Below are 63,809 nucleotides of genomic sequence, written 5' to 3'. Positions count from 1 at the left end.
AGTGTGACGGGGCCTTTAGCCTTTGGCAAGAAAGTCCTCCAGGCTATTGTCCCTCCCTACCGTTATTCTTTGGTATTACTCCTTTGGTGCTTAATGGTAATTCGGTTTGTAAGACCCTCCACGACAGCACGGCTATCCCCCCCCTTCTAAAAAAAAAACTTTGTTCATTTGAATCCTTGGTGTTAATAAATAATTCAAGCATTCATACTGGGTGGTCCATGGAAAAACACTGATGAGGGAGGGGAGGGTTATTTAAACGACTTTTGTTTCCGGTCCCTAACTAGGATAGGGAGGCAACCTCTTGTGGTGCTGTCATCGAGGGTCTTAAAAACCGAATTACCGGTAAGTGTAATTCTATTTTTATCCACCTGAAGATATAGATCAGTTATTGTTGGGCTAAAAGGAATATCGAGAAGTGTAAGGACTAAAGGTCTGCCCAGGATGTTATGTTCAAGAGCCTAGATGCTAGAAAGAAGCATCCTTTCTTTATTAACAAGAATATGGCCTCTCTGTTTAAGGCCACATTCACACGTTCAGTATCTGGTCAGTATTTTAAACCAGTATTTGTAAGTAAAAACCAGAAGTAGGTGAAAAAAGCAGAAGTGGTGATGTGTTTCTATTATACTTTTCCCCTGATTGTTCCTCTCCTGGTTTTGGCTTACAAGTACTGATATAAAATACTGAACGTGTGAACTTGGAGTGGAAAAAACTCGATAAAGGGTTAATTCCTAGGGATGTTAAACATAAATATCCCTTTAATGAACCCGATTCTGTTTGTTGGGATAAGGCACCAAAAACTGATAAATTAGTTTGTAAAATATTTAGAAAAACCTCCCTCCCATTTGATGACATTGGCTCTCTTAAAGATCCTTTGGACAGAAAAAGCCGAAAATGTCTTTTTTTTTAAGAAAGGCCTGGGAATCTGGGGCTTCAGGGATAGCTAGTACATGTACGACCAGATCGTTAATCTTGTGGCTTGAGCAGCTATCCACCCAGCTGATGTGGAAAGCTTACCATTTATCAGATCTTGGCCCCTCTCCTATTCAAGAAGCGGCAGATTTATTTTTTTTGTTTTTTTTCATCTCCAGGTGCAATTGGACAAGCAGCTAGATTTACCACCCTTATTAACTGTGCTTTTTGTAGCTTCTATGGCTTAAAAATTGTCAGGTAGATCATGCGGCCAAATCTCCACTATGCGCTATCCCTTTTGAAGGGACCTATGTGTTTGGTTCGCTAGATGACATTTTGGCCCAGACTTAAGACTGGAAGAAAGGGTTTCCCTTCACTTCTTTCCAGAAACCTAGATGGTCATTCCAAAACGAGAGAAAATTTAGTAATGATTTCAGGAAATCCCTTCATTCTGGTTGCCTTGTCCAGGGGAGTGAAATTAAAAGATTTCCCAAAGATTTATTTTTTGCTCTGCTGTCGACGGGACATGAATGCTGACGTCTTATTGATTACCTGCCAGCTCATCTAACGCAGCAGGGAGCCGGCTGTCAATCAGCATGACGTCAGCAGTGACATCCAGTTGACAAAGCAGAGCGGAAGAGAAGGAACTGCTCTATTAACAAGATGTCACAGGAAGCGGGAGAATTGACATCAGGACTGGTCCATGACCGCTGGGCCGAGCAAGCAGCTAGTTAGCAACTGTCTACCAATAAGTGCTTAGACCCACAGGAAATAAGTCCTGGATAATCCCTTTTAAAAATAAAAAAAACAATGTCAAACAAATGGAACAATGGCTGTACATGTGTGTTACCTCTCCATTAATTGTCTATGGAACTGCCAGAGAGAGCCAAATACGACAGGGCCACAACTCCATTTAACAGTGCAGAACCCCATTTTTGGGATTGGTGGGGGTCCCAGTGATCGGACCTTTAGTAATCAGCAACTTAACACCTATCCTGTAGATAGATGGTAACTTGCCCAATTAAGGCCCCCATAGACATTAAAATTGATTTGAACCTCCTGGTGTCCACAGGATCAGACATCCAAATGATGGACCAGGGCCTCCTTACTTTTCCCTGTTGGGTAATGATACAGGAGAGAAGGACCAGGCTACTGAATCAAAATTTCTAATTGTTTTATTCTCCAAGTAGAAAAGCCACAGCCAAAAGTCTTAGCAGCAGTTTGTCCTTTATCCATAGAGAACAATAAGCTTTAGTGCCCATGTGCATCGTGATATCAGGAGAGATGGCAATCAGCTAAAGGAGCGTTCGACAGCTTTCTAAAGTGTATTTGTACATTTGGCTCACTACAATGACTTTTTTTTTTTTAACCCAAAATGTATGAATTTAGCCCCAATAGTCAATCCTGAGTTGCAGCCTCTTGCAGTCTTTCCATGACTAACTTGCTGTCCATTACCTACCAAGTGTAATCTGTTTCTAATATGCGACCCTGAGAGATTACAGGTACCGGAGTTAGGCTTTTGTGTCTCTGCTCATCTCCTGTCTGTCAAACTACATACAGGCATAATGGGGGAAAAGCGTTCAGTTCAGGGCAGGCACGCCATTTGACAATGGCAAGAGTAATGTATGCTTGGAAGTGAAGGAAAGTGCTTTGCTTTTCTGGCACTGCCCTATATGATGCACGACCACTGCTCCATTCCAGTGGGGCATTTTAGAGCTATGCTTTGTACCATTCCTCTGTTATTCCTGCTGGAACTGTATGAATAAATTAACCAATGCGTAACCAGTTAATCTTGTTGAAAAGCCATCCTTAACAGTGACACCCAGATGTCAATTTGGTATTTCATAGGGAATACACTGGAAGCAGGACAGCGTGTAGTTATGACGAGCACTAGACTATATTCACCACTGCCACATTAGGCATACTCCCAGCCAGTGTGCGCGGCCTCGCTTCCATACACTTGTATGAAGCGAGGCTGTGCCCTCCAGTCAACCATGCCCACTGTACGGCCGCGTCACTAGATGGAGTGCAGCCCCACTCTATACAAGTGTATGGCGCGAGGTCACGCTCTCTAGACGGACCTTGGCCAGGAGTATGTAAAACACAAATACCCTCCGGTCTCGGGTCAGAAACCGGCGAATCCCCGCAGCGCACGCACTGTCACACAGAGTGACTGCAGATTTATCGATTTAGATCAGACAATCCCTTTAAGTTCCTGAGTAGGCACAGGGGGTGTTTAGACACTATATGGACAAAAGCATTGGAATACAACTTTCAATCATTGAATTCAGGCTTTTCATTCAGCCACTTTATCACAAGTGTATAATATCAAGCAGTCTACCTACAAATGTGTAAAAGAATGGCTCATCCTAAAGAGTTCACTAAATTCAGTGTAATAAGTCCATTCATTAAATTTCTTGGCTTTAAATATTCCACAATCAACTGAGTGGTATTTATTAAAAAGTGGAAGGGTTTAGTTACGAAGTGGCTGACCAAGTAAGGTTACAGATCGGGCTCTCGAGTGCTATGGTGCATAGTGCATAAAAACTGCCAACACCGATTCAGGGGGGGCAGATTTGTGAATACCGTCTAATTCGTAGACAGTATCAATTTAGACTAGACAGTCGTAAAATACAGCAGGTTATCACAGTGGTTTAATTTTAAAACTGTCTAGCATGTTTACATCCCTTTTCAGTAGGTTTGCTTTGTGGCCAAAACGTTTGCCAATTTTTTTTTGTTTCATTGTTGGACAAAAGCACAAAAGCGGTCTAAAACACATAAGTTATGGTGCACTGCCATGCAAGACAGTTTTTTTTTTTTCTTTTTACATAAAAAAAAATTCTGATGCATTTAGCTTGATAACTCTTCCCCAATAAGTGCAGAGTATTAAATCTACTCTAACATTAGCACAAAGACTGTGCAGCTGGATGTAAGCCTTACACCACCAAGCACCATGATAAAGTGGTGTAAAGCACACCATCTCTTTACTCTAGCGATCTGCTGCCTGCAACATCCTTCAGCATTGGTTAATAAATTTGATTTCCATTGATGATTTTTGTGTGATTTTGTTGTCAGCACATTCAACTTTGTACAGAACAAAAGTATTCAATGAGAATATTTCATTCATTCAGATCTAGGATGTGTTATTTGAGTGTTCCCTTTATTTTTTTGAGCAGTGTACTTGCTGTCACATGACCGCGTACAGTGCATGCGATGTGAGTATTCACAAGTCTGCAGACACATAGTGACTGTAGATTTTAAGACCGCACAACCACTTTAAATTCATTTGTGGTTGATTTTACAACTAGAGGTCCTAGGGGTTTGTTCTAAGCATATACTGCTCTTCTAGGTAAATGTTTTAGGACATTACTTCCGATTTCCCCTCTCCACCCACCCAGTTAATTTCAGATTATGCCATCTTGTTCATGTATTATATGTCTTAATAAAACACTACCCCCCCCTGAACTTTTTTAAAACTTTTATAATGCAGCTAATATAAGTATACAAGTCCTTCAATATTCAGAATTGTATAAGGAAAGGTGAATGTTACAGTGAAAATAACTTTTTTTTTCAGTTATCCACAAGAAGACACAACACTAAACCGAACTGTCAATATTTATTTGATTAATAACTTACAAAAAAAATTTGATGAAATTAACTTATGTAAGGAGAGCTAAATTATGAAATGTACAATTTGTTGCTCACAATGTAGTACAACAAGACAGACAGTAGTAAAATAATACTTGGCACAGTTAAATAAATACAAAATGAAATATACATACAGTTCAATAGCTTTAAAAAAATGTATTGCAGTATTTCTGTAGTTGGCTCGCAAATGGAAAAACATGTAGAGAAAACAAAGCATTTTAGGGGCATAAACAAGGACACAGTTCCCCAACAGAGTTAGGTTTGACTATATAAAACCTCATCTCTAGATATGAGTTTCCACAGATACCATGGCCCTTTAACCAAACATGCTTTTTTTTGTATTAATTACTGCATAAATCCAGGCAGCCAATCAGTGTAATGGTAGATTATCAGTGCATAGAGCTACACAGTCTACTGTATAACATCTTACAATATTGGGTATTAACAAAAGACTTGTGCGCAAAAGAAAGACGTACAATAATAGAAGGAGAACGAAACAAAGAACATAATAGTGCAGACAGACTTGATCAAGAAGAGCCTCAGACAATGTTGAGGTTATGGACCAACACTCCAAGATGTTCAACGTTTCCAACAATGGCCAACATGGTCATCTCAAGATCAGGCTATAAAATAATGTGTTCATGAAAGGTGTCCCAGTCTCCGCTCACAAAGTCCCCAGCAAGGGTTAACAAGTATTATAATCTCTTCCAGCGTACCACAGGGTTCAGGAAAACTACAGGAAAAGGTCCACCAGTAAACAGGAGGTGACATTAGAGACACCAGCATGAAAGATCTCTTAAGAGAAATGAGCTCTTTTGGAGCAGAGTACACAGTGAATGTTTGTCTTCACTATGCCCTATTACACAACGTATTACTTTACAATACATTCAGAGACAGGAGATTCTTTTGGATTTTAGTAGTTTTGATTAAATTTGAAGACATTTTAGTCAACATATAAATGGATCACTAGAATAATGAAAAACAGGTTCTATAGGGTGTATTATCACGTAGTGTATAATGATTGACTTTTTTTTTTTTTTTACGGGTACACATGTAAAATAAAGTGTTACACGTGTGAATACCCCACCTCGACCGTCCCATGTGAATACATCCTTAGGGCATTGTTCACATGAAATAGATATCTTCCATTAAAAACACAAACAATTCCATACATGTAGATAGTGTCTTTTGTGCAGTATGTATATGGAGGTCCATCCATTCAGATAAATGAGACCGTTACAGAAGTGTTTGCAACAAATCTGGTGTATGTGAATAGATCCTTAAAGGACCCCCTCAAGACTTAAGATATTAATGGCAGATACACCATCACTGTCCAATTGGGGGATCTTAGAGGGCTCAACTGCTGGTACCATTATTAGAAAGAAGTGATATTAACACTAGGGAAACACCATGGCCCTTCAGCTCAGTTTGCCTTTTTTTTTCTGAAGCCACATGGCCTGCCGCTGATTATAAGTGGTGGACCTCACTGCCTCTGAGAAAAGTAGAACAGAGCTAATAGAAGCTGATGGATCAGGGTCTTCGGACTGAATGTCTTAGCATTACACCATCAAAATCTTAAACGAGAACCTCTATCAGGCTAGGGTTACATGGCTGTGTCACCCAACACTTAAGTTGAAGCGTTGCGATATCACATCTACTGATTACTTATGATGTCACATTGCAACCTGTGACCAAGAAAATCCAACACATTTGAAAACATCGACTCACTTGCCATAAAATTCAATGCAAGTCACATGCGACTGCGACTTATGCACGACTTATCTGAAATCTGGCCACTTTTTTACAGCAGAATCACAGCTCTGGAATAGTTTTGCAACAGCAAGTCACAAGCAAGTTGCACAGATGTTTTCGATCGCGGCACTTCTCTGAGCATTGATGTCACCGTGTAACCCCAGACTAATCTTATTGCAATACTGAATTCAATAGTCAGCAGTACAATCGTTTAGTTACTCCCAGACAACCATACTGGACAGGGCTGTGGAGTCAGTTAGCCAAACCTCCAACTCAATTTCCACGACTCCCTCATACATGGCTCATGTTTAAGTGATAAATTTACTGTAGCACAGATTCATCTCAGCTAAAAGTCTAGACCCTTAGATCAGGAATAGGACAGACATTTATAGGACATTTCATAACTTTCCCAAATTCTTATGAAAAAATATTCCCCACAAACAGCATTCAACTACTGTTCCCAATTTATTATATATTTTAGGAGTTGGAGTCAGTCCATTTTATACCGACTCCACAGCCCTGATGCTGGATACCTCCTTTCATTATATGACCCAATAACTTATTTAATACTAAACACAGAATTATGTCTGAAAATAAAATATATATTCCACTTTACTTAGTCACTGTGTAATGTTTGAAGATAGTAGTACAAGGAATAAGTTCATGTACATAAATAGAAGTTTTCGTGAAATTCCTTTTAAGGAAGATTCATGGAAAAACAAACTGAAAACAAATTAAATCAAAACTATTTCAGATGTTCAGGTAACATGGGAAAGGGTGATGACACAAATGAAAGAGGATTGGTACAGGAGTACAACTTAAGAGTAGTGGATTATGGGGAATGGGACTACACCGGGCAAAACTCAGTTCATGAATTTCCCAGAATATTTCTTTACATTTTTAGGGAATATGAAGAACCTTATTTATTCTCTGACACTTTTAGGAAAGACTTAAAAAAAAAAAAAAAAAACAGCAGCATAAAAAATATATCCTAGCAGATAACAAGAAAGTCACCTATGTGATAAATTATCTATTTACACTTACAAACTTGCTGTTTGTGCATAGTTCTAATGCAGTATATTCTACAGTTAAGGAGGGCATGAATGAAAACCAATCCTACCTTTATTATACTTTTTTTTTCCTCCAAGAAAGTGACACTCTCATCCACCTGTGGTGTTTAGTACGGAGAATGAGCCCTATTCCAGTAAATGGACCAGAGCTGCAATGCCAGGTTCGGCCACGGTATAAAAGTGGTGGGTTTTTAAAATTAATAAAAAGAAAAACCTCTTTAGGCCTGTTTTTTTTAGTATGCAATTTAATATATTTATCACTGTTTATAGGCTTGTAGGCTGGGGGTGTGTGCTAGTTAATGTTAATAAGACTCAGAAAAAAAAAAAAAAAGTACCCCGTAACCAATACCTTTATCTTCTATTCAGATATCCATAAGAAACATTTGTATTTGTGAATGTCAATGACATTCTCCATGATAAACGGAACTTTAGTAGATGTTTAATCTTCGACTGAGCGCTCTAAACTAGGTGTGCTGCAGGTGTTATGTTTGAGATAGAAGAGTATAGAGTGGAGGCAGCCTAAATTCCATCACTTAAACTCAGTCGAAACGGAGCTCTAATTCCTAAGAAGCCACACACAGAAGTTAATCAGCTCAGCATATTGAAGCAATATAGATTGTATCCAAAAATAAATAAAAAGGGCTTCCAGGAGGGATTTTTTTTTTTTTAATTACTGCTACTAATATTAGATGACTGTGAAACAATACCCAAATCAGGCACAGGGGAAGAGAATTCATCTATGCAAATATACGTCTGCCTACATAAAAAATAAATGGAGTTTTAGTCTATATCCATCTTTCTATAGAAAAACATAAATATCTATTGCACACAGCATTTTCAATACCTAACGTAAATTGTTTTGTGTTGAGAAAAATAGGGGCGCTTTTCATTTTAAACACATTGGGACACATTTTAGATATTTTAGTCTTATTACATCACGTATTGTCCGGCTTCATTTAGGCCAATCTGTTGTGCACGTTCCAAACTCATCTTGACTCGCACCCTCCAAAAACTTTCTAAAAGAACAAGTTTTAGTTTTTTTTTATAATTTGAACCAGAAATCTGGCAGATCTCGTTAAATCTTCCCCATTATTGTTGTAGTGTGTTCACAATACTAGAAACTGTTCAAAAGGCTAGCGCTATATGGGGCCTTGTGAGCATTATTTTTTTTTATTTTTTGGAAGTAATGAACAGGATGCAGATTCTAGATGATATCTGTTAGGGTTTATTCATATATCAGTATTTGTATGGCAAAACTAGGAGTATCTCCAAAACACAGCATGACAGCCTTCTAGAAATATATGAAGCCGTCACGTTCTGAGTCGGGAGACGCACGGCCGGTCCATGCATTGTGATCTGAGATCAGACTGATGATCATGAACGTGCTTAGGCCACATGCACATGTTCAGTATTTGGAGAGTTTTTTACATCAGTATTTGTAAGCCAAAACCAGGAGTGGGTGATAAATACAGAAGTGGTGACGTGTTTATTATATTTTACCTCTGATTGTTCCACTCCTGGTTTTGACTTACAAATACTGATGCAAAATACTGACCAAATACGGATGTGTGAATGAGTCCTTAGTGGTAGCAGAAATGTGCTTATTACATCAGATCTGGCAGCATCAAATGAAACAGAAAAAGGTCGGCTACCTTGTAAAAATTTTTTTTTTTGCAAATTTTAACATCTTAAAAAAATTCAGTCATTAAGTGAGCAAATAGTAATAAATAAATTCCTATACATACACTGCAAATGACCAGAGCCAAGCCATGTTTTTCACCCTATTCCTTGCATATTTACAGCCGTCTTCTCCCACTGACTTTAATGGGAGGAGAAATGCTAACTGGTGATTATTTTGTTTTAGATAAAGTTTTTAAACTAAACCGCATAGAAATTTCAACTATAAAACATGCTTTTTCACTGTTCTACTATTTAAACCGACCCTCCTCAAAATATGGAATGACTTGAAATATTAATGGCTTACTACAAAGTCATGTAGATCAACATTTTCCATACAGTCCCTCATAATCTCTCACTGAAATTAATTTACAAAAAGAAAAAAAAAAAAAGAACAAAGTTAGAAAGAAGTAGTAGGCTTACACCAGATCGAGAGACCTCCAATATACAGAGGTTTCCTAAACGTTTGCGGAGCTCCTGAAGCTCACAGATACGCGTGTCATCACAGTATTGTTTTATCATCTATATTACGGGTGACGTAGCTAAGAAATTAACACACGGTAAGAATTCTCCGGTGACCAGTGGATACGTATGGAGCTGAACTTCTATAAAGTGACAATATGACATAGCATCCGGTAATATATATGTGCCGTTAAACATTTCTACCCCCCAGAGACTAACCCACAGGAAAAACACTCTAAATTGCACAAACAGAAATAAAATGGAGGAAAGAAAAACAAAAACCACCACCATATTTTCTTTGGCTCCACATCCGTATCCAATGCCATCTAGTCCGCGTGAAAAGAACTTTGTCCAGGACACGAGCATGGGATCCAGTCCGCTCTGAAAAAGCTCTTAATGTTGCAATTTGGCGATTTCCTAAAGTTTCTTTATATTCCTATAGAAGACTACTGGCATGCAACTGCTGAGGACTGCTCAACTTCAGAAAGGGAAACTTTGCATTAGATCTCCAGATGGTAAGGGCAGAGGACAGTCAGACAATGTAGGAAACATACATTCATCATTATTATTTTTTTTTTGTGCGAGTGTGTTTAACATCTTCATCAAGTTAATCGCAAAAGCTTAACGGCCCAAAAAAAAAAAAAAAATAGGATTCATCAGGCCAGCATCAAGATTCACATTTTCAATTACGCTATGATAGAGCACGACTGGAGGATCACATTACAGGAATTAAATGCCACAGTATTGTAGATCAAGCCAGGCCACATTAGGGAATCATGATGGTGTACTAGAAAGTCTCACTCCACTGGGTGTATTCAGAAAGAAAGGGGGGCAATGAATAGATTCTGTGCAAGCAGACCAAGACTGAAGCTTGTCGAGAGAACGATGCCATGCTTGGTTGTGAATGGTGCAAAATAAATAATCGTTAAAAAAAAAAAATTACACTGAACAGAAACACAGATTGCAGATTCACGGCTCTTCAAAATATTTCCAAAGCAAGGATCTGTTAAAATCCCCCCCCATATCTTCTTTCTCTACATCAGTGCGGGCAGAAGGTCCTGTCCATGGTCACTGTGGTTGATAAAATGCTGACAGAGAAGGTACTGTAAGATTTATCAATAGCCCTACAAACAGCATGCTATAGTTCAAGGGGCAAGTTTTCGCAAGAGACAGAGACATCTTCAGGTACCACCCATATTGGATCTTCTTCTACACCAATTGATAACCTGAGCCTGACGTTTGTTCATACTCTATTGTGTACTGCCTTGTCCAGTCCACTGTTACAGGGCGGAAGAGGCCACAGCATCGGAATTCAAAGAAGTCTATGATATTTCTGATACATCCATGGCTGCAATGTGATGGAAAAAAAACACCTTTAAAATCAGAAGCACCGTGATATGCACTGCACCAAATCACTCATTCACCGAGACAGGAAGCAAGGAAAATAAGACAAGGGTCCAAGGGTTAAAAATTGTAAAATCTAACATACTACTCACAACAATCTAATCATTACAGATCTAGATCTTCATTGAATTCCCCATTTATTTGGTTATACTTTCAGTCTAGAATTATATTCTTACTAGTGTTGAGCAAATAGATTAACAAGACCCTTGTCTGGTGTCCACAGCGGTGCAGCATGGCAGCTGAACCAGGGTCCTACGACCTCCCACAGCCGGTACTTGAATGCCAGGATTTCGGGTGACGTGTCTGAGCCCTAGACCCCAGGGACGCTATGATGAGTACAGTTGTGGACACTGGGCCAAGCCCCTGTAAATCTTTCTACTCAATTGTATTTTTTGACTTTAAAGGTAGAGAATTATACCAGCTACTCTAAACAACCACTGATCGATAAATATTTACATAATCGGGGGTCGTTTAATAGCCTGTTTACACAGGTAGACTGATCGTTAAAGAAGAACTCCCACCAAATTTTTTATCCTCTTAATATATTGCAGTCATCATATTATATGGCACTGTGCACTTACAATTACTCATTTTGCCCTTCTATCCAGCTAATTCTTCTCTTTTCCAATAGGTCTATGACATCATGTGATTAAAAACAGACTAGCTGAATCAAAAGCTCTATGTAGAAACAGGAAGTTTATTTTCCCTGTATGAGTCATGAGTCACTGCAAAAGACCCTGGCAGGGTCTTTTGCAGAAGGTCAGGAGTTGAAGAGAGGAATGATTCATGCAGAGAAAAAAGAGACTTTGTGGTTCTACATAGAGCAGAGAGAAGAAGAATTAGCTGAGTAGAAAGGAATAATGAGCAATTGTAAGTACACAGTGAGGTATAATATTTTAGCAATATATTAAGAGGATAAAAACTTTGATGGGAGTGCTTCTTTAAGATACACACTGAATGATCTGTATAGGCTTCCATTTTTCTCGGCAGCACAATTCCTGTTTTCATAGGATAATGTGCTGCTGAGAACAATGATTTTTTTAAGCGTGCTCAACAATCATTTCACCCGATGAGTGAATGTTTTCTTCGTACAGTACGTTGGGTGATTGGCAGCTTGTTTAAACTGCAAGATTTTCAAATGAAGATTCTAGGGAATGCTCGTTCATGATAATCTTTCAATGTAAATGCACTTTCAGATTCCCTCCCTTATCTATAGCCACAATCTTTGATAATTAGAAGTCTTGTAAGAGAGCTTCCCCTACTGCCTGTTACATCTTGAGGACAATCCCTTCCCTCCAGTTCAGTGTTCACATCCTTCTTTATTGAATGAATAATTATGCCATTTTTTTTCCCAGATCTTTTTTCTTTTTAAACGCAATCTGGATAAAACATCTTTAGATGAAGAATTCTATTTCCAAAATTCTTTTTTTGCTATCAGGAGTTATGTTATTTTGTTAGCAAATAGCATGCACAGTCTAAAGATCTATTTTTGTGCTTAAAAACACTGATCCCCTATGGAAATCTGATGGACGCCATTATAAGTCAATAGACTCAGGAACTTCTGTTCTAGCTGGCATGGATGTGTTATGAACAGAAGCTGTGATCCCAGTATACAGAAGATCTTAGAAATCTGATGGTTTGAACCACTCAAAATAGAAATATTTTGCATATTCTGGACTTTCAGAGCCGCCTGAATGTAGGATAACCTGAAAGGAAGGAGGAAACATCTGCTTACTTGAAAGGGCTTTCAATTGAAGTGGTCGTGACTTTGAAGTGTTTGTACCTTCTTGCATTCATCCGCTCATTTGTAGTAATTCCCAAACATGATATCTGTGAACATCAGTTACACATTAATGTCTTGTCATTATACACTGAAGCAAATACAATTTTGGACATGTAATGTAATAGGAATATAACTCAATCAATGGTTAGTTGAATTTCAGATTTATTTGCAACTACAAAACAGGAGGAAATGGAAAGGCTGAGAAAATAAAACGGAGAAGTGAATAGGTTTGGTCAATGTTTACAGGAGAAAGAAGAAGTAAGAAAGTAGAAGTCAGAAGATAAAGAGGTGGAATATTATTAGATGAGAATACACAACATGACTACACACTTAAGAAGATCATAGTACAACACATTCATTTCTTTTTTTATATAATGCATTTCACAACAGCTCGTTGAATTCAACTATTAAATTCTATATTTAATAAAACAAAATACTCCTATGCAATTCCCTAATTCAGCAAATTTTATGTAAAGATGGCATTATGTCCAGAGAGAAATAAACATGGACATGCATTATTAGAAAAGTACCCAGCTCCATGTCAATATTCTTCTGTATCCAAAAGGACAGATGTAATAATATTTTAGGAAACGACTTGTTAATCTAGGAATATTAAACTAATATAAATCGTTCCCATGTTGGCTGGCTAGGACACTACTTTATTTTACCCAAATAAATGGAAATTGCAAACTAGAAAGCACAAACTGTTACTACATGTAACAATTTTGTCAGCGTTAAAAGGGTTGTCCAGGCTTAGAGCGACTGCATACTTGAGCCCCATGTGACTGCAGACTTGTGAATCCTCAGAGCGTGCACAGTGCGTGCTGCCAGGTATCTCTAGTGCTGGAAACGAGCAGTTATGCGATTTGAATACTTTTGGCCACATTCCGACTAGACGTGTCCAGCCTCGCTCAATACATTTGTACTGAGCAAGGCCACGCTCATCTAGTCGGCATGTGACTGCATACTTGCAGTAATGCGCCTGTCTGTTCCCAGCACTTGCACTGGAGAATCCTGACAGTGCACTCTGTGACTGCAGACTTGTGAATCCGCATACTGAGTGACTCCAGACATGAACTCCAAGCCTGGACAACCCCTTTAAGTGGTCATCTCACATATCTGACCATGAAACATAGAAAAACATTAGAGAACATCTACATTGGACATGTTCACTACTCCACAAAATCCACAGAAAAAAGGTGCAGATTTTGCAATAAAAATGCTGCAGATTTACAATCAAATCTCAGGGTACAATTCACAGCATAGATTGATATGCAATGAATGTCCAATCTGCAGCGCCACTCGATTCACACTGAAAGTTTTCTCTGCAGCTTGTGGAGGAGATTTCATAAATCAAAGCTGGTATTGTAACATGAAATCCACAGCCTATCTGACCCATGTGACTGTACCTTTAAAACTTTTGATTCTAAAAAGTGTGTTATACATAGCAAACTATTTTTCTTGATTTTTTTGTCCCTGCATTATCAACGAGGCCTATAGATGTTCTGCTGACCGCTGTCTTGAAGTAAGCAAATTTAGAATTGAAAGATTATATCTGGAAATAAGTTGTGCCAGAGGTAGATAGTAGAAGTTCTACATTCTACTGAATTATTATATACATTGGCTTTGCTCCGAGAAATCAGGACCAATAACTATAACTAACGTGAATATCCTTACCTGGTACATCTGACACATCAATAACACAGCGACCCACATTAAGTGAAACACACTGTTGAGGAACATCCAGAACATCCAGGGTGAACAGGTAGCAATCTGGGTTACATATGTCCAGAATCCATCTTTACTGTATGTAGTGTCACAGTGTATTCCCCAATCTAGAAAAATAAAATAGTTAATACGGTACTTTGCTGAAACAAATGTTTAAGCTCCAGTTTTAGGTATCTTTTGGCACATCACTAAAACGTTTCTTAACCTGGTGTCAGTAGTTATACATTGGATTCCCACCAATCTATTGTGTGCCACCCAACAAGGACTACTCAAGTGCCGTGCCTCTTCAATTTTGATTTTGGGTTGGGAGGAAGGGATTCACATGCTCCTAGCCTTCCAAAGCACAGACTTTCAGAGATATGGAATCGAGTGGGGTAGTTTTTAATGCCCCTTATTTCGGCAAACGAAGGAGATATCTTCTTAATGTCTTGTGGATTTTTTACATTGCTAGTCTGGAGCTTTATTTTAATGTGACTTTGTACCACTATACTGGCGGCAGTAGGAACTGTGCATCAGAAGATCTGATAACTAGTGGTCAGTTACAACATAACAGACAATAGAGAAAAACAGAATGTAAGCACTTTCTCAACTGTTTAGCAGAAAGTGGCAGTACAATCTACTGCATCCCATCTGGTACTCCTAGAAGTCCATGAGAAATCTGGTACTGGTTGAGACATGCTAGATATTACCAAACCTAAATATTCAGCTTAGGTCAGTAGTTACCTGTATCTTTGGCTGTTAAACTCTAGCCCTGGCCCAAAAATTCAAGTCTACACGTATTTCAGAAAAAGGCCTCATTTAGATATCCATCAGGATAGTGCAAAAGGCAGGTGTGGAAAAAATGCTGCAAAGTAGTAATACTTTAAAAAGAAAAAATCAGGGAGGCATCTGACTGTCATCAAATTTACTCTTCAGCAGGCCAATGACTCCAAACATACAGCCAATGTCATTAAGAGTAAAGAAGAACAAGAAGTCCTGGAAGTGATGATATGACCTCAACAGAGCCCTGATCTCAACATCCTCGAGTCTGTCTGGGATTGCACGAAGAGACAGAAGGATTTGCACAAACAACATCCACAAGATCTGTGGTTAGTTCTCCAAGATGTTTGGAACAACCTCCCTTCCGAATTCCTTCAAAAACTGTGTGCAACTGTACCTAGAAGAGTTGATTTTTTTATGTTGCTATAAAAGCAAAGGGTAGTCGCACCAAATTTTGATCGGATTTAGAATTTCCTTTTGGTTATTTATTTTGCATTTTGTTAATTGATAAAAAATAAACTATTAACACTTGTATTTAAAGCATTCTTACTTTGCAGTATGTTTTCCACATATGCTTAAAAATTTTGCACAGTACTGTGTGTTCATTCAGTGAAAAACTCAGATAGTCTATGTGGCTGTTCACATACCAGAGTTTTTTCACAAACCACATGTATTCATATATTTATGTATGTATGTATGTATATCATGCATGTCTGGTAGCAGGTAAAAACTTGACACATGGAACAAACACTGCTAAAAATCTAATCCCGCACACTGACATTTTTTTTGCATATGAGAAAAGCCACTGCTGCTTGAATGAGAGTAAATGTTAAACTGCAGCAAAAATATTTGAACTATATTGTAAAAAACGACACATAGGCCTTACACAAGCATCAACTAAAGTGATAAAGGTGGTCAACTACTTTATTAGCCCAAACAATTTCATTTAAAACAGAAATTAATGTATACTTACAGGAAATGCAGCCATAAATCATCCAACAGATCATGCACAGCAAGAAGAAGAGGTACCCCATGAAATAGCGATGGTTTCCTGCCCCTAAACAGGTTCACACCAACGTGTTAGGTCACTATTGTACGGTCACAGTGGTTACTTTTAAAAAGTTTTGATTGCATTAAACTAATCAATACACGGCGGAAAGTTTTTATGAAATCAAGAAAGTTTTTTCAGCACGTCAACTAATGTCTATAACATAATATATAAAAGTACTGTATTCTACAACATACCTACACAGTTGCCAACCCAAGGACAGTGGTGGTCAAACTTTGCTATGCAGCGATTGCAGATCCCGCAGTGTTTAGACCTCACTGGTTTTCTTATCTGTGAATAAGATCACAGAAAGCATCACTTTCTGATCGATAAATGGAAATATTCCGATAATTCTAACTGTATGAGGCTGCGAACAAGACTAATTCCGCCTTGGGCTGATCACATTATTGTATGCTTCGCCTAGGTGTGACCACTTTCCTTTCTCAAATGTTTTTTTCTAGTGCGGCCGAGACTTTTATTTCTCACATACTCACCAAACAGGTACTGCAGAATATACTCAGATCCAGGCTGCCGGTTTCAGCAAGCTCAACAATTGTCTAACAATGAGAAAATACCAAATGTTTAATGCAAGCACTATTTTACTACAAAATAAAACAACAATATGTCAAATATTCAATAAAAGTCCTATCTTCCTTTTCACAAGCGCTCCGCAAAAACAGAACAAGGACTCTGCCTCTTGTATGCAAGAGCCTCACTTATTAGGAGAAAAGATTCATACAATGTTATCTGTGCTTACAGGCCTGATGCACATGGCGCTATAGGCACAGTGTGCCGCCACATAGTCCTCCTCACAGTGCTTATTAAAGCTAGAAAATACACCATCCACAGGAGTTTGCCAATTTTTCCTGCTGGATTCATTCTGACATCGGATAACCCCTTCACGATATCAGAAGTACAGACATATGTACTGTAAACCAACCACCATAGGAGTCTATGGGTGTCTTATTAAGGCTTGATAAACGTCTTATATTGCATAAAGCCATAATGTACCCAATAACCCTAGTGCTTAAAAGGAGTTGTCCAGCCTTAGCCTTAGGCCACGGCCCCACTATCAGTATTTGGTCAGTATTTTTTCTCAGGAGTGGGAGCCAGAACCGGGAGTGGGTGATAAATGCAGAATTGGTGACTTGTTTCTATTCTACCTTTTCTCTGATTGTTCCACTCCTGGTTTTGTCTCCCACTCCTGAGAAACAATACTGACCATATACTGATAGTGGGGCCCTGGCCCAAGCGTGCAGTCACTGAATCCTTGTGAATCCGCACATCGCGCACACTGCATGCTATGTGGATTCTCCGATGCTGGCACTGGCTGGTGATTTGCATACATACGGTCATGTGCTGCCTAGACGTGTCCACACTAGCTCAACACAAGTGAATTAAGCGAGGCCAAACACATCTAGTAGGAATGTGGCCCTAAGTATGCAAATTGCATACTTTCGGTCACATGGCTGCCAGCTCCTGGCGCCAGCGAATCCTCAGAACGCGCAGGATGTGAGGAATCACAGTTCTGCAGTCACATAAAGTGACTGCTGACTTGTAGCCAAAGGCCGGACAATCCCTTTAACAAGATGAATCTGAGGCATTTAGCAGTTGCATCAAGAAACACAGCTAATATCTTGACAGGTAACCACATATGTTCTTTATTTCTAACTTCAATCTTATATAATTATCCTCAAAAGCCATCACTGGCAGTGACGTAATGTACAGGGTGGGCCATTTATATGGATACACCTAAATTAAATAGGAATTGTTGGTGATATCAACTTCCTGTTTGTGGCACATTAGTATATGGGAGGGGAAAAACTTTTCCAGATGGGGGTGACCATGGCGGCCATTTTGAATCCAATTTTATTTTTTTCAATGCGAAGAGGGTCATGTGACACATCAAACGTATTGAGAATTTCATAAGAAAAACAATGGTGTGCTTGGTTTTAACGTAACTTTATTCTTTCATGAGTTTTTTTACACGGTTATGACCACATATAAAATGTGTTCAAAGTGCAGCCCATTGTGTTGGATTGTCAATGCAACCCTCTTCTCCCACTCTTGACACACTGATATCAACACTGCAGAAGAAATGCTAGCACAGGCTTCCAGTATCCGTTGTTTCAGATGCTCCACATCTCTTATCTTGATGGTATGGCGTGGTATATGGGGTACAAAGATAGTGGGGCCATTCTTCATCAGTGGAAACCTCAAAGCCACTGGATATCTGAAATTGTTACATGATGGTGTGTTGCCCTCTTTATGGACTGAAGATGGCACGTTCCCTGAGTTTTTCCAACAAGATGGTGCACCATCACATTATGGGTGTCAGGTCCAAGCATTCCTACATGAACAGTTTCCTGGAAAGTGGATTGGTCGTCTTGGGCCAGTTGAATGGCCACCAAGGTCTCCCGATCTGATCCCCTTAGACTTTTATCTTTGGGGTCATCTGAAGGCAATTGTCTATGCTGTGAAGATACGAGATGTGCAGCATCTGAAACAACGAATACTGGAAGCCTGTGCTAGCATTTCTTCTGCGGTGTTGCTATCAGTGTGTCAAGAGTGGGAGAAGAGGGTTGCATTGACAATCTAACACAATGGGCAGCACTTTGAACACATTTTATAAGTGGTCATAAACTTGTAAACAACTCATGAAAGAATAAAGTTACGTTAAAACCAAGCACACCATTGTTTTTCTTACGAAATTCTCAATAAGTTTGATGTGTCACATGACCCTCTTCCCATTGAAAAAAATAAAGTTGGATCCAAAATGGCCGCCATGGTCACCATCTATCTGGAAAAGTTTTCCCCCTCCCAAATACTAATGTGCCACAAACAGGAAGTTCATATCACCAACCATTCCCATTTAATTTAGGTGTATCCACATAAATGGCCCACCCTGTACATTTCTGCAAAAGATCGATCCACCGTTGTACAGGTAATCAACTGCTTACACATTTCATGGGATCAATTAGTCAAAAAATGCCATGACTGCAAGCACCGAAGCCTTAAAAGGGGTTTTCCCATGAACAAAAGTTAATTTTAAAAATTGTCTGTGTCTGACTGTATATGGAACAAGGTTTGATCATACCACATCTCCTGGGCAGGGGAGGAAGCAAAAGAGTATACAGACATTACAGCATGGGATCGCAGAGGATTCATTTTGTAAGGTAAAATATTTCACTGTCTGTTTTTAAACAATGTTTTACCGCACAAAATGAATCCTCTGCGATCCCATGCTGTAATGTGTAGCGTCGGCGTCCCTGCCCTCTGCTAGGCAGGGACGCTGTTCCCCTCACCTCTCCGCTCAGAGCCCGGCGTCCTCCTCCCGCTCTGCTGGCAGCGCGCGCTCCTTCCCGGCCACGGTGCTTAGGGAGCGCGCGCGCTCCCCCCCCCTCTTAAAGGGGCCGCGCGCGCCGTCCTAAGGAGTCCCCGGCCAATGGCCGGAGGACTTCACCATATATAAGGCACCTCCTCCAAAATGGAGGTGCCCGAGCAATGTTGTTGCACTGTTCACTACTCTGCTTCAGCCCTCAGGTCCCGTTTCCAGTTACCTGCCAGATTGCTGTCTGATTCCTGCCTGTTATCCGCTTACCTGCTTGCTAGCCTGAGGTCCGACGGTCTGCCTTCCGACACCTGTCAGTCTGTCTATGGACCAGCTTGCCCGCTCACCTGGGAGCACCCACCTGCTAGCCTACCAGGAGGTTCCGCCGTCACGTGCTGTGACCACCTGCCAGTCCAGAGACTCTTGCCCGCTCACCTGGGAGCGCTCATCTGCTACCTGTCTGCTAGCCTACCTGGAGGCTCCGCCGTCACGTGCTGTGACCACCTGCCAGTCCAGAGACTCTTGCCCGCTCACCTGGGAGCGCTCATCTGCTACCTGTCTGCTAGCCTACCTGGAGGCTCCGCCGTCACGTGCTGTGACCACCTGCCAGTCCAGAGACTCTTGCCCGCTCACCTGGGAGCACACATCTGCCATCTGCCTGCTAGCCTACCTGGAGGCTCTGCCGTCACAGGTCGTACCTACCTTTTACCCAGAGACTGTCCCGGTCACTTGCCGTGACCTCCTGCCCGTTCACCCAGAGACTGCCCCGGTCACTTGCTGTGACCTCCTGCCCGTTTACCCAGAGACTGTCCCGGTCACCTGCTGTGACTACCTGCCTGTCTTCCCTGGTCGCCACCCGCTTCCTTACAAGGACCGCCCCCTTGTATAAGTTGCTCAGAGGTTCCGCCTCCCAGACCCGTTACATAATGTCTGTATACTCTTTGGCTTCCTCCTCTGCCCAGGAGATGTGGTATGATCAGACAGTGTTCCTGCACGGTCAGACACAGACAATTTTTAAAATTAACTTTTGTTCGTGGGAAAACCCCCTTTAAAATACCAGAGAGGGAGCTTATCTGGGTAGGATTTTTATGATCATCTCGATGCTTCAATAAAAGTCAGTTTTTGGGTTACTTTTAGACACTGAATTGTTCGGTCTGCTTGATCTCATATCACATGTAGTCACCATATATTTGCAGTCCCATACTGCCACCAATCAATTATCTGCCAAACTTTCATTTGGCAGCTGTAAAATGACAACCAGATGTGGAGATAGTCTAAAATTAATTGGACTGGCTCCAAATTTGCAATCCGTGGCCCATTCATGCGAGACAGCCAAGTTTCATTTTACCTTTTTCTTTTGTTCCTCCGTGGCCTTGATAATGCCTGGATCAGATTTCCAGGATTTCCCAAAATTGTAAAACAGTGCAATGCTGTTCGCCAAAAATGGAAGATGGATGAAGAGAAAGTTCAGATGTGCTACAAATTAAGGAAAAGCAACGGAGTGACAGGCACAACTAACACATTCATTTGTTCAACGCAGAGGTGTTGACTTAAAGGGAGACATAATCCAGAAGAAACCGCCTACACTGAAGCCTTGTGTGGGGTCAGGGGTGATCCCGAATTCTTACCATTAGAGCAACAGACTACACTTTCTGAACAGCCAGAGAATCAGTCATGAGATCGGAACAGCAGACAAAACAGCAATGACAAAATCCAAGACGGTTCCCCATGGTCATAAGACAATCATGGGATGAGAGCGTAAATTACACACGTCTGCAGAACAATCTACCCCTATGATGTGATAGATGCCAGAGGACAAAATAACTACACTGTGGTGCCAAGATTTTAGCATTATGTTGGTTTGACTTTGGAAAATGGAAAGTTTGGAACTTCTTGAGGCCATGCATTTACACAGTTTGTGTCAAACATACAGTGCAGGTAGAAGCATCCATATGATGGCCCCCAACACACTGTGAACCATAAGCTCCCTGCCCTGACACCGTTCTGTAGGCTGCAAGCCTATGGCCTACAAGATGTCAGCGTCCAAGAACAATGACGTCACTGTAGTGCCCTGCCTGTGCTAGTCCTGCTCTATGTGCAGGGATGAAGAGTTCTCAGTCACTTGGAATAAGCAAGTATAAACTTTATTTATTGTGGTGGGAGGTACATAACTTTTAAGGGCGTTCTTAAAACTTTTGAAAGGGGTCATTATTATGTAGAGTATATGTAGAGAATTGTATCATGTCACCCACAAATTAGTAGGGAAAAAACATTTACCTATAATAAAGGAATCCAAAGGTGTGCACTGCCAGGCGGACACCTTCGTCATCTGCAGAAACGCGCGTTGGGGTGGATGACGTCCGCCTGCCAGTGCACACCTTTGGATTCCTTTATTATAGGTAAATGTTTTTTTCCCTACAAATTTGTGGGTGACATGATACAATACTCTACATGATGTGCTGGTGCTTTCTAGGAATGGCTGAATATGTGGATACGCTTAATTTGTGTTGCATCAGCTAATTGGGCGGACTGTCTGTCCATTATATTTGGACTACTCCTGTGTATGTAGTGTCCGAGCACTTTGTCTGTATATATTATCATCATTAATAAAGAATTTTCACTTTTATAATAATTTTTAAGTTAAAGGACTTTTCTTGATCACGTTTTTTCTTGATTATGACTGTCTGTTTGCGATTTGTCCTTATATTTAGGCTTGAGTCCTTTTTGCATACTAAGTCGTTATTATCAAATTCATGTTTTACTTAATATGCATGCTGTATGGTGGAATAACTTACTTTATAGAGGAGAATGGTAGTGTATTACATAAGTGATCATATGATTGCATGTTTACATCTCTAGTAGGACTAAAAGAGGAATGAATGAAAAAGATATATATATTTTTAAAAAATTCCAACGCAAATAAAACCATATTTTCACCTAAATTAATGGTTTAATATGGACTAATATGCATATTAAAGTACACATGATAGATATTGCTGCTACCAAGTGACCCAAACTACAAAATTAAACACATTTATCTCACAAAGTAAGCGCCACTATTAAAAAAAATAATAATAAAATAAGGCAGAGAAGGAATAAAAGTTAATAAAACATTGTGGAATCTTCAAATCTGAAAGGATCATGTCCTTATGGTTTTTTGTTTGTTTTTTTTAGAATAATTCAGAATAAAAAAAAATAGATGAATAAATAAATGGTTTTGAAACTGGGACGACACTAAAGAAAGTGTGATCAAAGCACCAGAGCCGCTCATACACATGAAGAATCAATCATCGCATGTGGGGGCAAACTCCTTACAGCTTTAGGGTAACCTGATCAGCTATAAAAATGATGAGCGGCCCAGCAGGAGACTCATTACACCACTATTCTTTATAATATTAAAGAAATAAATGACAAAAGGGAAGGAGAAGAAAAAGGACATAAAAAAAACACTTTCAATTTATCAGGGAATTACAGCTGAGACTTCCTTCTTTAGTCTAAAGCATTTGCAGCTCTTCCAAAAAAAAAGTCAGAATACCCCATTAATATCTGACTTATCAGTTTGACAATTAACACCAGATATATGGAGCATCATGGCGTAAAAACAGTGTCGTCCAATGGCCCATTCTTTTCCTCGATGGGCTGCTAGACCATTATTACCTCTCACTAAGCTCATAAGAACTGAAGCAGAATTCAGTTTACCCATATGTAGCCAAAGGAAATGAATGCAGAGGAGGGCCAGGCAAACAAGTCACTCATGATTCTCACACAACAAGTCTAGACAGTCGTCATCACTTAACTATGTGCTGCCTTCATGGTCTTTAAGCCGGATGTAAGAGAAATGAAGGAGAGCAGGAAGACTTTACTGCTGAATGCCATGAGTCAGCAGATGAAAGACATGAAATCAGAGGAGGAAACAGGAGGGATTGGGGGGCTGGCTGCAGGAACCGCATGTCATTTACAGACATACAGGGATTGCGTGAGATCCTGCCTGACTTTATCTGGAAAACATCTGTACTATGTAAAAAATGCATTACGAATTATGGGTATAAGAAAAAAAATAAAATTGATCCAACCACCAAATTAATGACAATATACAGGTAATATGGATAAAGCACAATGACCATCCATCTCACCCCTTATTCTATTGCAACAAACTTCATCTAGTCTACCTACAAATCATTAGATCTGGCATGTAACACTATTCGCTATACAATGAAGGTCAACAAAAGGTGCAGAAATGTTTCAGTTTGGAGGAATTTATTCTGCCAAACAAGTCGCTGCTACTGGACTATGAGAAAGGATATCATTCCAAAACCAGAAGAACCAGGTAACATACATCCAAAACTTGGTTGCCAGATATATCCCAAGTGGAAGAGCGCTATGCATTGAGTGATCAAAGAAAGACCTGTAAAAAAAAATATATATATATTAATGAAAGTGAAGATATATTCGATTATATGTACAATGATTCAGAAAAAAAAAAAGACAAAACCAAAAACAGAAACTCTCTCTTCAACAATCTATAAAACAAAACTTGCGTGACTACGGTTGGCAAATTATAGAAGTAAAATCTGGGAGTACAAACGGCATTTTTACAGGGATTTTTTTTTTTACAACAAATTTGTAAAAATTTGAGTACCCCTTTAATTCTTATGCATTCCCTCAAATCAAAAAGGCTACATATTGCAATATACACACACACATATACATATATATATACCTAATACCAAGCTCCACCTATGTGTAAAACAGGAATGTAGACAGACATTGACCATGTTATGTAATCTTCACACACGTGTACATTCTAGCAATGTCTTCATCTTTGGACCCCCGGCAGACGTGAAGTTTAATGATTACCGCAAGTGAACCTTCCCTAAACACTTTTAGGAGAACACAATGTAACAGGCTTAACATTTTTCTTCCATCTTGCCTTACTGGCAGTTTGCCACATTGATATTACTCACACATTTCTGCCAGGCCTGGACAAATCTGACCCGGTTTTAGAAGCCAGAACTTTAGAAGGATAGTTAATTATGAGGCGGAGGTCTCCTTTACATGGATTTTACCCAGGTCTTCAGTTAGTAATTCTAAAATACGGCTACGGCTTTATAGAAGGGAGTGTGCCTACAACAAACAGCCACACAGTATCTCCATCATAGTACTGAGCTATAGTAGAGCCACACCTGCATCTTAGTAAGGCTGCCCCTCTTATTGTTGGAATGACTTATTTTAGGCCACCTATAAGCTTCGGTACATTTACGCCACTAGTTTGCACCTTTTTATAACTCGTTGATAAGGGAATCTAAAATACAATTCCTGCTGAACCATGCCAAAGTTTCCCATTTGGCCTCATTCATGGAGTGAGAATACAACCGACACAATTTTGAAGGAACGGTCTGACCTCACACAGCAAGGTCTCAAGAAATGCTTTATATTTTATAGTCACAGAAAGCAGTCTTAAACTCAATCTCTGACAGCGGCATTTAACACTACCGCGTCTGAGGCGCGTCACTAACTAAGCCCATCGGCGCCCCAGTCACATGATCGCGGGGTGCCGATGGGTTGCCAGAAGACCAACAAGGGGTCTGCAGAAGACCCCGTGCTTGCCATGGCCGCTCTGCCATGAGCGCCGTGGATAAGGAAAAGTTTATAAAACTGAACACGAGGGGAGGAGTAACCTAGAGTTATGGGGGCTTTGCCTCGTAGCCTGGGTGCTGTGAGTTGTCTGGTTCGCTTTCCTTGCTGGTGCGGTATCACTCAGGAAGAGGTTAGCGCATGGCACTGTACCTTTAGGATCAGGGACCCACTGAGAGTTCACAGTGACCTGGTAGTGGGCTTCATACAGTCTGATCAGAATGGTAATTAATACTTCATATTCAGTTTGGTACATTTTTGCTGTTCCACAATAGATAAATGTATAAGTTTTGGCTGTGCGTTCCATGGCTTTTTCTACAGTTAGGTTTTAAAGAGGTCAATGGGCTAAATATAACCTATTTCATGAGCTGTCGTGTGCCCCTAACAGCCACGGGTGAAATCGAGATCCATTCATGACCGTTAACATGTTTAATGCCGCTGTCAATCTTGGACAGTGGCATTTAACATGATCACGCCAGAAGTGTACCATTAGCTACCCCCATTGGCGCACGTATCACATGATCACATGGGCTGATGGGTTGGCACGACAACCTGGGGTCTGCAGGAGACCCCTGTGGTTGTCACTGCCGAACTGCTAGGAGCGCTGCCCCGTGGTCGGCACACATAGCAGATGAGCATTTCTTCAACACATAGCAGGACTTAAGCCCTGCTATGTGAAGCTCAAGTGATCAGACAATTGCAGGTCAAGTCTTCTAAGGAGACTACTGAAGGCAGTAGAAAAAAAAAAAAAATTGTTTTTTTGCAATTTCTCCGCACTTGGAATTTTTTTTCCCCGTTTTCAAGGACACTATATGGTAAAATCAATGGTGTCGTTCAAAAGTACAACTCGTCCCTCATAAAACAAGCCCTCACATGGCCATATTGACGGGAAAAAAAAAAAAAAAAAAAAAAAAAGTTATAGCTCTGGGAAGAAGGGGAGCAAAATAAGAAAACGCAAAAACTCATGGTGGTGAAGGGGTTAAAGTGGAGAGCAGGACGGGGTAGGAGAAGAGGGTTATCCATAATAAGGAACCGTGGGGCATAAACTGCTGAATCCACTTTGTCTATCTCCCCATATACAGAGTATACAAGTACAAAAAAAAATGTATGCTTTGGGAACATATAATCGATGTGATGCATAATTGTATATACAGTACAGACCAAAAGTTTGGACACACCTTCTCATTTAAAGATTTTTCTGTATTTTCATGACTATGAAAATTGTACATTCACACTGAAGGCATCAAAACTATGAATTAACACATGTGGAATTATATACTTAACAAAAAAGTGTGAAATAACTGAAAATATGTCTTATATTCTAGGTTCTTCAAAGTAGCCACCTTTTGCTTTGATGACTGCTTTGCACACTCTTGGCATTCTCTTGATGAGCTTCAAGAGGTAATCACCGGAAATGGTTTTCACTTCACAGGTGTGCCCTGTCAGGTTTAATAAGTGGGATTTCTTGCCTTATAAATGGGGTTGGGACCATCAGTTGTGTTGTGCAGAAGTCTGGTGGATACACAGCTGATAGTCCTACTGAATAGACTGTTAGAATTTGAATTATGGCAAGAAAAAAGCAGCTAAGTAAAGAAAAACGAGTGGCCATCATTACTTTAAGAAATGAAGGTCAGTCAGTCCGAAAAATTGGGCAAACTTTTAAAGTGTCCCCAAGTGCAGTTGCAAAAACCATCAAGCGCTACAAAGAAACTGACTCACATGAGGACCGCCCCAGGAAAGGAAGACCAAGAGTCACCTCTGCTTCTGAGGATAAGTTTATCGGAGTCACCAGCCTCAGAAATCGCAGGTTAACAGCAGCTCAGATTAGAGACCAGGTCAATGCCACACAGAGTTCTAGCAGCAGACACATCTCTACAACAACTGTTAAGAGGAGACTTTGTGCAGCAGGCCTTCATGGTAAAATAGCTGCTAGGAAACCACTGTTAAGGACAGGCCACAAGCAGAAGAGACGTGTTTGGGCTAAAGAACACAAGGAATGGACATTAGACCAGTGGAAATCTGTGCTTTGGTCTGATGAGTCCAAATTTGAGATCTTTGGTTCCAACCACCGTGTCTTTGTGCAACGCAGAAAAGGTGAACGGATGGACTCTACATGCCTGGTTCCCACCGTGAAGCATGGAGGAGGAGGTGTGATGGTGTGGGGGTGCTTTGCTGGTGACACTGTTGGGGATTTATTCAAAATTGAAGGCATACTGAACCAGCATGGCTACCACAGCATCTTGCAGCGGCATGCTATTCCATCCGGTTTGCGTTTAGTTGGACCATCATTTATTTTTCAACAGGACAATGACCCCAAACACACCTTCAGGCTGTGTAAGGGCTATTTGACCAAGAAGGAGAGTGATGGGGTGCTATGCCAGATGACCTGGCCTCCACAGTCATCAGACCTGAACCCAATCGAGATGGTTTGGGGTGAGCTGGACCGCAGAGTGAAGGCAAAAGGGCCAACAAGTGCTAAGCATCTCTGGGAACTCCTTCAAGATTGTTGGAAGACCATTTCCAGTGACTACCTCTTGAAGCTCATCAAGAGAATGCCAAGAGTGTGCAAAGCAGTCATCAAAGCAAAAGGTGGCTACTTTGAAGAACCTAGAATATAAGACATATTTTCAGTTGGTTCACACTTGTTTGTTAAGTATATAATTCCACATGTGTTAATTCATAGTTTTGATGCCTTCAGTGTGAATGCACAATTTTCATAGTTATGAAAATACAGAAAAATCTTTAAAATCAGGTGTGTCCAAACTTTTGGTCTGTACTGTATAAGCAAAACTTATGTTTTACTACTGCTCAGAGTAGCAGGGCATACATGATTTGTAATCTGCCAGCGCACCAACATATACAATATGATAGGCAAAAGTGATCAAATGGTAACAGGGCCATACATGAAGTTGTGCAACAATGTTGCAACATTTGGCACTTTAATGTCAGTTTCACCTAGCTCTGGGTAGGGATGCTGCAGGACGGGCTACTCTGCGCGTCTAATTCCTGACAAGCCACGGGATCTTGCACCACAAATCTTACTCCAGTCTTTGACTGGAGAAAGATTATGGGCGAGGCACACTCCACTTGTCAGATGAGCCCGATTCATTAAGAGACGTGTGTCTTTTAATGAATCAGGAGCGTCTGACTCCAGCACATCCCGTCATCAAGGCAGGTGTGAAGATCACTGGTCTTGATGACTCTGGCCATGGACTTTAAAAACTTGACCGCACAATGGGTCAACGTGGGTTTGGTTGTTAAATAGTGGCCAGATTTTGCATTTATATTACTCGCGCTGCTCTCCTGATTATTCAGGTTTTTTTCTTTGGTTAATCTGCATAAGGTTCCAGAGATATTGGCCTTTATACTTGCTGCTAATTTATGGGGTATTGCTCACAGGATTCTCAGGGGCGAGTCTTTAGGCTGCTCTGTGCAACGTCCCCTCAGTAAAAGACCATAACAATTAGTACTAAATGTATATATATATATATATCTGGACTTGTATTTCAGGTTTAAAAAACAAAAAAAATAAAAATATAAACAAATTCCTCAGGGAGTAGCGGGGGGAAATAGCAGACCAGAAACTGGCCACTTGACCTGAAGACAAGTTTCCTTTAAGATTATATAACTTTTAGGCTTTGAGTCAAAGTCTTTATACCAGAATGCTGGTGTAAAACACTTTGATAAGTCTCAAAATTTTTGCGCAATGCAAGGTTGCGCAAAAATTTAGCGATATATGGCATTTTCATGCCAGTTTGACAGGCTTCGTCAAAAAGGGTGGAGCTGGCTCAGGGCTGGACGTGACAACGCCGTCTCGTCTAAATCAGTACGAGCTGTGCCATACATGGCGCATAGAGTCTCCTTATAGATCAGGTGCCTCTAACTCCACTATGTCCCCTCATCAAGGTTTTGATGAATTGAGGGTCTTGATGCATAGGCAATTGGCTAGACTCAATCTGTCAAAATATATACATAACCCATAGTAAATATGACCTCTCTCAGATTTCACATAAAAACAGGTTCACTTACTTTGATAGAAATTGCACCATTGCCCAAACTCCACCGTACATGAGACCTTTAATCAACCAGGAATCAATATCAAGATCAGCAATAAATCCAACCAGCCAAATCACCAGGAATGGGGTTCCGATCATAACTTTTTGACGAAATTCCTGCAAAAAAACAAACAAACAGCAGATTAAACCGAAGTTAATAATTTATTCAAAATATCTAGAAAACTAAATATACTTGTTTGTGCATGATGGTTGGAAGCTAAGATAATAAATGATAAACTTGTAATAATACACCTAGATGGGTCCCGGATCACTGACTCCAAGTGACAAAACTAGAATGTGCGCAAATGGCTAAAACAAATGAATCCTAACACATATTTCAGTGAGATGGGTCATTAATCAGAGACAAGAGAAGGAAATGTCCTACAATAAAGAAATAAGCAATGCTTACCCCTCCAGTGATCCCAGCCAGTCCTGCATTGATGACGTCCGAGGTTTATCAGTAAAGTGACTGCTGCAGCCAATCACTGGTCTCCGTGGTAACATTTGCATGACAGCACATGATCACTAAGGCCAGTAATTGGCAGCCGAAGCCAAATGACTGATGATGAACAGGATAACATCATTGATAGTGCTAAAGAAATGTGGAGGTCAACTGATAGAAGTGCTTATTATATTTTAGAATATTCCCTAATAGGCTAAAAAATGTATTAAAAGCCTAGAAAATCCCTTTGAATGGGTGTCCATCATTTTAACAAACCTGTGACATGCCATAGTAATATATGGAAACACCCGTCAGTGGATATACAGTGTCAAGACAACCCGATCATTAAAAGGAATCCTATCATGTTAAAAAAATGCTATAAACCAGCAGATATGGGGTTAATCTGGAAGTTTATAGCATTCTAAACCAGTGTGGTTGCTACACTGAAATCCCGACTACCGGGAGGAAATGAACTTTGCTCCTCCCGGCAGTCTCCGGCTTTCAGTCAGAGAAGTTACATAGTGAGTGGTGGCTGTAACCATGCTCCGGCACTGATGGACATCCTGCTTTGCACTGATTCATTACTGAGCCAGCTGTCAGTCAGTGCCGGAGTGTGGTTACAGCCACCACTCACTATGTACTGAACAGTGGCTGAAGCTGGAGGCTACCAGGAGGAATAAAGTTAATTTCCTACCAGTAGCTGGGCTTTCAGTGCAGTGGACAGACAGCTTTATTAACCTGCAGATTAACCCAGTACCTGCTTGTTAACAGCGATTTTTTACATGACTGGTTCCCTTTAAAATGAAGGGGGAAGTAGCTGAGCACGGTGTCGCTTGGTTCCTGTTCAAGAACAGAATTACAGCCCTCAGAGGGAACCCGTCAGGTCGTACATGCAGTCTGATCTGTGGACAGCCTGGTATAGAGAAGGAGAAGATGAGCTGAATGATATATAGGTTTAAGTGAAAAGATTCAGTATAACTTGTATTTTATTCATTGAAATCCCTGGTGTGTGTGTATAAATACATGAGTCCAGTGGGCGGTCCTAGTCAGTGACTGAAAGCTGTCTCTGCATGCAGGGTCATACAGGGAAGACTGTCAATCACGGTCAGTCTAGGACCGCCCACTGGACTGCATATACTATATGAATAAACAAATATGCATGCAAACACTAGTGATTTCAATTATGTTTTACTGAAACCTTTCAAAGATGTATAGCAATATGATCATCTCCTGCTCTAAAACATCTTGCCTGCAGAGCAGATACTAGTTTCAACATATCAGATTCCCCTTAAAACAACCCTCTTCCGAACAATAAAAATAAAAAAAACAAAAATGTCTGTCGGGTAAAATTATCCTTTTTACTCTTTTTCATGGGGTTTCTCCAATTCACAGGCCCCTCCTTATGCATGCAAAATGGCTACCAGCTTCTTCTGGGAAGTGTGTGTTTTGAAAGTCTGAGACACTTCCCCCCAATGTGGGCTCATCCATTTTTAGTGTAAAAAGTTTAGTCTGAGACACTCTGTTCCCGGCACTTAGATAGACTAGGCCTGTGCATAGAGGAAGATGGCAGCCATTAAACACACATGAAAAAGGGACTAAGAATTGGAAAAACCATGCCAGAAAGCTTAAAAAGGAGGGCATGAGGTATTTTATTATGAGGTGGAACTGCTCCAAAAAATAAATTACACTTCTGTGAAATCTACCTGTCTAGTTATGAAGCAACACAGATTGTGAATCAATTTCTCCTGCTGTTGTGTAACTGGAACAGACAACTGGTAGAAATGATAGGCAATTAGCAAGATACCCCCTATAAAGGAGCGGTTCTGCAGGTGGTGACCATAGACCATTTCTCTGTTCTCATCCTTTTTGGCTGCTGTTTTGGTTACTTTTGTCATTTTGTCATTGCTCTCACCCCTAGAGGTACAGTAGCATGAGGCAGTGTCTACAGTACAACCCACAGAAGTTGCTCAGGTAGTGCAGCTCATCCAGGATGGCACATCAGTGCGAGCTATGAGGGTATGAGTCTGTCAGTAGTGTCCAGAGCATGGAGCAGATACCAGGAGACGTGGAGGGGCTGTAGGAGAGCAAAACCCTGCATCAGGACTGCTACATCCTCCTTTGTGCAAGGAGGAACAGGAGAAGCACTGCCAGAGCCCTGCAAAATAATTTATTGTGTGTACTGGAAAGTGGGAAAAAAATTCCAAGTGTGGCGAAACTGCGAAAAAAAGTGTAACTTCATACTCCATATCAGTACATTTACAGAGATAAAAAATAAATAAATAAAAAAAACAAACTGTGCATGTTTTCTAAGTGGCGGGAAAAAAAATTGCTAGTGGAGCCATTTTCCAAGATCCTTAAAGCTTTCCATTTTTTGATCAATGGAGGTGTGTAAGGGCATATTTTTTGCGCCCTAACCTGACATTTTATTGACCCTATTTTGGGGTAGATACGACGTTTTGTTGCAGCGGACAACAAATCGCAATTCCGGTATTTAGATTATTTTTCTCAGATCTGACTTTTAAAGATACCACACCTGTGTATTTTTTTTTAATGGAGCAAAAGAAACGTGGATTTGAACTTTTTTAAAAAAAAAAAACACATTTTTTTTTTTTTTACTTTTCACTGTATTTGTTAGTCCCTTTTGGAGACTTGAACCTGCGATCATCCAAGCATTTATGCTACGTACAGCAATAGCACAAGACGTTGGATGATCACAGGTTCAAGTCTCCAAATGGGAATAACAAATACAGTAATACAGAAATACCACAGTACTGTATTTTGAAAAATCACAGTCTCCTTAGAACACCAGCCAGAAGCTGACGATCACAGGAGTACCGTCATGACCAACCCCGGCCATCGTGGCAACACTTTGGCACCAGATGATCGCGTAACGGGCGCGCCAATGGGTGCATGGAATGATGTGGCCCCTTGCCGATGTACTGTAAATGCCACTGTTACATTGATAGCAGCATTTACCAGGTTAACAGACCCAGGGGAAGCTCCACTCCATGCGCGGCTGAACATTACACTCATCATCTGTGTTCCTGAGCCCGCATCATAGTCAGGGAGCCGCCATATGGCTTAACTGTACGTGATCTGTTGATCAGGGGATCTTTTTTCTACTGAAGAGGTGAAAAGTGACAACATCCCAGCACTCCCTGGACCGAATCAGCACATTGGTCAACTCCATTCCACAACTATTTACAGACACCTGGGGGTGGAGATCTTTTTTTGTCACTTTAGTTCTGTGCCTGTAGACATATGTGGCATATATGAACTCTTGAAGCACATTGCAGCTCCGTGTGTAACCACTGACACCAACGTGCGAAGGGCATGGTTGTACATCATCTCTGGTGGAGGTGAAAATAAATCTGACACAAATGAGTGCTGACTACATCTACATGAGGGACTGCATATAACTGCAAAACTTTAATATATTTAGGAAAAAAAAGGTAACTGCATCTCAAGTAAAAATGTTTCAGCAATCAAAATCTTCTGCAACTGCAAACTATAAAACAATAAAGAAAAGGCCAAGGGATTTATCACAAATTTACCTTGTCTGCCTTCAGCTTTTTCAGGAAGGAGGGATTATCATAGCCTTTGGCTTGTCTTGCTTCTTGCAAATGGTTAATCATCCAGACATTTTTTCTCTGTTTTGCTAAATCGAGCGGCGATTCTCCCTGTTGCAATACATGTAAAGTGAAAAACATAATTTTACATATACTTTCAAATATTATCACCAGTATCCCCCCCGACAATAATATCACCAGTATTCCCACCCCACAATAATATCACCAGTATCCCCCCCCCACAATAATATCACCAGTATCCCCCCCCCACAATAATATCACCGGTATCCCCCACCCGACAATAATATCACCAGTATTCCCCCCCCACAATAATATCACCAGTATCCCCCCCGACAATAATATCACCAGTATTCCCACCCCACAATAATATCACCAGCATTCCCACCCCACAATAATATCACCAGCATTCCCCCCCCACAATAATATCACCAGCATTCCCCCCCCACAATAATATCACCAGTATCCCCCCCGACAATAATATCACCAGTATTCCCACCCCACAATAATATCACCAGCATTCCCCCCCCACAATAATATCACCAGTATTCCCCCCCCACAATAATATCACCAGTATCCCCCCCCCACAATATCACCAGTATCCCCCCCCACAATAATGTCACCAGTATTTCCCCCCCACAATAATATCACCAGTATTTCCCCCCCACAATAATATCACCAGTATCCCCCCCACAATAATGTCACCAGTATTCCCCCCCACAATAATGTCACCAGTATCCCCCCCCCACAATATCACCAGTATCCCCCCCCCACAATAATGTCACCAGTATTTCCCCCCCACAATAATATCACCAGTATTTCCCCCCCACAATAATATCACCAGTATCCCCCCCACAATAATGTCACCAGTATTCCCCCCCACAATAATGTCACCAGTATCCCCCCCCACAATATCACCAGTATCCCCCCCCCCACAATAATGTCACCAGTATTTCCCCCCCACAATAATATCACCAGTATTTCCCCCCCACAATAATATCACCAGTATCCCCCCCACAATAATGTCACCAGTATTCCCCCCCACAATAATGTCACCAGTATTCCCCCCCACAATAATGTCACCAGTACCCCCCCCACAATAATGTCACCAGTATTTCCCCCCCACAATAATATCACCAGTATTTCCCCCCCACAATAATATCACCAGTATCCCCTCCCACAATAATATCACCAGTATTCCCCCCCACAATAATGTCACCAGTATTCCCCCCCACAATAATGTCACCAGTATTCCCCCCACAATAATGTCACCAGTACCCCCCCACACAATAATGTCACCAGTACCCCCCCACAATAATATCACCAGTATCCCCCCCCACAATAATATCACCAGCATTTCTCCCCATCCTACAATATCCCCAGTGACTACTACATTACAAATCTCTGCATTAATTCCATGTAGTAAAAAAAAAAAAAAAGTTATAAAATTATAAAGCTTTGTTCAAAACAATTTTGTTTATGTTTGTATACATACAGTCTATTCAGAAGACCCCCTTAGACCTTTTATGCATTGGAAAATATACAATGCCAGAGATGTAAAATTACATTGTCCACTTAAAAACAAGTCATTTTACCTTGATATTCTGTGCATCTACATTGGCACCAGCGTCAAGGAGCAAACTAATAACTGTTGTATTTCCAGCCAAAACAGCCCAGTGTAATGCAGTGTTCTTATGGTACTTGTCTCCAAGATTAACAGACACATTAAACGTAAGGAGCAGTCTCGTGGGGTCCACACTATAAAAGCAGAAAAAAATTAAGTGAAACTGCAGCTTCTCAAAATAAAAAGAAAAACACATTTTGATGTGTAAATGAGAGAAGTTAGAAGTTCTGTTTACAGACTTTCTAATGAGCACATCTTCTGTCTCAAGGACAAAATGGACCACCGGTAGAGAATGTTTTAAGATAACAAATAAGCAGTATGTACCTGTAATTCTCCTGCGGCTTCTCCACTGCTCCCCACCAGCCTTTCTGCCTCAGCAGTGACTTCCCATCTGCAACACATAACCGCTGCAGCCAATCACTAGCCTCAGAGGTCTTGTGCAATCAACCCCATCAAAAAGCAGCAGTGGTCATGTTTTGTAGAAGAGAAGTCACAAAGACTGAAAAGGAGCAGCAGAGAAGCAGCGCCTTACACAAGTACTGCTCATTTTATTTTTTTCAATCACTCCCTACCAGTGACCCTATTCTTTTTTCTTCCCAGCATCATTCTTGTTACACTGTCTGGTATGGCAGATCATCATTTAAAGCAGTCTTCAATCCAAACTTAAAATTTGACTATACATTTCGAATCTATGGTCAAAGTACCTAGTGCCCTCATTATGAAGGTTTTGGCTACTTGTTCTGCCGTTCTAGTCCTATTTCTTTTGTTTTATAAAATGGCCACTGCAGTCTGGGACTGCTCTATGGTCAGAATTCTTAGAAGTCATAGAAAGCCCACTCCCACAGGGAAAGGCACAGAGTGGACAGACACCATCACCATCGCTAATTTTGGACAAAACTCATGACCAAAGAGAAATTTCAGTTTCTAAAATGCTGTATTTTACAGGCGAGTCTTTTTTTGTGCAACAATTAAGAATCTGAAGATTAGAACAAACATTTCTTCTACTGTAAAAAAAAGAGCAAATGACTAAAAAGGTGACCATAAAAGTAAATGTGAATCTTCATAATGCACAGACCACTCCCTTTATCACAGCTTTGAGAATCTGGCTATTAAAAAGGGGTCTAACACCTTCGATCTCCCTCTATTCCTTTCAGTTACAAACGACAAAGTATTAAACAGTAAGTATCATTTATAGGGGGGGGGGGTCTGTCAGAAGGTTTGGCTATGTAATCTGAGGGCAGCATGATATAGGGGCTGAGAAACTGATTTCAGCTATGTGTCACTTATTAGGCTTTGTGCTGTTTCAGTACAATGAGTATTTTATCAGCAGGATATTTTAACACTACAGGACTACAGCTGGTGTGCATCCTGGTCCAACTCCACCCCTACCACTGATTAGTAGTTTACTTTCAATACGCAATGTACACAAAAATCTGCTAATCAGGAGTGTGGGCAGGGTTAGCTTTCTGACCTCTGCGACATTTAACCCCTTTACAACCCAAGGTGGTTTGCAGGTTAATGACCAGGCCAATTTTTACAATTCTGACCACTGTCACTTTATAAGGTAATTACTCTGGAAAGCTTCAACAGATTCCCCTGATTCTGAGATTCTTTTTTTTTGTGACATATTGTACTTCACAATTGTGGTAAAATTTCTTCGATATCACTTGCATTTATTTGTGAAAAAAACGGAAATTTGGTGAATATTTTGAAAATTTTGCAATTTTAAAAATTTGAATTTTTATGCCCTTAAATCAGAGTGATATGTCACACAAAATAGTTAATAAATAACATTTCCCACATGTCTACTTTACATAAGCACAATTTTGGAACCAAAATTTTTTTTTATTGGGGAGCTATAAGGGTTAAAAGTTGACCAGCGATTTCTCATTTTTCCAACAAAACTTACAAAACCATTTTTTTAGGGACCACATCATATTTAAAGTCACTTTGAGGAGTCTTTATGACAGAAAATACCCAAAAGTGACACCATTCTAAAAACTGCACCCCTCAAGGTGCTCAAAACCACATTCAAGAACTTTATTAACCCCTCAGGTGCTTCACAGGAATTTTTGAAATGTGGAAGAAAAAAATAAACATTTAACTTTTTTCACAAAAATGTTACTTTAGACCCAATTTTTTTTATTTTCACAGAGGTAACAGGTAAAAATGGACCCCAAAATTTGTTGTGCAATTTCCCCTGGGCACGCAGATACCCTATATGTGGGGAAAAAACACTGTTTGGGCGCACGGCAGGGTTCGGAAGGGAAGGAGCGCCATTAGACTTTTTAAATGTAAAATTTGCTTGAATAATTAGCGGACGTCATGTTGCATTTGGGGAGCCCCTAATGTGCCTAAACAGTGGAAACCCCCCCACAAGTGACACCATTTTGGAAACTAGACCCCTCAGGGAACTTATCTAGATGTGTGGTGAGCACCTTGCACCCCCAGGTGCTTCACAGAAGTTTATAACATGGAGCCGTAAAAATAAAATTTTCACATTTTTCCCACAAAAATGTTTTTCAGCCCCCACTTTTGAATTTTCAGAAGGGTAACAGGAGAAATTTCACTATGCAGTTTGTTGTGCAATTTCTCCCGAGTATGCCTATACCCCATATGTGGGGGAAAACCACTGTTTGGGCGCGCGGCACAGTTTGGAAGGGAAGGAGCGCCATTTGACTTTTTGATTGTAAAATTTTCTTGAATAATTAGCGGATGTGCCCCTGATGCGCCTAAACAGTGGAAACCCCCCACAAGTGACACCATTTTGGAAACTAGACCCCTCAGGGAACTTATATAGATGTGTGGTGAGCACCTTGAACCCCCAAGGTCCTTTACAAAAGTTTATAACATGGAGCCGTGAAAATAAAAAAATAAAACTTTTTCCACAAAAATTATGTTTTAGCCCCATTTTTTTTATTTTCACAAGGGTAAGAGGAGAAAATGGACCCCAAAAACTTTTGTGCAGTTTCTCCGGAGTATGCCAATACCCCATATGTGGGGAAAATACAGTGTTTGGGCGCACGGCAGAGTTCAGAAGGGAAGGAGCACTGTGTGACTTTTTGAACGCAAAATCGGCTGGAATCAAGAGCGGACGCCATGTCGCGTTTGGAGAGCCCCTGATGTGCCTAAATAGTGGAAACCCCCCACAAGTGACCCCATTTTGGAAACTACACCCCTCAAGGATTTTATCAACGGGTATAGTGAACATTTTGTACCCAGAGGTATAACACAGAATTTGATAACATTAGGTCATCATATTGAATAAGTTGTCATTAGTCTTGAGCGCAAGTGCTTGCTACTTGAGCTTGCATCGGGTGCTCGGGTATGCACCAAGTATAGCAGGTGCTCAAGTGACATGCTCGAGTCCCCGCCCGCATGTTTCACGGTTATTAGACACCCCCAAAAAAACATACGTGGATCGCTCGTGCATGGCAGGCAATCCCCGCGAGGTTTTTTTTGGCCGCGAAGCATATGAGGCAGAGACTCGAGCACCCGTGATACTGAATGCATACCCGAGCACCCCATGCAAACTCAAGTAGTGAGCACTTGCGTTCAACACTAGTTGCCATATTGTCATCTTTTTTTTTTTACTTTTGAAAAAAAAAACAACCCTAACCCCAACCCTAACCTAGCCCAACCCTAACCCCAACCCTAATATTAGCACAACCATAACCCCAACCCCAGCCCTAGCGTTTATTTTTTTCGCCGTTCTTAGTGCGGTATAAGTGATTAGACGACCTTATTCTTCGAGTCGGTGCGACTACAGAGATACCAGAATCATATTGGGTTTTTATGATTGACAGCTGTCACACACTAAAAGACACATATTTTGTAAAATCTAGTTTTTGCATCGCCATATTTTGAGAGCTATAATTTTTTCATATTTTGACCGACAGTCATGTGACTGCTTGTTTTTTGCAGGATGAGTTGACGTTTTTATTGGTGCCATTTTCAGGCACGTGACATTTTTAGATCGCTTTCTATTCCAGCTTTTGGGAGGCAGAATAAACAAAAACCAACAATTCAGGAATTGTTTTTTTTTGTTGTTTTTTTATTCTATTCCGCGTGTGGTAAAATTGATAAGGTAGCTTTATTCTTTGGGTCAGTATGTTTACAGCGGTACCACATTTATATAGTTTTCTATGTTTTGGCACTTTTACACAATAAAAGCTATTTTGATAGAAAAAATTATTTTTTGCATCGCTTTATTCTGAGAGCTATAACTTTTTGATTTTTTCGATGATGGAGCAGTATGGCGGCTTGTTTTTTGCGGGACAAGATGACGTTTTCAGCGGTACCATTTTTATTTATATTCGTCTTTTTGATCGCGTGTTATTCCATTTTTTGTTTGACGGTATGATGATAAAGCATTGTTTTTTGCTTTGTTTTTTTTTTTTTTTGTTTGTTTGCTTTTTACCGTGTTCACTGAAGGGGTTAACTAGTAGGACAATTTTATAGGTCAGGTCGTTCCGGATGCGGCGATACCAAATATGTGTACTTTTATTGTTTGTTTTTTTTTCATCATAATATTTATTGATGGGTACATTATATTTTTACTTTTGGTGGATTATTTTTTTTAAAAATTTTTTTTTTTTTTCACTTTCTGACAGTTTTTTTATTTGTTTACTTTGTCCCACTATGGGACTTTTACTTTTTTTATTCTGATCGCCTGCATAGCATAGGGATGGAGCACCATCCTTGTGCCATGCAGGCTGTCAGCGCTGCACAGTGAGAAGATAGTTTGGTCATGCACTGCGCATGACCAAAAAATCTTCCTGCTGTCTGGTGACCCGGATGTTGTCATGACGACATCGGGTCGTCATGGCAACACCCGGGAAGCCGCGTCAGACAGCACTGGAAGCCGGAAGAGGAGGTGAGTATACCGATCACCTTCCCTTAGCCACCGCAATGCTGCGATCGACTTCGATCGCAGCATTGCAGGGGTTAATGTGCCGGGAGCAGTGCGGGACCGCTTCCTGCACATAGTACCAGGTGTCAGCTGTGACAATCAGCTGACACCCGGCGGCGATCGCGCCCGCACAGCCTGTGTGCGCGCGCGATTGCCATGACGTACTAATACGGGTCAGGCTCTTAAGTCCCAGGGCACAGACACGTATTAGTACGTCATGGGCTTTAAAGGGGTTAAAAACTATGTGTCACAACAGCTGCATCCAGTAAACTAAGTGATACATTGCTGGAATCAGGGTATCTTTTCCTACATTATGCTGCTCTCAGATGAGGTAGCAAAACCTGCGGAACCTGAGATGCAGAACATGGTCTGATCATACCACAGCTCCAGGGCAGAGGAGGAAGCAAAAGACTATACAGACATTACAGCACGGGGAAGCAAATTATTCTTTTTGTGAGGTAAAACATTTCACTGCCTGTTTTTAAGCAATGTTTTACCTCACAGAAATAATCGGCTGTGATTCCATGCCGTAATGTCTGTATACTCTCTTGCTTCCTCCCTGCCCAGGAGCTGTTGTATGAGCAGATCATGCCCCTACATGCTTGGATTAAGCCATGTTGTTTTTTAATTAACAATGGCTTACCTTTAATATTATAGAGTTTTGTTTGTAAGTGAAATAAAGATACAGAAATAAGGGTAGTTACCTATGTGTCCTGTAAGCTGCCCACATTAATGGAGTCATGCCATTCTGATCCATCATATCTACATCCTGGAACAAAAAGGTGATGATATGTTAGCGAGGCCTAAATAACTCGGAATCTGTCATTTCTAGTCAACTAGAACATATCTATAGCTAATGACGAGTGTGATGGACTCACGAGATGACCTCTCACCACTAAGTGATGGCCTCACGAGATGACCTCTCACCACTAAGTGATGGCTTCTCCTTACTACTGTGCATAGGGAAGAGGTAATACTGTACAGAATATGGGCACCTGTCATCACATCATATATTTATGCTTCAAAAATAGACCCAAGTCCATTGAGTTCAACCAATAACCTAACAAGTCTGCCTTCATAGAGAACGGAGAATGTGGTCGAGACCCTTGAAATTCTCCATATAGTGATCTAACATTTCAAATTAAAACCCATTTTCTTGAGCAGGTTGACAATAAGCCCTGTACAGAATCTGGAATTAGCATTCCTTTACTCCTCTTAAGAACTAGATTACACTTCTGTAATTGCCAGACCAAATTGAAATCACCCCTCCCCCCCCCAAAACATAGAATTTTTACATCACGGTAAGAGTCATTGCAATGATATACATGGAGAGGCCTTATATGCCTTCTCTAAAAGGATGTGATCGCCATCTGCTGGCCATTGCCTATTTTTGGGGAAAAAAAAAAAAGGTAATAATGGTGTAATTTATCCTGTAGGAATGAACCAGTATCCCCTCACGGTACAGCAAATGGGATATTGGGTTAGAATCTATAGTCATTTACAGATTATATTCAGATATGTATTTTGTGCATGCTCAAACAAAATGTTCAAATTGAATCTATTTTTGTAAATAAAGCATAAAAGAATAGATTTAATCACAAATAAAATTAATATTAAACATTTAATTTATTGGCTGCTTGAAAAAAACATATAGGGTGTTCTGAATTCATCATATACATTTGTTACTATGGCTCTTTTTGCAAAAATAATGTATAATACAAGACGTAGGTAAATAAACTCTACCTGTCCTTTTGCTATAAGATATGCCACAATTGAGGTATGCCCAAACTGGGCAGCTAGGTGAATACAGCTGCAGCCTTCTCCATCTATAAGTGAGGGGTCGGCGCCATATTTCATCAACTGGACGACCATGGAGAGATGACCCTGCCTGAAAAACAAACATGATATAGGAAAACAGAAAGCCAACATATATGCAGAGACTTCATTTTTTACTACCAATGTAAAAAAATAAATAAATAAAAATCAAAAATCTTAGGATTAAAGGGGTTGCCCCATGAACAAAGTATGTTTTAAGATCTTGGAATACTAAGTTTCACAATTGGATGTGTTAAAAATAATGTTCCTGTGCTGAGATAATCTTATAAATGTGCCCCTGCTGTGTACTGTGTAATGGCTGTGTCTGACTGTACAGGAACATGGTCTGATCATACCACAGCTCCTGGGCAGGGGAGGGGGTACGTCTATACAGACATTGCAGCAGGGGATTGTAGAGGTCTCTTTGTGTGAGGTAAAACATTTCCTCTTCCTTCTTATAAACAAAGTTTCTTAGGAAATTCCTCACAGGCAATGGCCACAATTGGATGTGGAACTTATTTCTGAGGTAAAACATTTCTTTCTGTGAAGTAAAACATTTCCCTCAAGCAGGGAAATGTTTTACTTCACAGAAAGAATCAGCTGTGATCCCATACTGTAATGTCTGTATACTCTTTTGCTTCCTCCCCTGCCCAGGAGCTGTGGTATGTCCCGACCATGTCCCTGTATGGTCAGACACAGCCATTACACAGTACACAGCAGGGGCACATTTATAAGATTATCTCAGCACAGGAACATTCATTTTTAACACATCGAATTGTGGAACTTATTATTTCAAGATCTATTGATTAAAATGTTGTTGGAAAGCCAGGTAGGACAGGGTTAAATCCTTGCACTAGAGGTCCAGGTTAGGAGCACCTGGCTGGCTACAACAGGAACCAGGCCATGTGTTCATTTAACTCTCTGTCAGCTAGGGAGCTGAGCAGTGTGAGGTGTTGGAGCTGGTGAGTAACCAGTGAGTGTGAGCATGCTGAGCCTAAAGCGAGGACTTGAATTGCTGTCTGGGTGAGATCCTATTATTGCTTTACCTTAATTGAAAAAGGACTTTGATTTTATTATTAAGCACGTGCCAGATAAAGGCGGTTTTCATTTAAAGAGCTGTGCAAGGTTATGGAGTTTAATAAACTTCACTTTGTTTTGACACAAGAATCGGGTGCCTACATGAACTCTAGTGCCTACATGATGGTGTGAATCCCTACAATGTATTTTGTTCTTGGGACAACCCATTTAAGGTTAAATTGCACAAAGAAGATGTAAAAGTAGAAAAAGCCACATTGATATCCATAACCTACTATCAAACTATTTTGGCTAAGGTTGCATTCATTTATTTCATAGAGGAGATCCAACATTGATAATGAAGGGAGGAATGAGACCAGACTCTGGGCACTGAACTTCCCAAATATACACAATAGGGTCAGGTTATTGTGAAAAACAGAGGACTCGCTTTACAAAGGAATCTAGCGAGGGATCTTGTGCTCTTTCTCCAACCTGGGGGGTTATTTCGTGCACTCAATGACTTTCCAGTAGCAGGGCTTCTTAGAACTATCCTAAAGCCCAGTAAAGGGAATCTGTCAAGAGGTTTTTGCTATGTAATCTGAAGACAGCATGTTGTAGGGGTTAAAACACAGATTTCCGCAATGCCTCTCTTTATCAAGCTCTGCTTTTGTTTAGTTGCAGTGATTGTTTTAGCACCAAGAGCTTATCATTGCTTGGACACAGAAGCAGGTGCCTCCTGGTCTGACTCCGCCCCTTCTGTGATAGGCAACTCACTGTCTATAGACGCTGTATATACAGAGCCTGGTGTAGGAGTGGATAGCTTTCTCTGCTCTGCTGCATTTCCAAATCTAAAAACGGTGATTGTAATCAGAACCCCTACACCTAGTAACCCAGTAAACTAAGGGGTACGTCTTGGATTCAGGCTCTCTGTCCCTACATCAGCCTGCTCGCAGATAAGGTAGCAAAAATCTGCTGACAGATTCTCTTTAAAACTATCACTATTTTAGTTTACAATGTTTCCTGCTTCTAATGCAGAAGATAACTGTATAGTATGTCAGTGGTGGAGAAACTATGGCACGCGCGCCATTCCCTCAGCCTGCACGCCGCCACCACTCTCCTCAGCCCACGTGCCATCTCCTTCATCACTAGCGCTACAGTCACTCTCCTCTGCACGCCTGCCATCCCATCAGGCCGCACGCCATCCCATCAGTCCACTGTACGGAGCACCATGTGGGGCCCATCCCACTGTACGGAGCACCATGTGGGGCCCATCCCACTGTACGGAGCACCATGTGGGGCCCATCCCACTGTACGGAGCACCATGTGGGGCCCATCCCACTGTACGGAGCACCATGTGGGGCCCATCCCACTGTACGGAGCACCATGTGGGGCCCATCCCACTGTACGGAGCACCATGTGGGGCCCATCCCACTGTACGGAGCACCATGTGGGGCCCATCCCACTGTACTGAGCACCATGTGGGGCCCATCCCACTGTACTGAGCACCATGTGGGGCCCATCCCACTGTACTGAGCACCATGTGGGGCCCATCCCACTGTACTGAGCACCATGTGGGGCCCATCCCACTGTATGTGGGGCTTTTTGTGCCCATTATACTGTATGGAGGCCTGTGTGGAGAATCATACTGTGATGGGGTCACCACTCTTTGTTGGGGAAAATGAGGGAGGAGGTACAGTAGGGCCATCATACCATGCGTGTAGAGGAATTCACTGTAGGGGTATCATACTGTGTTTGGCGGAACTTTTGTATGCATCACACTTAATCTGTTTTATTCAAGGTTTTTTATCCTTTATTACATATGTACATTATGACACTGGGCTATAAGCTTTTTACTGCTCTTACATAACATATTATATTATACCACTATAATTCCAAAAGTTAGTCGTTTTATTTGATAATGAAAAACTTCATCAATTGTAGACATTTTTTTTTTTCTTTTTTTAACAAATATCAAGGTTGGCCCGCGACTTTGTCCAAGCTTTTAACTTCCTCTGTGTATTTAGCAAATTTACAATTGCAAAGAGGTTGTAAAAACAAACAACTTTGCAATTTTACTTTTGATTAAAAATCCTGTCCATTCTCAAGAACAGACCTCCACTGCAATCGGTGGCTAGTATCTTAGGCTTGGAGTGCAGAGCTTACAAGCTCTTAGCTATAGACTCTATAGCGCGCTAATGTAGGAGTTGTTTTTCTAAACTAAAACCTCAGTATTCACGTTAAATTGCCGTGTTGGCACTTTACAATAAATACGGTAAGTGGGTTTTGGATTTCAGTTTGGGCACTCGGTCTCTAAAAGGTTCACCAGTGTCAAAATTTGTGGATCAGTGGGACAACAGGATCTCAAACACTTTCTTGAACTGAAGTGGTCCTCAGCTTTTTTCTGTCTCAAAGAATGAATGGATCATGTGCAGTCCCCTCTCCATCCCAACAAGGAACTTCAGAGTGCAGGTCTCGGGTACTATGTGGGTCCTAAGGGAAGGAGCTCCAGCAATCCACAAGTGATTACTGATCACTTATCCAAAGGATCACTTTAAATGCTGAGAACAACCCTTCAAAAGGCAGAAAGGAGTACCACTCTCCCTGATAGGTGCATCTATTTATAAAGCTGCATTCCACCCTGTATGTAGAAATGGCCATATAATAGGTAAAGAGGACCTTTCACCAGGTCAGAAGAGGGACGTTTTTGCTCTTAGGGTATGTGACCACGATGCAGAAATAAAGCAGAAAATTTATGCAGCGTTTCTGCATGTTCTTGGCAGTCAAAAATGCTTGCGGATTTTACATGTGTATTTGCAGCGTTTTTACATGCGGATTTGACTTGCGTTTTTCAAATGCATTGGGACCTCAAAGCCACATGCAGAAACGCACAAATAATGGGCATGCTGCGGATTTTTCCGCATGGAAAATCCGCTGCGGAAAATTCCGCAGCATGGGCACAGAACATGCAGATTTTCATTGGGGATCATGGGGCACGGATTACCAAGCGTTTTGCAAGTGTTTACGCTGAGGAAATTCCGCATCAAAACCGCTTGAAAAAAGCATAGTGGGCACACAGCCTTACTTTATTCCTGCTGGGCATTCTGTGTGTTTTTTTTTTATCTGCCATACGGTTTCAGAGTTTTGAGTCTTTTTATTTAGTGATGGCCTTTACCAAAGGGGTATAGCTCACAAGGTAATAATGTAGAGCAGAACAATGTTACGACCCCAAAGAATCCCCCTTTATAAAGACCATAAAAACTAGCAACAACAAATAAAAAGGTCCATATGTCCAGTACCAAATAGCGGAATTTAAAAAAGAAAAAAGCACACACCTGGAGAAGTGAGATTAAAATGAGAGCAATAACTGGACGCTTTTGACTTGGTGACAGGTTCTGTTTAAATAGAAACTGAACAGTGGACAACACCGACAATTAGGTTTCCTTTACTTAGAGATATTGGCTTTTTTTGTATAACGGGAATATAATATACAGAACACCCACTAACCCTACATCCTGAGAGGTGCATCGCTGTACAGAATATAATACACAGGTAACTCTCACTACATCACTAAGGTGTAAAGCTGAAGCCCCCGCTGACTGCAGCCTCCTTGTGCTTCTGTACTGATAGACCCTGCAGGGAAGGTCTGTGACAGCAGTATAGGGGAGTGAAGGGGACAGTGCAGGGACAATTAAGTCATCTGGCGTTCCCGCACAGCAATTTTGAGGACATAAGTTTGCATGCTTCCACAACTAGTGGCTCACACAGGCAGATGGAGTCACCATAAAGTCACAGAGGGCAAGAAAGGCACCGCATGATCAGGGAGAATGGAGCGTTTAATAAAAAACAATAACACCAGATCCAACTATAACACCCGTCTAAAGAATAATTTCAGTGAAAAGCGTTACAGTACCCCAAAGAGGTTTCCCACCACTTCTCTCCTCATAGAGCATGAAAGGGCATGTAACCTCTGCAGCCAAACAATGGCCTCAGTGGTGATCAATGAGTCACTGATGAGGCCAGTGATTGGTGGCAGCACTTGTGTCCGTATGGTAGGGTTATGATGTACAGCGCTTTCCTCAGCACATCCTGCTCTGGTCATAGAAAAAGGTGACTGCTGCTATCAATCACTGTCGTCAGTGACAAGTTGGTTACACTGTGGCACAGCGATTGGCAGCAGAAGTCGTATGCCTAACTTGGCAAGAAAAAAAGAGGGGGATGGCAAAAAAAAAAAAAAAAGGCAACTATAGATAGTAAAAGTAGTTGTGTTACAATCCAGCAAGCTTCAGTTTCTGCTGACTTATTTCTACCTTGTGTGTTGTCACGTGGCCACATTCACCATCACTGGTTGGGATTTAACATCTTAATGTTAAATAGTCAAAATCAAGATGTAGCTGTAGCCTTCACTGTGACCTTACCTAGTTGCCCAATGAAGGGGAGTGGAGTTTAGATCACCTCCAAGTTGGTCCACAATAGCACCTTTAGATATGTAGAACCTGCAAATGAAGAAACATGAGGGGTTATCCTTACAAGACAAGCCACTCCCTAATGTCCTATATTGGTATATGGATGTCACAGATGGGAATCCTTGCATTTGCTGGAGCAGACGGACTTTTGAGTATCAAATTTCACACAATCAATGTAATCCAGCCTCAGCCAGGAGAAATATGCGGCAATGATAACATGAAATTCCTGATATGTCAGCCTCATTAAGATATTTAGTTTACTACAAGCTTTGTCTATTAAAAATTGATGTTTTTATGTTCCCAATAATAATAATAATAAAAAAAAAAAAAATGGATTGTATATCCAAACTCATACAGTAAAAAAACAATCCAGAATGAGGAACAATAAAGAAGCACTTTAAACCTTACAGGGTTATTCTCCAAATCACATTGCGGTCTTATATTAATGTATGGTGGCTCGGTGGTTAGCATTGTAGCCTTCCGGCACTGGGGCCCTGGATTAAAAGACCACCAAGGAGTTTGTGTGTTCTCCCCATGTTTGTGTGGGTTTCCTCCCACACTCCAAAGACATACTGATGGGGAATTTAAGATTGTGAGCCCCAATGGGGACAGTGGTGAGAAGATCTGAAAAGCCCCGTGTAATTAATAAATATGGAAGTGAGTAAAAAAAACATTTATTCAGTTGCACAAATATAACTCTTTATTAAATCAGCTCCATTTTGCTCACATCACCCTTCAAAATATGTCTCCCCAGGCTCCATTGGAATCATCCTGCTGTAGCAACAGTGCCACTGATGGATCATGTGCAGTGCAGTCCCTCTCAGCGAGCTTCCTCACCAGCATAGTTCTGCCATTCCTCCACCTCAGAGTGTATTTTACCTTTAGAATACACTTTATGTCCCTACTAGTGATGAGCGAGCATGCGCGCCACTGCTCGGTACTCGCCCGAGCATCTCAGTACTTGAGATACTCGGAGCTCGCCCAGTACTTTCAAGATGCTCGGAAGGGAGATCGGGTCCCCGTCCTGCATGTTTGGCGCTATTTAGAGCACTAATCATGCAGGGATTGTCTGCCACCCTCTGTAATGTCACAGCCATGGTGGTTGTGGCATTACAGTGATTGCCCATATCGATGGGAACTGTGCTCACAGTGAAACATGTAAAGCCAGCAATTCAGCAGCGGCATACACCGGTACCCGACAATTTAGAACAGAAAGAATAGAGCATCACACATAGATTAGATAGATAGAAACATGTCAGTCACATATATATTAAGTACAGTGACAGTGGTTACTGTACTTGTCATTTACTGTTAAAGGATTTCTTAAAAAAAAAAATTGGAATAGGGTTCCCCGTAATTTTAGTCTCTAGCGGAGGTTAAGCAGACAGCTGGGGCAGATGTTTGAAGCCTGGGAAGGGGGTAATACCCACGGAGCTTCCCAGGCTACTAATATCAGCCCCCAGCTGAATACCTAGCCTTTACTAGCTATTAAAATGGGAGACCCCCCCCAAAAAAATAACATGTGGTCCCCTCTATTTTAATAGCTAGCAAAGGCTAGGCAGACAGCTGGGGGCTGATATTAATAGCCCAGGAAGGGTGCCATGAATATTGGCCCCCTCCCAGGCTAGAAACAGCAGCCGTCAGCCACCCCAGAAATGGCGCATCCATAGGATGCGACAATTCTGGCATTTAGCCTCGCTCTTCCCACTGCCCTGTAGAGGTGGCAGTGGGGTAATAGGGCTGGGGTTGATGTCAGCTTATAATGCTGTAGTGAGCGCAGAATTCTCTCACGCTCACCGCATGCGCAGGAGAATTCTCCCACGCTGTCAGTGACGTGCATGAGGTGAGCTGAGTTCATTGGACATGAACTCGGCTCATCTGGATGCCATCACAGCCAGACACTGAGGAGCGCAAGCATGCCTGCGCTTCTCAGTGTCTGCGGCATGGCAAGCTGGATGGCAGCTTTCGGCTGCAATCCAGCCTGTCATGTGAATATAGCAGAGCTGGAGCCGTCCTGGGAACCATGGAAAGGTAAGGATGAGGTTGGTTTATTATTTTACTTTTATTGCAGGAGATCGTTGGCTTCAGCTGGAATGGGCGTGATGGTAAGTATGGTTTAATTTAGAACATTAAAGAATTGTGTGTTTATTTCAATTAAAGGACTTTACTCTGGGTGTTTGTGTTTTCTTTTAACTTTGACTATGGGGTTAGTAATGGGGGTGTCTTATAGACGCCTCTCCATTACTAACCTGGGCTTGATGTCAGCTGGCATTATAAGCGGACATCAACCCCAGCCCTATTACCCCACTGCCACTGCTACAGGGTAGTGGGAAGAGCGAGGCTAAGTGCCAGAATTGGCGCATGCTATGAATGCGCCATTTCTGGGGCGGCTGACGGCTGGTGTTTCTAGCCTGGGAGGGGGCCAATATTCATGGCACCCTTCCTGGGCTATTAATATCAGCCCCCGGCTGTCTGCCTAGTCTTTGCTAGCTATTAAAATAGGGGGGACCCCACGTCATTTTTTTTGGGGTCTCCCATTTTAATAGCTAGTAAAGGCTAGGCATTCAGCTGGGGGCTGATATTAGTAGCCTGGAAAGCTCCGTGGGTATTACCCCCTTCCCAGGCTTCAAACATCTGCTCCAGCCGTCTGCTTAACCTAACGCTAGAGACTAAAATTAAGGGGAACCCCACGCCAATTTTTTTTTTTTTAATAAATCCTTTATTTTAACACTAAATGACAAGTACAGTAACCAACACTGTCACTGTACTTATTAAATGTGTGACTGACATGTTTCTATCTATCTAATCTGTGTGTGATGCTCTATTCTTTCTGTTCTAAATTGTCGGGTACCGGTGTATGCCGCTGATGAATTGCCGGCCGGCTTTTTTAAAGAGACGGGTGCATGAAAATTGGAGGGCACTAGTGTGTTACAAGTGCCCTGTTATGTTTTTCATGCACCCTCCTATATACCCAGCCTGCCTGTCTGCCTATATATTCTGCCTGCCTGACGTTTAATTGAGCACCGTTCCCATCGATTTGGGCAATTTTTGACCTTCTGCAGACCGCCGGGGGGAGGGGGGCTGGGGGACCACCAGAAAAATGCTCGAGTTTCCCATAGACTTACATTGGGCTCGTTGCTTGGGTCGAGCACCCGAGTATTCCAATGTGCTTGACCCGAGCTTCGAGCATTTTAGTGCTCGCTCATCACTAGTCCCTACACATTCTTTGCTCTTGTACAGCACCCTGCCAGGCTCATATTGATTATATATATATATATATATATATATATATATATATATATATATATATATATATATATATATATATATATACACACACTTTCGAGCACAGTTCAACAACTCTTCTGCAATCCCCCACAATGATCTAGGCAGCCCAAAGTTGAGTTTTGTTTGTTGCCTGGGGCTAACAGATAAGTGCTGAGAAACTGAAAATGCTTCTCTGCTGATGCATATCCCAGAAAATAATTCTCTGCCATATGCATCAGAGCAGCATTTGAAATTTCACATCACTGATCTCTTAGTGGCAGGAAAGAGACATCGCTGTCCTGCACTGACTACTAATTACAAGCTCTGTTGTAGAGAAGTTCAGGAGAGTTGAGCACTCTTAGAAACCAGCTAATAATTATGTAAAAACAGTGTCACACAAGGTGTGGGAAAGACTAAGTGCAACACAAAGGGAATAGGGAAAGGGAGCCCAGACTCTAGGGAAAGGGGGGAGTAGAGACCTAGGCTGATCTAGTGTCACCGTGTCTCCCCTATCGTCCCTATATTGGTTCTTCACCAATAACCGCACGCGTACCTCGCCCCTGTCTTTCCCTGGCGTTAGGCTCAGGAGGGTAGGGGGATGAGCGCTAGTCAATCCCCACTGAACACAACAAGGGGGGGGGGGCAAACAAGGACAAAAATCGCTTAGCTGTAGTCGACTCCAGAAGTATTGCTGGGTGCTAGAGATACAGCTTCTAAGAAGCTGTCTGAAATGCCAAACGTAGAAATCTCCTGCAACCAACTGCAGGGTGACTGTCTGCCACTTCTGATACACCCATGACACATTGGCAGCTATACTGATGTAAATGGCAATAGAAATTTTTTTTTGATAACATACACCTCATTGCTTATCCTTATTCACTTGATCATATGCATTTTATGATGCAGTCTGCAAAACAAGTATACAACCTGTACACAGACTGGAGGAATATATTGTGGCGATTTTGAAGCCTGTTGACACTAAGCTTCCCTTGTTTTAATGATATGACAACTTTCCTTGCCGAGAATCCATGTGACAAGGATGCTGCGTTCATGAAGCTGTACTCACTTCACCAGATCTATCCTATTGTTGATGGCAGCCCAGTGAAGCAGAGTAACATTCTCTTTGTCAGGCTGTCGCACATCATAGCCCGCGTCCACCAGCTCTCTGCAACGCTCATATATTCCATATCTGAAGAGAAGATGGGGGGGAAAGAAAGAAAGAATCAGACAAATACTAATAGTATCGTAAAACATAAAAAATGCACTATGTTCAGGATCATGTAATTTGTGCCTGTTAAACTTAATTGCATGTAAAGGGTCTGTGGAGGTGCGGGGTGTTGGATCTTTACAGGGTTAATATTGATAACCTATCCTAACAATAAGTCATCAATATTAGAAGCCTGAAAAAACCCTAAGCGTGGTACCTTTACCTATTCATAGAAGGAGTAAAAATGCAGTTAGATCTAAACATAGACTGATTTCATGATCCAAGTCCATTTCAGCCCTGGAGAACCAGAGGCTTACAGTAAAAATATGTAGTTCACATAAGAAAAGCTGGATTCTAGGTTTAATGTTGCTTCCACACTTTCCATGGACCTTGCTGGTCTAGTGCAGCTTTCCTGGTGGAGGCTTATTTAAGAACAATACCCCTTCTTCTCACAGCAGCACCATAACATACTCCGTGTACTCATTCACTTACTATACATTCCCATAGATTCAATCAGCGACTGTGAAACACCACAAAAATATCCAAGAAGCAGGTATTGGTGAGCATCAGGTAACAGTTACCGGGAATTTTACTGCTAATTGATAAAAGTTATGTCAGGGTTTTATACTTTCATTTAGCGGATGCCAACCACAGTGGGACGTACCGAGGAAGAATCTAAATAGTTTGAATAATAAATCCATGTTCACTGAGCTCCTAAGTTTGTCTTAGTGGCCCAAATGTGGTCAGGTAAAGAAAAAAAAATGTGTTGCCCCGACGTGATGCACTCAGCACCTTTACTTGATTTGAACAGTCGTTCTGTGCTGACCATTTAAAAAGGGACTGTCAGCACAGAATAACTGTTCAAACCAAGTACAGGCACTCGGTGCATCATGGCGGGGCCAAACATTTATATACACCTTCCCACCTGCTTGTTTTCCCTCAATCTCCACCCTTCTCTGGCCCTATGAAGCCAGAGCTGTCAAAGAAGAGGTGGGAGGAGATAGAGGGAAAACAAGCAGGTGGGAAGGTGTATATAAATGATTGGCCCCGCCATGAAGCACCGAGCGCCTGTACTTGGTTTGAACAGTCATTCTGTGCCGACAGTCCCTTTAGTCAGTAGCCAAATGAGGAGAAGCGGAAAACCAGAGAACTAAAAAAAGACAACATAGATGGCCTCATTTCACCATGTTGCCTTCACTGCCCAGAACACATGGAGGCACAGTTCACACTTCCTTTAGTCATTTTCCATTAAAGAGTAACCATCATATAGTACATATTAAAATAAGTAACTTTGTAATTTCTTAGAGTAATCTGCTTCTTTCTCCTCCAGGACTGATCTTTCGCTCTCAATACATGGGTAAAGTCTGTATTGGGTGAAGACAGATTTTGACATTACTGAGATTGGAGATGGCAGTTGGTGCTTTTAACATTCTACGGGGAGAAGAGGAGGGGCTAGAGAGAGACAAACATTCCGCTGCAAGTTCTCCTGAAACGATAGTTGCAGTTTTCCATAGAACTTTATGAGCTGAAACTCGTCTCCTATCTAAAGTAATGGGAAGATCAGTATTCACTGAAGACAGGTTTTACCTGTGAATTGAGAATTTTGAGAATGAATGATCATTTCAGGAGGAGACAGACACAAATTTCTTGGAAAAGATATATCAAAGTTTCCAATTTTCATGTGTACTGTTGATTTATGGAAAAAAAAATTTAAATGGTGGTTATTGTAAACTTCTATTACTCCTTTGAAGGTGAGAATAGCTTAGCATGCTTCACTATTCTATCCCATGAAGAAAGAATAGAATGCTTACAGACCCATTATAAGTCAATTAAATCTACTAGGATCAGTGATAGATCCTGTAAAACGGAAGCCATGATATCACTGGAAGCTGTGCCCAAGACTGTAATTGAAACCAATCAAAACATTGCAATGTGAGCAGGTTGTCTCTTACTTACTGTGTGGCTTTGACGATATCCCATGTACTATAGTCGTCCATGTGGCTTTTACGTCCCATGGATTCAGTGCTGTAACCATGATTGTAATGTCCCTGAGTCTTGATTTCCTGGAAGAGATGGTCACGGATTTTAGAGTATTTGAAAACTGTCAAAGGGAATCTGTTACGGGGTTTGCGCTGGTCCATCAGAGAGCTATATTAAAGGGCAGAGCTGTGTGATGTACTGGGCTTCTTGCTGTAGTTTTAATTAATTTATCTGCATCTCAGCTACTACTCTCAGTGATAAGCTCTGCCATGTAGTGTTCAGTATTCATGAGCTCTGGCTATCCCCAACCACCACCATTGATCAGCTGTTTTCTGCCTATGCACTGTGAATCTGTCAATCAATGGAATGGGCGAGACTACACAGATCTCATCATTGATAAAACTAGCAGAGCCGCAGACGATAAAATGGTTATATCAAAACTATAGCAAGAAACCCAGTAGGTGACCCAGAGCTGTAATCAGGGTCTCTATCCCCATTTTCTGCTGCCCTCAGATTAGGAAGCATCAACCTGGCAACAATTTCCCTTTAATTAGATTTTTTTCTTTTGCTGTAGAGGTTCACAAACAAATACTAAAAAAAGTACAGAAAAAAAAACCACATTATTTCCCTTCTGTATAATTTTGTTGTAGTTTAATGAATTGGATAAAAATATACATACAATTCTGGGATGTATTAACAGAAGCATACAGTCTAGATCACGTGAAGTCATTATCGGTCCTTACTCCTCTTTGGTCAGACCTCATCTGGAATACGGTGTACAGTTTTGGGCACCACATTTTAAAAAAGACATAGACAAACTGGAGCAAGTTCAGAGAAGAGCGACCAGAATGGTGACTGGTCTGCAAACCATGTCCTATGAGGAACGGTTGCAGGATTTGGGAATGTTTAGCTCGCAAAAAAGAAGACTGAGAGGAGACTTAATAGCTGTCTACAAATATGTCAAGGGCTGTCACATTGTAGAAGGATCATCTTTATTCTCATTTGCACAAGGAAAGACTAGAAGCAATGGGATGAAACTGAATGGGAGGAGACACAGATTAGATATTAGAAAAAACTTTTTGACAGTTAGAGTGATTAATGAGTGGAACAGGCTGCCACGAGAGGTGGTGAGTTCCCCTTCAATGGACGTCTTCAAACAGAGGCTGGACAGACATCTGTCTGAGATCGTTTAGTGAATCCTGCTTTGAGCAGGGGGTTGGACCAGATGACCCAGGAGGTCCCTTCCAACTCTACCATTCTATGATTCTATGACACATTCCCTTCCTACGCAAAGGCCCGATATATGAGATTACCGTAAAGCTTTGGTATGCAGAAGAGGAAACTCCTATGATAAAGTGAAATATTTCTAATACTAATGTTCTACATGTTGAAAGCAACTGCTTAATGCAATCTCAAATATGTAACATGCTGGCCCAGATTCATCAAGGCAATTTTGACAGAATTTTACTACTTTTGGGGTTTTCACACCAGTTTCACCCAGCTCTGCCAAAATGGGTGCAGCTTGGGAGGAATGGCACGAGGAAGGGGCCCGACGCCGCTGTTTGTCTTATTCATGGGAAGCTGTGACGTTCCCTACGTCAGAAATCTTATTCCAGTCCCTGACTAGAGTTATTGATTCATTAAGAGGCGTGAATGAATCTGGAGCGTCTGACTCCTACACGCCCCCTCATTAAGACTGGCGAGTAAATCGGCGATCTTCATGAATCAGGGTACTAGAGTATACACAAGGCCCCATATTCATTATAAAGCCCCATTTTCACCACAACATATATTCTGCAATAGAGGCTGGGCAGTATAGTGGATAGAAAACTAGTTACCTTAGTTTAGTAATTTATTTAAGAAAGGTTGAGCTTGATGGACCTAGGTCTTTTTTCAACCTATGCAACTATGGAGTAAAATCGTAATTTATGAATCAGATGAAAGGTTGGCACACAAAATCTGATTAAATGGGGGAAGAAAAAATATAAAGCACTTACTAAGCTTACAAATAACAGTATTAACCTCAGATATCCCTATGAATCTGGGTCAGTTAGATTTGATGGATATCAGCGACAAACAATTAATTTTTTTTCTCATAAGAGCGGTATTATAGGGCCATGCTATTTATTATGCAGACCCAGAAGTGATCCTATTAATGGCTGTGGTCATTAGAGTTTATATTACCCAGATAAGCAGAATGTTATTTTATGTAGTTACATTTGCAGTCTTATAGAGAATTTTATACAGGTTGATCGTTAACAATGAATGACTTTCGGTGACCATACACCTTAAAGGGGTTGCCAGCTTCCTGGCAAAATCTCTAGAACCCCATAAACTAGTGTATATTTACATAGAAGATCTTAACCCCACTAATTGTTACTGTGAGACCTCAGTTGTAGGCCCCTTACTGTCCATGGATCTGCAGGGTAAATGCTGAATGAAGCATCCACCACACTAAAGATCTCAGTCCTATTCTGCTCCAGGATTGAAAAAGTCAGTTGGCCAAGCAGCAAGTAATTGGGAAGGCAATGGTTTTCAGTGGACAATGTATTTGAAAGAGGGATTTAATACACAAAAACAACACTGCACAGAATAATGAAGGTGCTGGGTATTAACATCATTATAGATTTTTTCAGTTGTTGCTGAGTGCCGAAGATTTGCATCGCATCAAAGCTACAGAAAGAGACCGGTCTCACACCTCCGACATGGATGGTCCGAGCGCAGAATGTGATGTCCTCCTGACCCAAACTCAGCAGCCTTCTTCCATATATGCTTATGAGACTGTAGTGTTCAGGTCAGGAGACCCATGGCTGACCCAGACGTGTGAAACCAGCCCTAGGCAGAGATCGCCTCTTGATTTGTCACTTAACTTTCCTACTAGATTATACATGTCAGACTCTGGCCTGTGAGCCAAATCTGGCCTCAGGGTGGTTTTATTTGGTCCACAACATCAGAACCACCACCACTATGTGGGGCCCACTATTCCGCCTGGAGCACTATGTGGGGCCCACTATTCCGCCTGGAGCACTATGTGGGGCCCACTATTCCGCCTGGAGCACTATGTGGGGCCCACTATTCCGCCTGGAGCACTATGTGGGGCCCACTATTCCGCCTGGAGCACTATGTGGGGCCCACTATTCCGCCTGGAGCACTATGTGGGGCCCACTATTCCGCCTGGAGCACTATGTGGGGCCCACTATTCCGCATGGAGCACTATGTGGGGCCCACTATTCCGCATACTGGTTGGCCCCGGACTTCGTCCAAGTTTTTCATTTTGGTCCTCTGCGTGTTTGAGTTTGACATCCCTGTTCTAGATTGTAAGCTCTTGCGAGCAGCGCCATCACTCCTCTTGGTAATTGTTTAGTTAGGGTGTTACTCTATAATGTCATATAATGTCTATACGTGTCACCTCTGATTTGTAAAGTGCTAGGAAATCTGTTGACACTATAAAAAAAAAAGAATTATTACTCTTTAACCCTTAAAATCACAATTTTATTATAGACAAATTTTATAAAATTCCAAGAACAGAATAACCCCATTCACTAGCATGGTAATGTAAGATACTTCATTGGAGGCGATGGTAAGTCTACCGGCACTGGTTTACTTGCATTTGTGTGTGGCAGTATTCGTGAGGGTTTTGGTACAAATGATCATTTGTGCCGGCATTCATTCTCCCCCGTCTCATACAGTTTCCATTTCAAGTGACTGGCAGATGCCTGTAGGCACAAGGGGCCGTGCTAAAGACAACTGATGGCTTTATGTCAGCATATCAGATTAGATGAAAGAGCGAGCAATTATCGCTAGACATGCTAACACTGGGCAATGACCGTGAGCGATCATTCAGCCAATTATCGCCACAGGTAAAGGTCCCTTTAATCCATTCTACCGATATATTCCTACTTTCTTATGTCTGTATTTCGTCTAGACAACAATGGATAATTTTTCATCCATAGTGTTCTGCACGTCCATTTTCAAGCTCTTATGTAATCTGCATATTCATTTTTGACATCCATTTTTTACATTGAAAATAGTCAAAGGCATACTCATTTTTCTAATAAATCTTTGCAATGGATCGATTAAAAACAGATTTAACATGATTGTTTTTTTCTGTGCACCCTTTGATTGCAGGCGGCACTATTACACACTAAAAGAACAGGCGCCGTAGTAAGTCGACTACAACGTGGGTACAGAACGTGCCTAGTACAAAGATGTTACATGCCAAACTTTGCACTATTTATTTATAACTAAATAAAAAGGCTTTTCCACAAGTTAATTCCTAGTACACAGGCTTGCCAGGGTTAAAAATAGCTCTTCTCACCCAATACTGCTCCAGAGATGCTTCTGCACCAGGGCCCCAGGTCTTTGTTGACATGCTGCAGAAGTGACATCATGACTACAGCATAAGTGACCACCGCAGCCAATCACAGAGCTTAGCAGGCTTGCACTTTAACATGGCATAACATCTTAACCTATTGATTGGCTGCAGTGGTCACGATGTCACGGCTGCAGCCTTCTAAAGAGTGCGGCAGTGGGAGTAAGGCATCGCTGGAGCAGCGAATGGCGAGTCAAGTTCAGTTTGATATTTTTATCCTCGGCAAGGCTGTAAAAAAAAAAAATTTGAAAACCCCCTTTAAGGTTGTTATGGGACCAATATCCCTTTTGGCCGTTATACCACTCAGTGTCAGTGGAATAGCACCCTGGTAAGTCACTGATAAAGACACACAGATATGGCGCTACACAGCAGCTTACCACCTGGCTATTAAAGGGGTCGTCCACTACTTTGATACTGACAGGTCATCAGCATGAGTTCGGTGAGGGTCTGACACCAGCACCCCAATCATCAGCTGTTATCACCTTTGGCTAGATGCAAACACTGAATGGAGCTGGAAGGCCGTCAATATGAAAGTAATGGACAACCCCTTTAAAATTGAAACCCAATCAAAGGTGAATATGTGAACCCAAGTTTGTCCTATAAATTGGCACAGATGTTCTTAAGAGTGATCTGCAGGGGTCCCATGTGTCGCAACCCTAGTTACCAATCAGATGGCAGCTTTCATATTCCATGAGACTGATAACAGCTAGCCTCTGATTGGTTGTGCTGGGAGTTTATAAATGGCTCCCTAGTCTGCAGCTTCCTGATCCTAGAGGGAACAATGAGGAAGAGGCATATTCCCTGGGGCCGGGGGACATTGAGGAAGAGGCATATTCCCTGGGGCCGGGGGACATTGAGGAAGAGGCATATTCCCTGGGGCCGGGGGCCAGAGAGGAAGAGGCATATTCCCTGGGGCCGGGGGCCAGAGAGGAAGAGGCATATTCCCTGGGGCCGGGGGCCAGAGAGGAAGAGGCATATTCCCTGGGGCCGGGGGCCAGAGAGGAAGAGGCATATTCCCTGGGGCCGGGGGCCAGAGAGGAAGAGGCATATTCCCTGGGGCCGGGGGCCAGAGAGGAAGAGGCATATTCCCGGGGCCGGGGGCCAGAGAGGAAGAGGCATATTCCCTGAGGCCGGGGGCCAGAGAGGAAGAGGCATATTCCCTGGGGCCGGGGGACAGTATGGCGCAGCTGGAGCACATTGCCCCACAAGACATGCCGGTTGCCAGCTGCTCCTGTGTGGGTTAGTGCCAGCCATGGGTCAGGGGATGAGTGCTCTACCAGCAGCCAGGCCAGTGCCAGGCGCAGCGGGGCCTCTCCTCCAAGTAGCCGCTGACCATGGCAGTAACCCCGTGTGTGCCACCACGGGTACAGGGCATCATACCCCCGGCCAGCGGCGCCAGCTCGTCCCCAGGTCCTGAGAGCACAGGCCGCGATCATCTCCCTGCACCTCCCTGAGCATCCCCGGTACAGCGGGCACACCTCCCTAGTCTGTGCCCTGTGCCAGAGCCCACAGCCCGCCCTGCTCGCCCCGAACCCCCGGCACCGGCCGCCCACCCCGCAGTCACAGGACGCACTCACCTCTGGGTGCAGGATCGGGACGCAGCCAGCGTCTTTCTCATATTCCTCCATAGTGTCAGCCATCTTGGTGTTAAATCCCCCGCTGCATGCTGGGTAATGAGCAGCCGGGGAGGGTGAGGCTGTTGTCCTGACACACAATACACAGGACGGAGTTCAGCACCACATCCCACTGCTGCCGTGCAGAACGGCTGTTACCGGCTCCAGGCCAAGAGCTGCAGCCCCTGACCCTGCTGTGCCCTGGCTGACCGCAGGAGCCCCTGACCCTGCTGTACCCAGGCTGACCGCAGGAGCCCCTGACCCTGCTGTACCCAGGCTGACCGCAGGAGCCCCTGACCCTGCTGTACCCAGGCTGAGCGCAGGAGCCCCTGACCCTGCTGTGCCCAGGCTGAGCGCAGGAGCCCCTGACCCTGCTGTACCCAGGCTGAGCGCAGGAGCCCCTGACCCTGCTGTGCCCAGGCTGAGCGCAGGAGCCCCTGACCCTGCTGTACCCAGGCTGACCGCAGGAGCCCCTGACCCTGCTGTACCCAGGCTGACCGCAGGAGCCCCTGACCCTGCTGTGCCCAGGCTGAGCGCAGGAGCCCCTGACCCTGCTGTACCCAGGCTGACCGCAGGAGCCCCTGACCCTGCTGTACCCAGGCTGACCGCAGGAGCCCCTGACCCTGCTGTGCCCAGGCTGACCGCAGGAGCCCCTGACCCTGCTGTACCCAGGCTGACCGCAGGAGCCCCTGACCCTGCTGTACCCAGGCTGACCGCAGGAGCCCCTGACCCTGCTGTACCCAGGCTGACCGCAGGAGCCCCTGACCCTGCTGTACCCAGGCTAACCGCAGGAGCCCCTGACCCTGCTGTGCCCAGGCTGACCGCAGGAGCCCCTGACCCTGCTGTACCCAGGCTGACCGCAGGAGCCCCTGACCCTGCTGTACCCAGGCTGACCGCAGGAGCCCCTGACCCTGCTGTGCCCAGGCTGACCGCAGGAGCCCCTGACCCTGCTGTGCCCAGGCTGACCGCAGGAGCCCCTGACCCTGCTGTGCCCAGGCTGACCGCAGGAGCCCCTGACCCTGCTGTGCCCAGGCTGACCGCAGGAGCCCCTGACCCTGCTGTACCCAGGCTGACCGCAGGAGCCCCTGACCCTGCTGTACCCAGGCTGACCGCAGGAGCCCCTGACCCTGCTGTGCCCAGGCTGAGCGCAGGAGCCCCTGACCCTGCTGTACCCAGGCTGAGCGCAGGAGCCCCTGACCCTGCTGTGCCCAGGCTGAGCGCAGGAGCCCCTGACCCTGCTGTACCCAGGCTGACCGCAGGAGCCCCTGACCCTGCTGTACCCAGGCTGACCGCAGGAGCCCCTGACCCTGCTGTACCCAGGCTGACCGCAGGAGCCCCTGACCCTGCTGTGCCCAGGCTGAGCGCAGGAGCCCCTGACCCTGCTGTACCCAGGCTGACCGCAGGAGCCCCTGACCCTGCTGTACCCAGGCTGACCGCAGGAGCCCCTGACCCTGCTGTGCCCAGGCTGACCGCAGGAGCCCCTGACCCTGCTGTACCCAGGCTGACCGCAGGAGCCCCTGACCCTGCTGTACCCAGGCTGACCGTAGGAGCCCCTGACCCTGCTGTACCCAGGCTGACCGCAGGAGCCCCTGACCCTGCTGTACCCAGGCTAACCGCAGGAGCCCCTGACCCTGCTGTGCCCAGGCTGACCGCAGGAGCCCCTGACCCTGCTGTGCCCAGGCTGACCGCAGGAGCCCCTGACCCTGCTGTGCCCAGGCTGACCGCAGGAGCCCCTGACCCTGCTGTGCCCAGGCTGACCGCAGGAGCCCCTGACCCTGCTGTGCCCAGGCTGACCGCAGGAGCCCCTGACCCTGCTGTGCCCAGGCTGACCGCAGGAGCCCCTGACCCTGCTGTGCCCAGGCTGACCGCAGGAGCCCCTGACCCTGCTGTGCCCAGGCTGACCGCAGGAGCCCCTGACCCTGCTGTACCCAGGCTGACCGCAGGAGCCCCTGACCCTGCTGTACCCAGGCTGACCGCAGGAGCCCCTGACCCTGCTGTACCCAGGCTGACCGCAGGAGCCCCTGACCCTGCTGTACCCAGGCTGACCGCAGGAGCCCCTGACCCTGCTGTGCCCAGGCTGACCGCAGGAGCCCCTGACCCTGCTGTTACCAGGCTGACCGCAGGAGCCCCTGACCCTGCTGTGCCCAGGCTGACCGCAGGAGCCCCTGACCCTGCTGTGCCCAGGCTGACCGCAGGAGCCCCTGACCCTGCTGTGCCCAGGCTGAGCGCAGGAGCCCCTGACCCTGCTGTGCCCAGGCTGAGCGCAGGAGCCCCTGACCCTGCTGTGCCCAGGCTGAGCGCAGGAGCCCCTGACCCTGCTGTGCCCAGGCTGAGCGCAGGAGCCCCTGACCCTGCTGTACCCAGGCTGACCGCAGGAGCCCCTGACCCTGCTGTGCCCAGGCTGAGCGCAGGAGCCCCTCACCCTGCTGTGCCCAGGCTGAGCGCAGGAGCCCCTGACCCTGCTGTGCCCAGGCTGAGCGCAGGAGCCCCTGACCCTGCTGTGCCCAGGCTGAGCGCAGGAGCCCCTGACCCTGCTGTGCCCAGGCTGAGCGCAGGAGCCCCTGACCCTGCTGTGCCCAGGCTGAGCGCAGGAGCCCCTGACCCTGCTGTGCCCAGGCTGAGCGCAGGAGCCCCTGACCCTGCTGTGCCCAGGCTGAGCGCAGGAGCCCCTGACCCTGCTGTGCCCAGGCTGAGCGCAGGAGCCCCTGACCCTGCTGTGCCCAGGCTGAGCGCAGGAGCCCCTGACCCTGCTGTGCCCAGGCTGAGCGCAGGAGCCCCTGACCCTGCTGTGCCCAGGCTGAGCGCAGGAGCCCCTGACCATGCTGTGCCCAGGCTGAGCGCAGGAGCCCCTGACCCTGCTGTGCCCAGGCTGAGCGCAGGAGCCCCTGACCCTGCTGTACCCAGGCTGAGCGCAGGAGCCCCTGACCCTGCTGTACCCAGGCTGAGCGCAGGAGCCCCTGACCCTGCTGTACCCAGGCTGAGCGCAGGAGCCCCTGACCCTGCTGTGCCCAGGCTGAGCGCAGGAGCCCGTGACCCTGCTGTGCCCAGGCTGAGCGCAGGAGCCCGTGACCCTGCTGTGCCCAGGCTGAGCGCAGGAGCCCGTGACCCTGCTGTGCCCAGGCTGAGCGCAGGAGCCCGTGACCCTGCTGTGCCCAGGCTGAGCGCAGGAGCCCGTGACCCTGCTGTGCCCAGGCTGAGCGCAGGAGCCCGTGACCCTGCTGTGCCCAGGCTGAGCGCAGGAGCCCGTGACCCTGCTGTGCCCAGGCTGAGCGCAGGAGCCCGTGACCCTGCTGTGCCCAGGCTGAGCGCAGGAGCCCCTGACCCTGCTGTGCCCAGGCTGAGCGCAGGAGCCCCTGACCCTGCTGTGCCCAGGCTGAGCGCAGGAGCCACTGACCCTGCTGTGCCCAGGCTGAGCGCAGGAGCCCGTGACCCTGCTGTGCCCAGGCTGAGCGCAGGAGCCCCTGACCCTGCTGTGCCCAGGCTGAGCGCAGGAGCCCCTGACCCTGCTGTACCCAGCATGAGCGCAGTAGCCCGTGACCCTGCTGTACCCAGGCTGAGCGCAGTAGCCCGTGACCCTGTTGTACCCAGGCTGAGCGCAGGAGCCCGTGACCCTGTTGTACCCAGGCTGAGCGCAGGAGCCCGTGACCCTGTTGTACCCAGGCTGAGCGCAGGAGCCCGTGACCCTGCTGTACCCAGGCTGACCGCAGGAGCCCCTGACCCTGCTGTACCCAGGCTGACCGCAGGAGCCCCTGACCCTGCTGTACCCAGGCTGACCGTGCGCGCCCAGGGGATGATGGGGGACGACTCGGCGCCCGGGCCTTGTTGATGGTGTTGGGGGATGCCGCGGTGGCCGGCTCCCGGGCCCGTACCCTGGGTCACTCTTAAAAGCAAGGAATGGGGGAAGGTTATATGGGATAGGGAAATGTTCGTGACGCCACCCGTGGTATCTGGTGAGAATCACCAGCGCTGTGACAGTCCTCTGAGGCCGGTGTTCTGACAGCTTAGTTGGTGCTGCTCCCCACAGGTGGAGCAGGGCCTCAGGGCAGTGTAGTGGGAGAGTGAAGAATAGAGCGTTGGCAGGTGCAGAGCCGCGGAGGAAAGAACAGACAGAGGCAGTAGTTGAAGTCATCCAAGTCTTTTACTCACGGTAGTGTTTTCTCAGCTCAGAGCTTCCCTCTCTGCTGTCACACGGCGAGCTGCGGCCGCCAGGGTGGGGTTCAGCACACCCCAGGTAGTTCAGGCGCACTTGACAG

The 63,809-nt window shown here is 43.5% G+C and overlaps 1 protein-coding gene across 1 annotated transcript; it reads right to left on the bottom strand.

Annotated features, from left to right (window-relative positions):
* Positions 1-5,552: 5,552 nt before the first annotated feature.
* ZDHHC17 (zDHHC palmitoyltransferase 17) lies at positions 5,553-59,700 on the bottom strand. Its single transcript, XM_073651819.1, has 17 exons — positions 59,521-59,700; positions 53,548-53,654; positions 51,451-51,573; positions 47,070-47,147; positions 41,569-41,713; positions 40,530-40,594; positions 34,885-35,047; positions 33,257-33,382; positions 29,235-29,377; positions 23,876-23,976; positions 20,920-21,044; positions 16,735-16,797; positions 16,438-16,531; positions 16,166-16,249; positions 14,383-14,540; positions 12,658-12,752; positions 5,553-10,866 (listed from the first exon to the last, which is right to left on the bottom strand). Exons 1-17 carry the CDS (start codon positions 59,581-59,583, stop codon positions 10,728-10,730), a joined length of 1,872 nt encoding a protein of 623 aa, XP_073507920.1. The 5' UTR covers positions 59,584-59,700; the 3' UTR covers positions 5,553-10,727.
* Positions 59,701-63,809: the final 4,109 nt, after the last annotated feature.

This window comes from Phyllobates terribilis, unplaced genomic scaffold, assembly GCF_046119375.1.
Source record: "Phyllobates terribilis strain yellow unplaced genomic scaffold, ASM4611937v1 Scaffold_11__3_contigs__length_659146591, whole genome shotgun sequence".
Lineage (NCBI taxonomy): Eukaryota > Metazoa > Chordata > Amphibia > Anura > Dendrobatidae > Phyllobates > Phyllobates terribilis.
Note: the sequence above shows the minus strand (reverse complement) of the source record. Positions and strands in the feature narration are given on the sequence as shown.

Bases quoted from the DNA above. Each gene is read 5' to 3' on its own strand.
- ZDHHC17 (XM_073651819.1), bottom strand. From the start codon at position 59,583: ATGGCTGACACTATGGAGGAATATGAGAAAGACGCTGGCTGCGTCCCG. The intron at 35,048-40,529 runs GTAACTACCCTT...CTGCTTTTATAG, and splicing joins GCAGCTTACAGGACACATAG to TGTGGACCCCACGAGACTGC. The intron at 16,250-16,437 runs GTATGTTGTAGA...GAACCTGTTTAG, and splicing joins TTGGGTTGGCAACTGTGTAG to GGGCAGGAAACCATCGCTAT.